Consider the following 72,089-nt stretch of genomic DNA (forward strand, 5'->3'; position numbering starts at 1 on the left):
AAAATTATTTTGTCTATTCTTGATCGTTTACATTTTCATACACATTTTCAGTTCAGTTCAGTTCAGTCACTCAATCTTGTCCGACTCTTTGCAACCCCATGAATCGCAGCACGCCAGGCCTCCCTGTCCATTACCATCTCCCAGAGTTCACTCAAACTCACATCCATTGAGTCGGTGATACCATCCAGCCATCTCATCCTGTCATCCCCTTTTCCTCCTGCCCCGAATCCCTCCCAGCATCAGAGTCTTTTCCAATGAGTCAACTTTTCACATGAGGTGGCCAAAGTACTGGAGTTTCAGCTTTAGCATCATTCCCTCCAAAGAAATCCCAGGGCTGATCTCCTTCAGAATGGAATGGTTGGATCTCCTTGCAGTCCAAGGGCCTCTCAAGAGTCTTCTCCAACACCACAGTTCAAAAGCATCAATTCTTCGGCGCTCAGCCTTCTTCACAGTCCAACTCTCACATCCATACATGACCACAGGAAAAACCATAGCCTTGACTAGGTGGACCTTTGTTGGCAAAGTAATGTCTCTGCTTTTGAATATGCTATCTAGATTGGTCATAACTTTTCTTCCAAGGACTAAGTGTCTTTTAATTTCATGGCTGCAGTCACCATCTGCAATGATTTTAGAACAGTCTTAAAAATCTTGTTTAAATTTTGATCAGTGTTTCATTGAATTTATGAATTTGCTTGTATACAAATGATATGTGCAGTATTAAAGCATCCAATCCATAAACAATACATCTGTCCATTTTTTGTTGTTGCTGTTTAGTTGCTAATTTATGTCTAACTCTTGCGACCCCATGGACTGGAGCACGCCAGGCCTCCCCATCCCTCCATTGTTGTAATTTTGTCAAAATTTCCTAAGCAAATTTTCATAGACTTGTTCCTTAATAACTCATTATTTTGATGATTTTATACATTTTAATTTTTATTTGTGATAGTCAATAATATTGAGAAATCAGTGGTTTTTGTATATACATTAAAACAATAAAATTTTTAGTTTGTATTGGGGTATATCTGATTAACAACATTGTGTAATTTCAGGTGAACACCGAAGGGACTCAGCCATACATATGTATGTAGCCATTCTCCCCCAAACTCCACTACCATCCAGGCTGCCACAAAACATTGAGCAAAGTTTCATGTGCTATACAGTAGGTCCTTGTTGGCTATTCCTTTTCAATATAAGAGTGTAGACATGCCCATCCCAAATAAATTTAACAGTCTTTATTATTCTAATAATTTATCTGTTGATTCTTTAATCATACATATATACTATATATATATATTATATATATAATATATATTTGGCTACTCACGGCATGCAGGATCTTCATTGCGTTATATGGCTCTTTTGTCCACATGGACCATCTAGTTGTGGCACATGGGCTCAGTAATTGCAGGGAGCAGGTTTAGTTGCTCCAAGGCATATGGGATCTTAGTACCCAGACCAGGAATTAAAACCATGTCCCCTGCACTGCAAGGTGGGGTCTTAAGCACTGGGCCACCAAGGAAGTCCCTATCTGTTGATTCTTTTCCTTTACTGTCTACTACAGTTTTATTATCTGAATGCTATCCCCTTTCTTCATCTCCTTTCCTTCTGAGACTCCACTGACATGAATTGATATGAGACTTCTCAATATTATTCAATAAGTCTCAAGACTTGTTCGTATTCCTTCAAAGTTTATTTTCTCTTTGCTTCAGATGGGATCATTTCTGCATCTTTATTCTAAACTGACTACCCCACCTGTCTCCTCCACTGTGCCATTGAGGCCATTGTTGTTCAGTCGCTCAGTCGTTTCCAACTCTTTGAGACCCATGGATTGCAGCACGCCAGGCTTCCCTGTCCTTCATCATCTCCTGAAGCTTGTTCAAACTCATGTCCACTAAGTCAGTGATGCCATCCAACCATCTCATCCTCTGTCATCCCCTTCTCCTCCTGCCTTCACTCTTTCCCAGCATCAGGGTCTTTTCTAATGAGTTGGCTCTTCACACCAGGTGGCCATGACAAAACCAAATTTTTGTTCTTTTGATAGTTTATATCCCCCCATGAGAACTTCTATATCCTCATCCATTTCAAGAGAAAAGCACTTTTATGCAACATACTTATAGCTGCCTTATATTCTGATAATTCCAATATCTGAATGATCTCAGGGGTGGCATCTGGTGATTGCTTTTCCTTGGAAAAATGGTTGTTTTCCTTTTTCCTCTTCCTCACATTATCTTGATAATGTGCATGCCACACAACTTTTTTTAAGAGCAACTTTAGGATACAACAAAAGTAAGGGAAAAGTATGGTGATTTCCCATATACTCCCTGCCCCCAGCCATGCCTCACCTTCCTTATTATCAACACCCGCCACCAGAGTGGTACATCTGTTACACTTGATGAACCTATACTGACATATCATAATTACCCAAAGACCATAGTTGGCATTAGGGTTCACTCTTGGTGTTGGACATCCTATAGGCTTCGACAAATTTCTAATGACATATTTCCACCATGCAGAGTATTTTCACTGCCTTAAAGAGGCTTTGTACTCCACCTATTAATCCCTCTTACCCCCAAACCTGGCAAAACTGATTGTTTTACTGTTTCCATAGCTCTGCCTTTTTGAGAAAATTATATATTTGGAATCATGCTGTATGTAACCTTTTCAGGTTAGCTTCTCTCACTTAGTAATATGCATGTAAGCGTCCTACGTATTTTTTTTTCACAGCTTGGCAGCTCATTTCTTTTTATCTCTAAATAACATTGTCTGGGTATACCACAATTTATTTGTCCCTTCACCTACTGAAGTACATCTTGTTTGCTTCCATATTTTGGGAATTATGAATAAAGCTGCTCCAAACATCCATGTGAAGGTTTGTGTGAGGACATATTATCAACTCCTTTGAGCAAATACCAGGGAGCACAATTGCTGAATCATAGGATAAGAGCATATTCAGTTTGGTAGCAGATGTCCAAACTCTCTTCCAAAGTGTCTGCACCCACTTGCATTCCCATCAGCAATGAATGAGAGTTCCCATTGCTCCAAGTCCTCAGTAGTATTAAATGCCAGAGTTCACTACATTCATTCACTTTGCTTTGTAATAACGATTTTAACAATCATCTCATGGTAGGTCACATACAATTAGATGAGATGCCCTCAATTCTTATAATTGATTGGAGAAAATTTTATTTGATGAATATTCAAATGAAACAAACATTTTTTTAATGGAATGCTTCTTTCTAAAATCAAGGACTTGACTCTGATCAGATTCACCTTTTAACATCAAACCTGTTTGGAATCTCTATTTGGCGCCAACAACACTATCCCCAGGTGTAAGTCTCAGAGTCCAGTTAGGCTTGGCCTTGACTATTCCTTCCTAACCTTTGTCTCTAGCTATCTTTATCACACTTAAGCTTTTATACAAAATGATAAAGTGAAAGTGAAAAACTAACCCTTTTTAATGCTCTCTCATCTCTGTATGCTTTGTCATTGTATTGCATAGGAGTCATAATAATTATTTTCTTTCTGAATTATCTCTTCTATTAAATTATAAAATCTTGCTTGCTCCAGTATATTCAGAATCCTGAAATTAGCCACAGTATGCACATTAACAGTCATGACTATACCTAGATTACAAAATCTGCATGTAGATGAGTCAGGAAGAGGAGAGAGGAAGGGATGGGTGAAGATTTTTGATCCTAATTTGGTGAAACTCTTTTACATGAGTGCCTTGAATACGCTTACATATACACCAGCTTCTTTCTCACTGTCACATACATTATATGTTATGTGAAAGTTATATGAATATATTTTATGGATGGCTGCATTTTAATACTTCTTATTCAGGTATTACAGAGTGAAATAGAAGCATTTAGGAAGGACTGGGTTAGGATGAATTTGGTGCTTATTCAGCATATTGACAGGGACTTTCCTAAAACACCAGACAAGTGTTCAAACAGAAAATTAAAAATCTTAAAGCTGGTAAGAAGGATATTTGAGCTATCTATAAAAGTGAACTGACACATATTTGATCTTGAGGAAATGAATTCTTATATACAATATTTTTTTACCCAGAGTTTACTTTTCCCCTTGAGTTAAAAATTAGGAATTGAAGAATAAAAATGAGTCTTCATCATTTTCTCTCTTTCTTTTTGCCCTATCAACCTTTCTATTATTTTCTAATATTGTTCTGGGCTTTCTGGCCAATAATCAAAATTTTGAAGTGAATAGGTCATTTTAATGCCAGTTAGTTCCTCACTAAGCCCTTATTACAATTTTTTTTTTCCCCTCTGTCTCCTTCCTTGAGTAAACCTGACATGAAGCATTTCCACGAGAGGCTGTTCCCAGAGAAATTAAGGTCAGTGAAAGGCCAAATCAAATGGTAGTGGATTTAGAAAGAGAGATGAATGATGCATTTCTCAAGTACTTCAGGGGAAGCAAGTTGCATTATAACGTTTTTGGTTTTTAACTTGTACACACTATTAGAAAAAGGCAGTGCTTACATATAATAGAATGTAAATAATCTTCCATTAGTACTCTGATTTGTTTTAGGACATACATATATTAACTAATAAACATATTTTAAGTGATTATTTTTCTGTTCTGAGAAACATACATGGCAGACAGAAAATTTGACAGAATCAGGTATGAGTGATCAAATGATTAGCTTACTGGATGATAAATTTCAAACAGAAACCAAATTAGATTATGAAGTAATGACCATATAAGCAGGATCCTCATTAACCCCTAAGCATGGCACCCCTCAACAGTGACATCATCATTTTATAGTCACTCAGATGTGAAACCTAAAATTTCCCTTGATTCGTCTAACTTCTCTACAGACCACCTAGCAGTCCACCTAGTCCAGCTGATGCAACCACAAAGCTTCTAAGTCATGAATGTTCTTCCATGCTCAAAATCTTTTAGTATTTCCACACACTTATATCAGAGGTTCACCACTTATACACTTTTTAGCTATTATATAGGTATTGATTTAAATGCAGATTCCATGGCTCAGCAGTAAAGAATCTGCCTACAATGCAGAAGATGTCAGTTTGATCTCAGGGTCAGGAAGATCCTCTGGAGAAGGAAACGGCAACCCTCTCCAGTATTCTTGTTTGGGAAATCCCATGGACAGAGGAGCCTGGCAGGTTACAGTCCATGGGGTTGCAAAGAGTCGGATACAACTTAGCAACTAAACAACAACAGCCAGTCATTTTAGATAGTTTGTTTGAGAAGGTTTGGAATTGGTGTCAAGGCTGTGTTTTAAGTAGTTCTCCCAAGTGATTCTAAAGTACATTGTCCAAAGTGTCTATTTTGACAAGTGTTTTTCTACTGGATAAAGTGTAAGCACAGCCTTCTCCAACTTGAGGTACAAAGAACCTCTCTAACCATACCTCTTAACCCTACTAAGCAAATGCTTTACTTGTTCTTCACTCTCCACAACACATGATGACTTATCATCCTTAAAATCTTTGCAGTGTTTAGCTGTAGCTGAAGTGCCTATTTTGAATTATTTGCCTTCTAAGCTCCTATTCATCTTATGGATACAGAACATACCTACATCATCTGTAGAAATTTTTATTGACATCAGTTTTTCCTTTTACATGATTCTATATACTGTTTTCTATGAGCAATTGGGTGGTATGACAATTTCTCTACCTATTTTCAATCAGGTAAAGAAAATTCCTGAGGAATATACAGCAGGAGGGATTTTATAGACTCAGTCATTCCTGAATCCATTAACATACTTGTACTTTTTGTGGTAAATGATTTTATTAATGTCTTTGAATTTAAGACTCGTATTGGTTCTATTTCTGTCTCCTTTTACATAATTGTCTTTTCTCACTTTGGAAGAAATGCAAGGCTCTTAGTCATCAGTAATCTTTCTAGAGTGTATTGAAAGGCAAATAGGCAAATGAACCAAAAAAAGATCAAGTTTTGTTATCTGAGAATGCTTGGCTAATGAAGGCACCATAAAAAGAAAGACTTCATGAATCTCCCTGGCACACGCAACTTGTTTAGGATGAGGCACAGTACATGAAGTGATATATGTGAAATGAGTAAGGATGTTTTGAAATCAAATTCAAGGTATATAAATTATACAGTGGGGTGGGGAAGCACTGGAAATTCTATTTTCGTGACATTAACTGTTTTCAGATCAGATCAGATCAGATCAGTCCGACTTTTTGTGACCCCATGAATCGCAGCACGCCAGGCCTCCCTGTCCGTCACCAACTCCCAGAGTTCACTCAGACTCACGTCCATCGAGTCGGTGATGCCATCCAGCCATCATCCTCTGTCGTCCCCTTCTCCTCCTGCCCCAATCCCTCCCAGCATCAGAGTCTTTGCCAATGAGTCAACTCTGCATGAGGTGGCCAAAGTACTGGAGTTTCAGCTTTAGCATCATTCCTTCCAAAGAATCCCAGGGCTGATGTCCTTCAGAATGGACTGGTTGGATCTCCTTGCAGTCCAAGGGACTCTCAAGAGTCTTATCCAGCACCACAGTTCAAAAGCATCAATTCTTCGGCGCTCAGCCTTCTTCACAGTCCAACTCTCACATCCATACATGACCACAGGAAAAACCATAGCCTTGACTAGACGGACCTTTGTTGGCAAAGTAATGTCTCTGCTTTTGAATATGCTGTCTAGGTTGGTCATAACTTTCCTTCCAAGGAGTAAGGGTCTTTTAATTTCATGGCTGCAGTCACCATCTGCAGTGATTTTGGAGCCCAGAAAAATAAAGTCTGCCACTGTTTCCACTGTTTCCCCATCTATTTCCCATGAAGTGATGGGACCGGATGCCATGATCTTCATTTTCTGAATGTTGAGTTTTAAGCCAACTTTTTCACTCTTCACTTTCACCTTCATAATGGCTAATTTTTGAGAGACAGCCTAAAAGTTATTAGAAGCTAATTCCTCCTCTATGAAACTTTTCATCAAAGGCATTTTTGTAGTTGTTGTTTTTTGTTTGTTTGTTTAACATCTACAAAATAAAGTTGTACTCCTGAAAAGAGTATCCAACCAAGTCGCTTATCCAAACTTCTAAAACAATTTTGACTAACTTCTATTCCATAGACAAAGCAACTTTACAAGAAAGAGTAGTGAATATAGTTGTAAGATATTTAATTAGGAATGAAGAAAATAATTAACTTTAATGTCTGTAAACAATCCTTTTAAAAGCCATGGTTTAAAGTCTTTGATGTAAACAAAAATTAAAGGAAAATCCAGTGTTTTCAAATTAAGTACCATTCCAACATTCATCAATTGCAAAAAGTCACATATATACAGACTTTTAGTATGTAATGTGAAAAAGTCACATAAATACAGACTTTAGTATATAATGTGAAAACAGTTCAAATGCTTGAGTAACATTGCCATATCAAAAGTCCTGCCATTTTTCTATATTTTTTTATGTATAGAAGGTTTTCCAATACTTCAAGTATAAATTTCAAAAAAAAAGGAAATTAAGTCAATGCTGAACTAGTCTCATTCTAGCAGTAAATCACATTCCTATATTAATAAAAATACTATAAAACATTTTTAATCTCAAAGAGAAGCATTTTCAATATTTTACTTTTTATATTCAATACTTGAAAATTTCTAATTAAGTGTTTTTGATCAATCTTATTTTAAAAGCAGATGAATGGATAAGAAAGCTGTGGTACATATACACAATGGAGTATTACTCAGCCATTAAAAAGAATACATTTGAATCAGTTCTAATGAGGTGGATGAAACTGGAGCCTATTATACAGAGTGAAGTAAGCCAGAAGGACAAACACCAATACAGTATACTAACGCATATATATGGAATTTAGAAAGATGGTAACGATAACCCTGTATACGAGACAGCAAAAGAGACACTGATGTATAGAACAGGCTTATGGACTCTGTGGGAGAGGGAGAGGGTGGGAAGACTTGGGAGAATGGCATTGAAACATGTGAAATGTCATGTATGAAACGAGATGCCAGTCCAGGTTCAATGCACGATGCTGGATGCTTGGGGCTGGTGCACTGGGACGACCCAGAGGGATGGTATGGGGAGGGAGAAGGGAGGAGGGTTCAGGATGGGGAACACATGTATAATTTTTTTAATTAAAAAAAAATAAAAGCAATTGTAATAAAAATTTACTTTTTGTCATAGCAAATAAAAAGTTAAATTTTATTTATAAAGGACTTCTCTGGTGGCTCAGTGGTAAAGAATCTGCCTGCAATGCAAGAGACATGGGTTTGATCCCTGGGTTGGGATGATACAATGGAGAAGGAAATGGCAACTCACTCCAGTATTCTTGCCTGGGAAATCCCATGGACAGAGAAGCCTGGCTGGCTACAGTCCATGGGGTCACAAAAAATTTGGACACAACTCAGCGATTGAAGCATCACCACACATAAACAGAAATTTAAACCATTTACAAAAATGTTTTGTCAATTAAATATGTATAAGGAAAGGCATCATTATCAAAAGTGATTTTTTAATATCAAGCAAACATAGAAAGCACTACTTTTTCTTTTAACATATATTCATATGCAAGTCTCTTTTAGTGGTTATCATATCCATTTTTCTCTATTATGCTCTGTTGCCACAGTGAAATTGTAAGCTTTGTTGGGAATAGAATTTCTTTCAAATTGTAGTTTATAACTCTGATAATAGAAAATATGTATTCCATAGATTACTGCAAAATTATAACAAATATTGACTTTATTTCTAGAGTGAATGCAACTCATATTTACCAACACTGAAGAAATAAAGAACTGAAAATAGACCCAAACTAAAAATATATATATATATTCAGATAAAAGCTCTCAGTTCAGTTCAGTCACTCAGTTGTGTCCGACCTTTGCAACCCCATGAATTACAGCAAGCCAGGCCTCCCTAAAAGCCCTAGTGGGAGCTAAATTTTGAAATAAAACACTGGTCGAGAAAGTATTTATTTCTTTCTAGCAAATTTTACATTTAAGCTATGGAGAAACTCTCAGAATAAAGAACACTATGAAACAAGAAACATGAGTTTAAGTCCTGTCACTACCACTTATTTTCTGTGACCTTAACAAATTCACTGTTCACCTTGTTTCCTTAACTAAAATAAATGAATCATAAATGTAATTCATCAGACATGTCTTAGATTAAAATGCAATCAGGAAGTATCTTGACAGTAAAGATTTCTTACTATTATAGTGTGAAGCAGACCACATAGAATCTTCCTAAAGGCAAATCAGTGTCCTCAACATCTTTGGAAATATCCCTTTTTTAGGTAGTAAAAATAGGAAATAAATGGGCTTAAAAATGCATCTACAAAATATAGAGGTGGGAAAGAAACCTTGTCTATTTCTTCTAATTCTTAAGAAATGAATTCATTATAGATCCAGATGTATGTAATGCAAAGTAACATAATTACGGATGTTTTCACATTTGATGTATGACATACTTGGTATGACCAATGAATTTACATTGATCCTGAAGATTGCTAAATGAGCAGATGTTTGTCTCTGACTATTCCGGAAGCTTTTATTCAAGTTTGGAGTCAATACAGGACAAACTCTTTGCAATTCTGTGTTAAATTGTAGTCAAAAACATGTCAACTCTAATGTGCCATCATTTAGACTTTTGTAATCATTCTGGTAAATTGCTGTTGGAACTGAGATCCCATTTTCACTTCCCCTACTGCCACATTACCAAGCAAGCTTGAACAACCTCAAATTCAGCAAGAGCACAGAAGCAGAAAGATTTGTTTCCATGTGTTCAGCTATCATTTTCTGATTTCTCAGTAATTTTGCGTATAAATGTTTGGCAATATCATATCTCAAAACATCAAGCAATTACATAGTTCTTTAGTAAAATAGAAGAGAGAAAACTTAACAACTTGGATGCTACACATATTCAGCTTAAGGTCTTTTACCCACTTGACTCATAGCTTGCTAAGATTCTTCTTAAAAAGGCCAACACTAAAGCTTTTTTGGAATATATTTGAGTTTGGTTCAACACACTAATAGGATTTTGAAATAATATTAACCTTTGTTATAATTCACCAAAATGATTAGAAATGTATACTAGAGTACAATGAAACCTCGTACATAAAGAGATAGAGCATGATCTCTGTAAGTTTAAAAATGCGAAAATACACGTTATCTGACTTTTTATCATTGTTGGTAATACTTTCCTACTCTGAAGAAAACCATTTATGAGAAGAATTTCTGAATATTAAAGATAAGAATTCTTAAAAACTCTACTAGAGTTCAATCAGTTCTACTGGAAAGTCTCAAATTTTTAACAGCAGAGGGCAATATTCTCTAGCTATCATATGCAGGGCAAAAATCCTGGCTATGATTTCTTCTCTGTTAATATTTTTTGTCCTTATGCTTACTCTGAAATTATATGTATATATATAATATATTTTAAGTATATAGATTATCTTCTCTAATCTTTTTGTGTTTGAAATATTATAATTATTAATAATTTAACTGAATTGTTCCACAGTAAGCTATAAGGAGCAAGATAAACAAATCTGTTATCAGAATATAATAATAGTACAGCATATAATGGGAAACAGGGTATCATCAGCTAGAATAAAAACACTAATAAGGATATGGTAGTATCAGGATTGGAGAAGGCAATGGCCCCCACTCCAGTACTCTTGCCTGGAAAATCCCATGGACGGAGGAGCCTGGTAGGCTGCAGTCCATAGGGTCGCTAAGAGTCAGACTCGACAAGCAACTTCCCTTTCACTTTTCACTTTCATGCACTGGAGAAGGAAATGGCATCCCACTCCAGTGTTCTTGCCTAGAGAATCCCAGGGACGGGGGAGCCTGGTGGGCTGCCATCTATGGGGTCGCACAGAGTCGGACACGACTGAAGCGACTTAGCAGCAGCAGCAGCAGTATCAGGATATTCTCTATTCTGTTACAGACAAACTTATTTCAAATAGAATAAAACCTGATCCATTATAACCAGAAGATGACTGACAATTGGATATAAATGAATGAACCAAATAGCTGCCTGCTACTAATAGCAAGCATCTGTCTCTAGTATGATTTGACTCTAGGATTTAAAAATCAAAATGATGAATGAATCAAAAGTAATATAGGCAGGAGAATGCTTGGGAATTCAGGTTGAGCCTGTTGATCCATAGGAGGAAGATTTTAACATGTTACCTGAGCTGAAATCAAGTTATTTTTGACAATTTTAAACAAATAAAAGTGAATTTGCTGCAGTGCAGTTCCATTTACTAAAACATGTAGAAGGTACTACTACTACTTTTACTGCCCTTGTTAGAATTTTATCTAATGTCCTAAAAATGTAAGAGCACTCTTTCTGATCTTTAATGAGCTCATACTTTTCATAGGTTTTTACATCAAATATCAAAATATTTTAATTTTTATTTATTCATAGTTCTCTCCCATGTTTAAATTTCATATTAGGATGTTAAAAATTTGAGTTTTCATTTGTAACAAATGGGACAATAAATCTGAACAGGAGTGCAACCTAATTTGAAAGGAGGCAGGAGAAAAATTGAGAGTATGTGGCCTTTCAAAGCTGCAGGATATCAGGATTAAGAGTCAGTCATATTTCTACCAGACACATTCATGGATTGCCTCTTGGTATTTCTCAGTGTAACTCAGCCCAGCATTGAGAGTAGTAGAGAACCCATAGCAAATAGCCTTAGTGATTTCTATGGATCCCTGAAGCTAGTCTCCCATCTCAGAAAAGCACATTTTTGCAGACACTCCACTGAGATTGGTTAATGGAATCTCTCAGGATAAAGAAAAAAAAAAGAAAATCTCTCTGGATCAAGCAGTAGGGAAGCAAGGCCTCATACTCTGCACATCCCTGAAAGAGGCATTCAGATTCCCTCTCAATCCAAAGGGAGGACCAGACTCCCTGGGCTTTAGTAATTCTAGTAATGACAGGCATTTTTGTGAAATAAGGAGGTGCAGAATTATTTATTACATTTTATAGAAGCAAAGTCTGTTTTGAATCCAGGCATCCTGACTCCGGCATCTCTATTCTTGGTTGTTGTACTACACTGCTACACAAAAATAAATGTGAGATTCTAAAAGAATGGTGATAAAGAAAAACCACAAGGATTAGGTATGTTTTTCATACCAGCATTGTTTTAGAGGAGTTCAAAGTGTTTTATGACATTATTTTTTCTCACCAAAATCATTGCTTCTATTTCTCATTGAATATTTTAGTAAATGTAACCAGTAGTCACCTAATAACTTGACCAAGATTTATACAAGTCAGAATCTCCATATTTCGTTGCAACCATTTATAGCATCTTTTCAACTTCACCTAACCTCCCATGACCCAAACAAACAAATGGGGCCTTTACTATGTAAGGAAATAAAAGGACGTATCCATACCCTGCCACCTTGACTTCTAAGCTGGAAAAGAATTTTCCTGGTTAATGTTTCACATAACAATTGATTTTCTTCAATATATTTGGTAATTCTTGCTCTTTCAGCAACACGGGTGACATTTGAGCTTTCTGCAGAGTGCATCATGAGAAACACTGGACTGGAAGAAACACAAGCTGGAATCAAGATTGCCAGGAGAAATATCAATAACCTCAGGTATGCAGATGACACCACCCTTATGGCAGAAAGTGAAGAGGAACTAAAAAGCCTCTTGATGAAAGTGAAAGAGGAGAGTGAAAAAATTGGCTTAAAGCTCAACATTCAGAAAACAAAGATCATGGCATCCGGTCCCATCACTTCATGGGAAATAGATGGGGAAACAGTGGAAACATTGGCTGACTTTATTTTTCTGGGCTCCAAAATCACTACAGATGGTGACTGCAGCCATGAAATTAAAAGACGCTTACTCCTTGGAAGGAAAGTTATGACCAACCTAGATAGCATATTCAAAAGCAGAAACATTACTTTGCTAACAAAGGTCCGTCTAGTCAAGGCTATGGTTTTTCCAGTGGTCATGTATGGATGTGAGAGTTGGACTGTGAAGAAGACTGAGTGCTGAAGAATTGATGCTTTTGAAGTGTGGTGTTGGAGAAGACTCTTGAGAGTCCCTTGGACTGCAAGGAGATCCAACCAGTCCATTCTGAAGGAGATCAGCTCTGAGATTTCTTTGGAAGGAATGATGCTAAAGCTGAAACTCCAGTACTTTGGCCACCTCATGCGAAGAGTTGACTCATTGGAAAAGACTGTGATGCTGGGAGGGATTGGGGGCAGGAGGAGAAGGGGACGACAGAGGATGAGATGGCTGGATGGCATCACTGACTCGATGGACGTGAGTATGAATGAACTCTGGGAGTTGGTGATGGACAGGGAGGCCTGCCGTGCTGGATTCATGAGGTCGCAAAGAATCGGACACAACTGAGTGACTGATCTGATCTGATCTGATCTGATGGGTCCTGTATCTGGGAGCAGATGAATGTCAATATTAAATTTAAAATACAGAAAGAGGCTAAGGGAAATTTAGCTTCATGACAAGAAAATGTAATGTCTATCACTCAGAATATTTACCACTATTATGCCATGCCTGTCCCACACTGGATTTATTTCTTAAATTTCACATGTCCCAAATTGTGCCCCAGAATGGATCATACCCCAAGTCTCACTCATACCCGACATTCTTGATCTAGATGATAAAATGTGGTGCTGTTGAGAAGATGAAATTTAATTGAGTGGATTTTGAATTAACATTGCAATGGCTTGAGGCTTTGGAGATGGAATGAGATGAATGTAGTTTGCATATCTGAAGAACATGAGTTTTGGCGATCCAGAGGGCAGATTACGGTAGGTGATATAATGACTCTTAACAGTGCCCATGTTCTAATTCTCCGAACATAGGGATGTGTTGGAAAAGACCCTGATGCTGGGAAAGATTGAAGGCAGGAAGAGAAGGGAATGACAGAGAATGAGATGGTTGGATGGCATCACCGACTTGATGGACATGAGTTTGAGTAAACTCCAGGAGTTGGTGATAGACAGTGAGGCCTGATGTGCTGCAGTCCATGGGGTTGCAAAGAGTCAGATATGACTGAGTGACTGAACTCAACTCAGGAATATATTACTTACTTGACAGAAGAGACTTCGCAGATGTAGATAAATGAACAGCTTTGAGTTGGAGAGATTATCCTGGATTATTTGGGTGGGCTCAGTGGCTCCTTAGAATCAAAGAATTTTTCTAGGCTGGAGTCAGAGGAAGATTGATTATGAAGAATGGTCAGAGAGATACAATGTTGTGGGCTTTGAAGATAGGGGAAGGAGGCTGTGAGCCAGGGAATGTGAACTGGAAGACCTCCAAAAGTTAGAAAAACAAGGAATGCCATCCTATTGACACCTTGCTTTTAACTCAGTGAGACCTATGTCCGCCTTATAATGTACAGAACGTTCAGAGAATAACTTTGTGTTGTTTTGAGTTACTAAATATGTGATAATTTGTTAGAGCAGCGATTAATAATGACTACAAATAATATTGACTAGTTTTAGAGATTATATGTATAATACATGCAGAGATTTGCCATGTACAATCATTTTTCCAGTTATTGACTTATCCCAATATACTTTTTGTTATTTTTTAATTATTTTTTTACTTTTATTTTATTTTCTTTCTAATCCCTTCAGCAAAGTATGGTTTTGCCCTTCCCTGTATTCCTTCTACTTTAAAATAAATTTTGAACATACCTTTACTTCCTTATTGAATCATATACTTGTTAATGGCAAAATTGAAGCTTTCTTGTCTTTGTATCTCCTTTAATTCTTGGTATATATTGCTCAGTCAATAAATATTTGGCAGAAGTATATTTTAGGCTATATAATCCATATAGTCTATTCATTAAACTACTAAAATCTTCAGTAAATTTCTCTGTCAATCTGCATCCATTCTTTCTTTATGGTAAGCCCATAATTTACTTTTCAGCAGGTGTTTTAGAGGAAAAACTGCTTAAAATTTATTTTCTATGTATTGTTGCTGTCATTGCTAGCTATTATTGTTATTGGTGCTGCTTTGTTTTAGAATAAGAAAAGATTGGTTCTAAGCTTACTCTGTTTTGATTTTATACATTTGCTTTTAAGAACAAAAGCATTATTCACTGGAAAATATGCATGAGAATTGTAAAACATTTAAAAATATAAAAAATACAAATAATAAAGTTAAAAGGCAACTTTGTAAGCATAAAGAAGAAAAATCCATCATTATCATATGGTGAAAATCATTTCAGATATCCTTTAATAGATAAATCAAGAAAAAATAGATAAAATAAATTTATAATGAGACCATACTTAATATTTTATTTATGAATAAATATTTATGTTATATATTTGTATAATTAAATTATTATAATAAATATATACTAAATATTTTATTAAAAACTGTAACATTAAAACAGTTGAGAGGATTATTGAGTTTTTTTTCATTTTGGTTTTGGTTCTTTAATATATTTACCTTTTCTGTACTTGCACAGTTTGCGATTATAGGTACCTAGTAAATTAAGGCTGTTTTGACTCACAGAGAACAAACTTATGGTTATCAGTGGGGAAGGATGGTTAGGGAGTTTGGGATCAACGTGTACACACTGTTACATTTAAAATAGATAACCAGCAAGGACATATTGTAAACATGAGGAACTCTGCTCAACGTTATGTGGCCTGGATTGAGGAGAGTTGAGAGGAGAATGGATACATGTGTATGTATGACTGAGGCACTTTGCTGTGCACTTGAAACCATCACAACATTGTTAATCAGCTACAATCCAATATAAAATACAAAGTTAAAAAAATAAAAACCTTACAAAATTAGCAAAAAAAAATTAAAGTTGTTTTGATCTTTCCTATAAATACACCCCAAGATTCGGGCACTGATTAGATGTAGGAAGTATAAAAGAAGTAGAGATATTGAATGAGTCTGAGTTTTCTAATTTGTGTACTAGATGACTACTATTCACATTTACTAAAATAGGCAATGAGAAATAGAAACAATGATTTTGGTTAAAAAAGATAATATTATAAAACACATTTTGAACTCCTCTAAAACAATATTGATGTGAAATCAAATACTTAATCCTTGTGGTTTTTCTTTAACACCAACTTTTCAGGATCTCACACTTATTCTTGTTTAGCAATGTGGTACTGCAACCAAGAATAGAGACTCTGGAGTCAGGATGCCTGGATTCAAATCCCAGCTCCACTGTTGCCTGGCTGTGTGATATTTGGCATGTTTACTGTACTTCTTGGTAACTCTACTTTTCATTTGTAAAATGGGGATCTCTCTATCTCAGAGAATGGTTGTGAAAATTAAATAACACGTTTAAAATGCTTAAAAATAATAATTTTAACCGTTTCTGTATCTATGGGAATTTGAAATTTCCCAAGGATGCCTCTCTGAGCTATTCCTAGACTTCTTGTTTATTATTTGCTGTCAAGTCAAAGGATGCAAAACAACTTTTTAGGATTAACCACTCTACCTCCCCACACTGCATCTGGTTATCAGAAACTTTGCTCGTATAGGCAGAAAAAGTCAGCAATACTGGGATGAGTATTCTCGAGGTTTGTGCTACCGGAAACAGGCTATTGCTGTTACTTCTGGCTCTGCTTAACTCTCAAAGAGTGAAACACAGAAGAAACTCCCGTGGATACTAAGGCCACTAGACAATAAGAACTACAATGATTAGGAACAAAATCTCTCAAGCACTTGACTTCAGGTGATTAATTCTCTCTAGCTGATGTGCGCAAGCCAGCAAGACTGAAAAATATGTCCCCTCCTTTCTAGCAAAGTGCTTGAGAGAAAAGTATCCCTAAGTTTCATGAGATTAGTAGCTCTCCTTTCTGAAAATAATTCTATGTTCATTCATTCACTCATTTACTTATCAGAAAAATACTGAGCACTTAAAATATGTCTGGTATTATTGTAGACACTCATGCATGAGGAAAACAAACAAGCAAGGTACCAAAACATTTGCCTTCATGGAGTTTACCATATAATGGGAGATAAAAATAAGCAAAATAAATTATCTATATGAGATAGTAAGAAATAATGAATGCTCACTGGGACAGGAAATAAGAATGAAACAAGAAAAGAGATAGCTAAGAGGTTTTGTATTGTTTTTAATAAGGTGGCTAGGGATTTAACTATTTAGTGGGATCTTGTAAATATGGTTTATATTAATCTGATAAATTAAATCTCACACTGGCTCAGCCACTAAATGACTTGTCTCTGGAGAAAATTTTCCAATATTTTCTTAGAAGTTTAAGTAAATTCAATACCAGACCATATTTGCTTGTTTCCTGGGGTGAAATTTCCCAGATTAATAAACCTCAACAAAGTGTCTGCCCACTACTTAATCTGAATATATACAGTTTTAAATATATATTTAATGTATACTATATATCTATAGGGCCTTCCCTGGTGGCTCAGTGGTAGAGTCCGACTGCAATGCAGGACTCATAGTGATACAGGTTCAATACTAAGGTCAAGAAGATCCCCTGGAGAAGGGCATGGCAACCCACTCCAGTATCCTTGTCTAGAGAATCCCACGGACACAGGAGCCTGGTGGGCTACAGTCCATAGAGTCACAAAGAGTCAGACACAGCTGAAGGGACTTAACATGCGTCCACACATATATCTACAGAGAGAATATGTAAGATATATATTTAACGTATAGTATAGCTGTGAAAAGAAGAGAACTGAAAAGCAAAGGAGAAAAGCAAAGATATAAGCATCTGGATGCAGAGTTCCAAAGAATAGCAAGAAGACATAAGAAAGCTTTCCTCAGAGATCAATGCAAAGAAACAGAGGAAAACAACAGAATGGGAAAGACTAGAGATCTCTTCAAGAAAATTAGAGATACCAAGGGAATATTTCATGCAAAGATGGGCTCATTAAAGGACAGAAGTGGTATGGACCTAAGAGAAGCAGAAGATATTAAGAACAAGTGGCAAGAATACACAGAAGAACTGTACAAAAAGATCTTCATGACCAAGATAATCACGATGGTGTGATCACTCACCTAGAGCCAGACATCCTGAAATGTGAAGTCAAGTGGGCCTTAGAAAGCATCACTACAAACAAAGCTAGTGGAGGTGATGGAATTCCAGTTGAGCTATTTCAAATCCTGAAAGATGATCCTGTGAAAATGCTGCACTCAATACGCCAGCAAATTTGGAAAAGTCAGCAGTGGCCACAGGACTGGAAAACGTCAGTTTTCATTCCAATCCCAAAGAAAGGCAATGCCAAAGAATGCTCAAACTACCATACAATTGCACTCATCTCACATGATAGTAAAGTAATGCTCAAAATTCTCCAAGCCAGTCTTCAACAATATGTGAACTGTGAATTTCCAGATGTTCAAGCTGGATTTAGAAAAGGCAGAGGAACCAGAGATCAAATTGCCAACATCTGATGGATCATGGAAAAAGTAAGAGAGTTCCAGAAAAACATCTATTTCTGCTTTATTGACTATGCCAAAGCCTTTGACTGTGTGGATCACAATAAACTGTGGAAAATTCTGAAAGAGATGGGAACACCAGACCACCAGACCTGCCTCTTGAGAAACATGTATGCCAGTCAGGAAGCAATAGTTAGAACTGGACATGGAACAACAGACTGGTTCCAAATAAGAAAAGGAGTATGTCAAGGCTGTATATTGTCACCCTGCTTATTTAACTTCTATGCAGAGTACATCATGAGAAACGCTGGGCTGGAAGAAGCACAAGCTGGAATCACAATTGCTAGGAGAAATATCAGTAACCTCAGATATGCAGATGACATCACCCTTCTGGCAGAAAGTGAAGAGGAACTAAAAAGCCTGTTGATGAAAGTGAAAGTGGAGAGTGAAAAAGTTGGCTTAAAGCTCAACATTCAGAAAACTAAGATCATGGCATTTGATCCCATCACTTCATGGGAAATAGATGGGGAAACAGTGGAAACAGTGTCAGACTTTATTTTGGGGGGCTCCAAAATCACTGCAGATGGTGAATTCAGCCATGAAAGTAAAAGATGCTTACCCCTTAGAAGGAAACTTATGACCAACCTAGATAGCATATTCAAAAGTAGAAACATTACCTTGCCAGCAAAGGTCCGTCTAGTCAAGGCTGCGGTTTTTCCTGGGGTCATGTATGGATGTGAGATTTGGACTGCGAAGAAAGCTGAGCAATGAAGATTTGATGCTTTTCAACTGTGGTGTTGGAGAAGACTCTTGAGAGTCCCTTGGACTGCAAGGAGATCCAACCAGTCCATTCTGAAGGAGATCAGCCCTGGGTGTTCTTTGGAAGGAATGATGCTAAAGCTGAAACTCTAGTACTTTGTCCACCTCATGCGAAGAGTTGACTCATTGGAAAAGACTCTGATGCTGGGAGGGATTGGGGGCAGGAGGGGAAGGGGACGACAGAGGATGAGATGGCTGGATGGCATCACTGACTCAATGGACGTGAGTCTGGGTGAACTCCGGGAGTTGGTGATGGACAGGGAGGCCTGGCGTGCTGCGATTCATGGGGCCGCAAAATGTCGGACATGAATGAGTGACTGAACTGAACTGAACTGAACATATGTATTAATATAGTCAATATATATACTAAGGAGAAGGAATTTATGCCTCTAATTTCATTTGTTTTGTTTGTTTTGAATGCTCAGCCACTCTGACACATGTGTGGTGATACTTCATAGCTGTTTTGATTTACATTTCTGTGATGCAGTGATGTTAAGCACATTTTCATGTACCTGTTAACCATTTGTATGTCTTCTCTGGGAAAATGGCTATTTGGGTCTTCTGCCAATATTTTTTATTTGGCTATTTATGTTTTTTGATATTGTGTCATAAGAGCCTTTGGCAAAAGGCCTTGAGGTGTGGATGCAAGTCATGACTTTCCTCAGGTTCTGCTGGAAGCTATCATCTTAGGGAATGGAGCTGTAGGTGGAGGGGCTAGAAGGAGTGCTGGATGTGAAGACAAACCCTCTCTTCTCAGTTGGCATCACCACCATGCTGTCAGAGGTGGAGTCTGCCCTGTCCATTGCTTGGAGCAGAAGTTCCGAGACCCGGGCTCAAACTGAGCCTTTTGTTCAGTTCCTTTTCAGTGTGGGTTTACGCCAGTGGAGGGGGTGCTGAAACAAGTGGGGCCCATGTGCAGATAGAGGTAAAATGCTCTGCCTGTTTAGATATCTGTGGCCATTCAGTTCAGACAGCCTCGGCGGCAAGTTCCGTTTGTCTTTCACAGCTGATCACTTCCCCCTGCTTCCACCACTCCTGGTCTGTGATGAAATCACTCTGCAGGGCTGGTGGACATACTGGGAGATTAGCTGTGGTGGAAAAACTGCTAAGGTATTGCTTAAGTAAGCGCCAACAAAGGCCACTGCCACACTAGGCTGTGCCCTGTGGTCCCCAGCCCTCCTATTTCTCACAGCTCTCCTCCAGCCAACCAAGTGGGTGGAGCTTCTACATAAGATTCAGGGACTGGAATGCCCTTTCTGTGGCTCTCTGTGCTCCCTTCCCAAGATAGGTGTCTCCCTTTTAATCTCCCTTCTTCTCTGAGTTCTCTCCCAGGGTCACTAGTCCCAACTTGATTGTTTTTCTTTCCTTCCTATCCTATTACAGCCTTGTACAGGAGTCTCTCTGCCAGTTTCTGATTATTTTTCAGTAAGAATTGTTCCACAGGTAGATAGGTAGTTGTATCTTTGATGTGTTCATGGTGGGAGGTGAACTCCACATCCTCTTATTCTATCTTCATCTCCCCATCACCATCATTTATTGACAAGACTTCTCTCTATTGTGTTAGGCTGGAGATTTTATAAAAAATCAGTTGACCATGTAAGAGTAGATCTATTTCTGGATTCTATCCTCTTCTATTGTCCTATTGCACAATGCTTCATCTTGATCCCATTGTCTTGATTACTGCATTATTGAAATAAGTCTTCTTAAATTGTTCTGGTTTTAGAAAATTGTTTTGACTTTTCTTGATTGTTTACCTGTATCTACAATTTAAAATCAGCTTGTTAATTTCTTCTAAAAAGTTTTCTAAAATTTTGAATGGGATTGTATTCCATCTATAGGTCAATTTGGCATGTCCAATTTTAGCAGCATTGACTCTTTCAGTCCCTAAATATAATGGGTCCCTCCATCTACTTTTGTCTCTGGACATTTCTCTCAGCAAAGCTTTGTAGTTTTCCATGTGAAGACATTTTACTTTTTTTTTTTTACTATTTTAATAGGGATTACACTGAATCTGTAGATCAGTTTGGGTAGTATGAACATTTTTTTTCAATATTCTTTCAATCTGTGAACAAAGAATATCTTTCTATTTATTTTTGTCATCAATTTCTTTCATCAATTTCTTATAGTTTTCAGAATATATATATATATTCATATATATATATATTCATATATATATATATATATATATATATTTCAGGATATATAGTTTTCAGAAGTAAAAGTGAAGTCGCTCAGTCATGTCCATTTCTTTGCAACCACATGGACTCTAGCCCACCAGGCTCCTCCATCCAATGGATTTTCCCAGGCAAGAATACTGGAGTGGGTTTCCATTTCCTTTTCCAGGGGATCTTCCCAACCCATGTATTGAACCCAGGTCTCCCGCATTTCAGGCAACATCTTGACCATCTGAGCCACCAGAGAATCCCTTCAGTTTCTTGATTAAATTTATTTCTAGATATCTGGTTCTTTTTGATATGATTGTAAATGTGATTATGTGCTTGATTTCTCTCTTGATTTCTGAAACTTCTTTATTAGTGTATAGAAATGCCACAGGTGTCTGTATATTAATTTTGTTTTCTGCAACTTTACAGAATTATTAGTTATAATAGATTTTAGTGGAGTCTTTAGGGTTTTCTGTATATATTATCTGCAAATAGTGACAGCTTTACTTCTTCCCTTCCAGTTTAGATACACTTTCTCTCTTTTTCTAGCTTAATTGCCATGGTTAGAGTTCTCAGTACTATGTTGCATAAAAGTGGCAAGACAAGCACCCTTGTCTTGCTTCTGATCTTACAAGAAAAGCTTTCAGCTTTTCACCATTGAGTATGATGTTAGCTGTGGGTTTGTCATAAGTGGCCTTTATTATGTTGAGGTATGTTCCTCTCTATACACATTGCGTTAAGAGTTTTTACCACAAATGGATATTGTATTTTGTCAAATGATTTTTTCTGCAGCTATTGAAGTGATTCTGTGATTTTCATTTTTGGTTTTGTTAATACAGTATATGATACTGATTGATATTCCGTATCACCTAATGTGGTGTTTGTTCCTTCCATTTTCATTTGAGCTTTGTATTGTCCAGCTCTGATTTATCCTTTTTATATTTTCTAAATTTGTTGAAGTGTTTAATATATTTCTCTGTTCTTTTTCTAAACTCACTGAGCATTTTTATAAATGTATTTAAATTATTTTCATTTCATCAGAATACTGGGATTTAATCTTGTTCTTTCATTTAAATTATTATGTGATTTCTGTCTCCAGATTGGACATAGTATAATACTTTAAACAATCATGGACTTATTATCTCCATTTGATTTCAGTTTCAAAATATTTCTCCTTACTCACACCGCAAATATTTGATTTGTTTCATTTGGTTGCTGTTTGTGTGTGCTAAGCCACTTTAGTCCTATCTAACTCTTTGAAACTCCATGGACAGGGTCCTCTGTCCATGGTATGCTCCAGGCAAGAAATCTGGAGTGAGTTGCTGTGCCCTCCTCCAGGAGATCTTCCCAACTGAGGAATGGAACCCCAATCTCTTATGTCTCCTGTATTGGCATGTGAGTCCTTTACCACTAGCACCACCTGGAATGAAAGTGAAAGTGAAAGTCGCTCAGTCCTGTCCGACTCTTTGTGACCCTGTAGACTATACAGTCCCTGGAATTCTCCAGGCAAAAATAATGAAGTGGGTAGCCTTTCCCTTCTCCAGGGGGTCTTCCCAACCCAGGGATCGAACCCAGGTCTCCCACATTGCAGGTGGATTCTTTACCAGCTGAGCCACAAGGGAAGCCCAAGCCTCCAGGGAAACCCAAGAATGCTGGAGTGGGTAGCCTATCACTTCTCCAGGGGATCTTCCCAACCCAGGAATCGAACTGGGGTCTCCTCCATCGCAGGAAGATTCTTTACCAACTGAGCTATCAAAGAAGCCTTGCTGTTAACTAACTCACAATAAGAATCATGAAGACTAAATACATAATAAGCTGAAATAAAAATGCTAACAATAACATATATGGAGGCAACTACTGCTTTAAATAGTTTTTGTGATAATAAAGACTAACAGCTTTGGCAGGTGATGAAAATAATGACTCCATTAATATTTTGAGTAGATGACAACAATTTTCTAAGACCAAGTCTAGTAGAAGAAACATTTTCAAAGTATTTTGGGAAGAAAAGAAGATATCACTTTTGTGGCATGCATCTTATAAAAGTTGTAACAAATTATGACTTGTCAAGTGGGAAAGAGAACATCAAAGATATATATGGATATTTGTTTTAGGAAAGGTTGGTAAAAGGGATTAAGACATTAATAAGTCCCTAACTGAACTGAACTGATGAGATCATTTCCAGGCTTACCATAATATGATGGTCTTTTGTTTTGATCCAGCTTAGGATGAATTCACTTGAGTCTTCCAATACTGGAATCCTCTGGAGGAATCCCAGGATGGTTTTGAATCATAATTAATCTTTCCCTTCAGTAACTAAGATTATAGGAGTATCCCACTTTAATTTCCCTGTGGGGTTAACTTCATTATTCATGAACCACTTATCCTGTAATCTTTGTCCGTTTTCTACTGCTTGAAAATGAATTAAAAATTCTTGCATATTTTCTCCTGTAAGTCATTTACAAATTTTACTATCTGGAAGGGTATTTCACAAAGACTGGCAGTACAGTGTCTTTTATTAAAAAAACATAAATTCTCTGAAAGACCCGATATACCCCTAGGAAAAAACTGATGCTGAAACACTTTAAAAATCCCTGCAGTTGACTAGAAATGACATTTAAACTAAAGGCCCAAAGAGATTTGACAGTGCTCTCTTGAAAGCATTATGACAGGAACTCCTTTAGTTCTATGAATTTTATATGAACAACATTTTTTTCCTTGAGACTGACAGTTGGAGATAGATTTTGTTATTACTGAAAAGTGCAGACATGTCCTTTTAGTTCAAAATGAAAACAGCCATTTGTGATAGATAAATATTTCTTTTCTTCTTTACCTCATCTGTTTTAAGTTACTAATCCTCAGGGTAAATATGCCTAGAATGTAAACAAGGTTTGTTTTTTGTTTTTCTATAACTATTACTTATAATAGGACTGTATGTCAGATTCACCTAATTCATTGTCAGGTATTTATTCTACAAATCACTTATCATGGTGCTTCCCTAGTTCACAATGAAACAAAACTAGAACTGCCCTGAACTCATCAAATTTTTCATATATTTCCCCAGTTAATAACCTCATATGTTTTATAGTTCAGAAGGATATAACTGGCCAAGCATGGGAAAGAAAAAATTTGACAAAGAAAACATTATACTTAGAATATCTAAAATGAGGATGTAAATATCCAAAAGAAATTTTTCTAGTAATATGGATTTGCTTTGTATTCAGAATAACCAGACCAATTTTCTGGTAAATAATGATGGTAGACAAAGAGGCATACCTCTGTCTGAAATGTATATGAAGACAGTCCGCAGTTATATAACTAGAGTGAAAGTGAACATTCCAAATAATAAAACAACATGAACTGTCCCCTTTTTGAGAATATCTATGCAAGTTTGAGTTCTAACCATTCTGGATTTAAATTTTTATGGTTTTCATCAATATTTTTTTCCATATAAATCATATTGATAGCTACTATTTTTAGAAATGAAAGTAATCCTTTCCTTTTTTGCTTTGTATTTTATATTCTCTAAGCTGCGTCTGCATTTCTCTTATGAATTATATGAAACAAATATTTCTTTCTTATTTGTCACAAACTGTTGAGCCTGTGATGACTCTTCAGGTATACAATATTAAATGCCAATGCCAGATATTATCTTCAATAAGATATATAAATAGAGAAGTAGTTTGAAGGATTTCACTTTTAGTGGGTCATAAACTTTATTTTAAAGATTTCCAGTAAGACATAGTTATTCCATTTTTCACTAATATTAGGAAATGGATTTTGATGATTTTAAATGTGTTTTACTAATTAATAAATAATAGGCATGGCAAATATTGATAATAGCTAAATGTACAGTAATTAAAATAGCATATCCCTTAAAGCAAATCAGCTAATTTCACTTGGTTTTCAATTTAAAAAAAAATAGATACACCTAAAACTTTCTAATGGTAATGTATTTGCAATGGATATCAAACAAATGTAAATAAAATTAGAAATATAGCAATAGAAGAGGCTGAAAAACCAAAGTCCAACCTCCTGGTTATTGTTGCATTGATAAAACTTCTGTATAATGTGGCTAAGATAATATGTAAAATAATGTCATTCATTTATTTAACACATAACACATAGCTTACAAAGGGGAGAATTTCTAATTCAGAACATTTAAATTTAATTTGGAAAGCTAAAGAATGAAATTAAAGTCTAAGGCCTAATAACATTAGCCATAGCAATGTATCTTTCACTTCTTAGTTTAATTCTTAATATTTCTTTCCTACTGTATACTTTAAAAATACATAGATTATTTTTCCCTCTCATTAATTCCTCAAAAATTAACCTCTGTGTTCTCATAATTTGTGGGCAATAATTTGACCTGGAAAATAAATTAAGAAAAAGAAAAAGAAAATTTACTCATTAAAGATATTTTATGAAGTTCAAATGAGGCATAACCCAGGAATATTGGCTGTACTGCTTAATGTGTATCAAGAAATATTGAGCTTGGGTAGATCTTCATCTTTAAGCCAAGTAAAATCTACTTATGTATGTGAGTCTGTAGAGATTTAAGTAAGTTAAAGCCTCTGCAAGACTGCAGCTTCTGAACTCCTAGTGAATATTCCTTCTTGACTCACAATATCTTTTCTTTTGTCCTTTCTTGTGGGCTTTTCTGGTGGCTCAGGTGGTAAAGAACTGCCTGCCATACAGGAGACTTGAGTTTGATCCCTTGGTTGGGACGATCCCCTGGAGAAGGGAATGACAAACCACTCCAGTATTCTTACCTGGAGAATTTCATGGGGCTACAGTCTACAGGGTCACAAAGAGTCAGACATGACTGCACGACTAACACTTTCACTTTCCTTTCTTGTTCTTCCTTTAGATTAAGACTTCCTCCTCTTGGGCATCTGTTCATCATACAACATTGACTCCTGAAATTTCTGCCTATTCTCTGCTTTTCCAGAACTTCTTACTGACAAATTCTCATAGCTATTATGCAAAAACTATTATCTTTTCTGCTAATCTCTCTTAAATATAGTCTATTCAAGTATTCTTTCCCAGCACTCTATTGTATTCTACTATCCAAGCATACCATTAGCCTCTATATTATTTAAACCCTTATTTTATTCTCAGTTCTAATTTTACTTGACTTAGCAACAGCATTTATTAAGGTTAATCATTTGACTTCTCGGACATGATTCATTTTTCCTCTCACCTCTATAGAGTTTCTTAGTCTCATTTTCTCGCTTTTGCTATTTTCCTAGACCTTCTAAATCTGAGGTGCCCAAATGTTTACTCTTAGACCTCTTCTATTCTCTCACTACCTACACTCACTTGTTTGGTAATCTAATCCATTCCAATTTCTTTAATATCATCTATATGCTGATAATTCCCAAATTCCTATCTCCAGAATGGACCACTCTCCTTAAAACCAAGACTAATGTATTCAACCTGCTAGTCACCACCATAACTTTCATATCTAACTTGTATCTCACACTAGACACTGCCCTTAAATCAGCAGCACCCATAGATTTGCACCTCTGAATGAACGACAACAGTCTTTTCAATTTGCTCAATTAAAGACACTTGGAGAAAGTAATGGTAACCCACTCCACTATTCTTGCTTGGAGAATTCCCTGGATAGAGGAGCCTGGTGGGCCACAGCCGATGGGTCGCAAATAGTCGGACATGACAGAAAAACTAACACTCTGGAGTCATCTTGACTCCTTTCATTCCCCCCTTGCTCCCTTCATCTAATCCACCAGGAATTATCTTGAATTTATTTTCAAAGTACAAACAGATTTTACCACTTTCAATTGTTGGTAATCAAATCTCTCTTGGATCATTGAATTAGCCTTATATCCAACACCTTGCTTCTCCTTGCTCCCCTAAAATATACCAATATCCAGATAATTCTGTATAAACAAGTTATATCACTCTTCTGCTGAGAATCAACTACTACCTACTATTTTTTCATTTTTTTATATTTTAATTTATTTTTAATTAAATGATAATTGTTTTACAGTATTGTGTTGGTTTCTGCCATGTGCTGCACTGAGCTTAGTTGCTCAGTTGTATCCAATTCTTTGTGACCCCACGGATGGTAGGCTGCCAGTCTCCTCTGTTCATGGGGATTCTCCAGATAAGAATACTGAAGTGGGTTGCCATCACTCCACCAGGGGATCTTTCCAACCCAGGGATCGAACCCAGGTCTCCTGCATTGCAAGTGGATTCTTTATCATCTGAGCCACCAGGGAAGCTCAGGAATACCAGAGTGGGTAGCCCATTCCTTCTTCAGGGGATAATCCAAACCCAGGAATCAAACCGGGGCCTCCTGCATTGCAGGTGAATTCTTTACCAGCTGAGCTAACAGGGAAGCCTGATTTCTGCCATGCATTAGCATGAAATTAGCCATAGATATACATATGTCCCCTCCCTCTTGAATCTCCTTCCAACTAACTACCATTTTTTATAAAAATAACTAAAGTCCACACAATGGCATTAAAGGCTTTTATAGTATGGCCATATTTTATATTTCTGACCTCATCTCCTCTGTCACAGCTACCCCAATACCCTATAGCTCTTTTTTTTTCTTTCCTGGAATATTTTAATCCAAGTGTCTAAAAGATTCACTCCTTTTCTCTTTCTTATCTTTGCATAGTTTCATCTGAGAGGCCCATCTGAGCACTTATTTAAAAGTTCCAATGCCTTCTTCTCGATTTCCATTCTCTCACTCTGTTTTGTTTTGTTTTTGTTTTTTGTTTTTTCATAACCTGTCACTTCCCTGATAGCTCAGTTGGTGAAGAATCTACCTGCAATGCAGGAGACCCCAGTTCCATTCCTGGGTTGGGAAGATCCCGTGGAGAAGGGATAGTCTACCCACTCCAGTATTCTTAGGCTTCCCTTGTGGCTCAATTGGTAAAGAATATGCCTGTAATGTGGGAGACCTGGGTTCAGTCCCTGGGTTGGGAAGATCCCCTGGAGAAGGGAAAGGCTACCCACTCTAGTATTCTTGCCTGGAGAATTCCATGGACTGTATAATCTATGGGGTGGCAAAGAGTCAGATACAACTGAGTGAGTTTCACTTTCATCACTCTCTAATGTTCATTATAATTTTTTTCTTTATTATATTTATTATTTGTCATCCTTATGTTGCTTCCAATACTCCTCACTACAATATGAATTGCAAAAATGCAAAAGTATTAGTTTTGAGTCTCCAACATCTAGAACTATACCTGCAAGCAATGTTCAATAAGTATTGGTGGAATGGATACATTGTGAATATACTATAATTATCAGAATATTATCATGTCTGCTGCTGCTATTGCTAAGTCTCTTCAGTCATGTCCGACTCTGTGTAACCCAATAGATGGCAGCCCACCAGACTCCCCAGTCCCTGGGATTTTCCAGGTAAGAACACTGGAGGGGGTTGCCATTTCCTTCTTCAGTGTGTGAAAGTGAAAAGTGAAAGTGGAGTCACTCAGCCGTGTCCAATTCTTAGCGACCCCATAGACTGCAGCCTACCATGCTCCTCCATCCATGGGATTTTCCAGGCAAGAGTACTCGAGTGGTTACCATTGCCTTTTCTGTTATCATGTCTAGTTAAGGGTAAGTTGATAAAAAGTAAAATCTAGAATCAATAAAATGGCTTATAATAACTAGCGGCATAAATGTATATGTGGAAATATCATTCTAAAATTAAATATACTATTTACTAGCTATCTATCTTACTGAACATTTTTTTACTTTAAAAGTAGAAGTAATATATTATAAATAATAATATACAATATTGATGAAGTATATTAAGACACTGCCCCAGTAAAACACAATTCCTGATGATACAAGCCAAAAAGAAATGTGTAAGATTGAAGTTCTTGTAAGGGTGAAGTATATGGAACTGGGTTCATAACCCAAGCATGAGGATTTTCCTTTGACAGAAGCAAGGTGTTTCATAGTCTTGTAGAAGAGCAAAAAGGAGAATATGCACATGGACAAAGTGAAAAGAGCAGACAGCTCTGTCTGAGAACTTTTATCTTCTCAAAATAGTGAAGCAATGTTAGCAGAGAAAGGTTGGGGAGAGCTGGATTTAATGGAGGTAGGATATAGTTATTTTAGAAAATGGGAATGTGAGTTATTGCTCTCACCCTTTGTTCATAGTTCCTTATATTTTATACTATCCTCTGAGTGTATTTGAGGGTGTGTGTGTGTGTGTGTGTGTGTGTTGACTAAATGGGATAAACTGGAAAGCATTTATCTTTGTTTATGTATCCACTAACTATATCTTCACACTTATCATTCCAGGATATATGTAAGTCTATCATTCTGCTTATTTACAACTGTTTCTTATCCACTGGGTGCAGCTTGACACATATCTTTCCAGAATAAACATCACATTCTATTCTCAAGAGAAGATTTATCAAAGTAAAACTGATGGGTTGAAACATATATGAACTAGAAGTGAAGGGTAATAGTGCTTTTGACCCAGAACCATGCTGGAAGTGCAGTTAGAACTGGTTATGAATTACCACTATGGTGTCAGTTTTTAAGCATGACCTGCTGGACTACTAAGTGCTATCAAGTGAACCGTAGCAACAAGGTTATTTCCAATTCATGTGTAAGTCCCATATTAAAAAGGTCGCAGGCATTCTGTTTATTAAGGTAGGAAAGCAACTTGGGCTTCCCAGGTGGCCCATTGATAAAGAATCTGCCTGTTAATTCAGGAGCCACAGGAGACACAGGTTCAATCCCTGGGTGGGGAAGATTCCCTGTAGGAGGAAATGACAACCCACTCCAAAATTCTTGCCTAGGAAATCCCATAGACAGAGGAACCTGTGGTCTATAGTTTATGGGGTTTCAAAGAGCCAGACACGACTGAGTGCACACACACACACACACACACACACACACACACATACACACTTGTATCAACTTGAAAGTTCTGCAGCAGATGAAAACAATTAAGATACATTAAAAGGTTTAAAAAAGGAATCTTCCAAGGACACTTTAGGCACAACATTTATAAATTACAACTCAAATGCCTTTGTAGACTTTACACCTTGCAAATTTATGGGATACATCATGGGATGTTTCTTCAGAACTTGTTTCAATTTGCTTTTCTTCTTTAGCATTGCTAAACAAATTTTCTTACAAATTTGTCCTAATATCACACAATTGAAGAGAATGTGTGTGTGATGATGTCACTTTTATTTAACCAGATAAACTGAGAGATAATTATAGGATTAATTTTGCCCAAATTAATTATTGAAGTGAACAATTAAGGAGATTAAGAGTGAAATGGAATGAAGAGGACAAAAGCAATTGATTTTTCAATTGTCAAGTTTGAATACGTATTTGAAAACTTAACCAACAGATTTACATTTAAAAGATCTAGCAAGAATTCAAGAAAATGAGGGAAATGAGCAAAAAGAATTGAGAGAGAGAGAGAAATCAAGAAAATAAAGTAATAAAATTAAACAGAATTTCTAGACTCAGTTTCATCTCAAACTGAAATCTTTCTTCTTTCTTCCCTAGTATAAATTTTACTGTATTTTCTTCTGTTGGAGAAGGAAATGACAATCCACTCTAGTATTCTTGTGCACTCCAGTGTACCATAAGTAGTTGTGATAACATACAGACAATGTTGTATTAACTTTCAAAGTTATTTACTGTGTAAGGTGATATAGCATTGTGGTTTTGATTTGAATTTCCTTGAAGATTAGTGGTACTGAGCATTTTTTATATGCCTTCTGTAGAAAAATGTCTATTCAGGTCCTTTGCTTAGTTTTCAGTTGGGTTATTTCTTGTTTTGGATTTTTTTCCTACTGAGCATGTGTGTATGTATGTATATACATATATGTATATACATTGTGTGCATGTATATACATACATATATGTGTATATATGTACATACATGCATATGTGTGTATGTATATACATACATATGTGTGTATACATACATATATGTGTATATATGTATATACATACATATATGTGTATATAGAGTCCCTTGGACTGCAAGGAAATCCAACCAGTCCATTCTGAAGGAAATCAGCCCTGGGATTTCTTTGGAAGGAATGATGCTAAAGCTGAAACTCCAGTACTTTGGCCACCCCATGCGAAATGTTGATCCATTAGAAAAGACTCTGATGCTGGGAGGGATTGGGGACAGGAGGAAAAGGGGATGACAGAGGATGAAATGGCTGGATGGCATCACTGACTCGATGGACGTGAGTCTGAGTGAACTCCAGGTGTTGGTGATGGACAGGGAGGCCTGGTGTGCTCCGATTCATGGGGTCGCAAAAAGTCGGACACGACTGAGCGACTGAACTGAACTGAACTGATGTATATGTATATACGTACATATATGTATACATATATGTACATATGTATGCAGTATATATATGCAGGTATATATATGTGCATGTGTGTATGTATATATATATATATAATCAACCTATTATTGGATATATGGTTACAAATATTTTCTCCCATTGTATAAATTGCTTAATTGTGTTGATTGTTTCCCATGCCGTTCAGAAACTTCTTAAAATTAAAGAGTAAGAAACACTTCCAAACTAACTTTATGGTGTCAATATTGCCCTGATACCAAATCAAGACAAAAATACTACATGAAAATAAAATCACAGGCTAATATCCTTAATGAACATAGATGAAAAAACCCTCAATAAAATACAAGCAAATTAATTCAATAGCGCATTAAAAAAATAGTATACCATGTTCTGGTGGGATTTATCCCAGGATACAAGGATGTTTCAAATGTAGATAAATTAAAGACAAAATGAGGGATAAAATCACATTATCTCAATACATACAGAAAACAAGCATTTGACAAAATTCAATATCCATTCATGATAAAAACTCTCAACAAAGTGAGTCCAGAGGGAACATACTTCAGCATAATATGGGTCATATATTACAAGCCCATAACTAATACCACACTCCACAGTAAAAAGTTATAAACTTTTCTTTCAAGATCAGGAACAAGATGAAGGTGCCATTCTCACCACTTCTGTTCAACACAGCACCTCAAGTTCTAGACAAAGAAATTAGTAAAAAACATACAAAATAAGCCATCCAAATCAGAAAGAATAAAAATAACTGTTTTTGTATGATATAAACTTCTATATTAAAAAACAACCTTAAAAATCTCTACCAAAAAACTCAGAACTGATAAATGCAGTAAAGTAGCAGGATACAAAACCAGCATACAAGAATCAGTTGCATTTTTATACACCACCAAGAAATCATCAGAAATGGAAATAAAGAAAACAACCCTGCTTACAATAGCATAAATCAAATACTCAGGAATAAATTTAATCAAGGAGATGAAAGATATGTATATTTATATCTGTAAAATATTGATAAAAATTTAAGGAATACAAAAGTATGATAAGCTATCTCATGTAAATGGTAAAAATTAATGTTCTGAAAATGCCTGTACAACTCAAGGCAATCTACAGGGGCAATGTAATTTAAATGTATGACCTGAAACTGTGAAACTGCTAAAGCAAAGATTGCCAGGAGAAATATCAATAATCTCAGACTTGCAGATAATACTATCCTTATGGCAGAAAGCAAGGAGGAACTAAGAGCCTCTTGATGAAGGTGAATGAGGAGAGTGAAAAAGCTGGTTTAAAACTGAAGATTCAAAAAATGAACATCATGGCATCCAGTCTCATCACTTCATGGCAAATAGATAGGGAAACAATGGAAACAGTGAGAGACTTAATTGTCTTGGGCTTCAAAATCACTGCAGATGGTGACTGAAACCATGAAATTAGAAGTTTGCTCCTTGGAAGAAAAGCTATGACAAACCTAGACAGCATATTAAAAAGCAGAGACATTACTTTGCCAACAAAGGTCCATCTAGTCAAAGATACATTTTTTCTAGAAGTCATATATGGATGAGAGAGTTGGACCATAAAGAAAGCTAAGTGCCAAAGAATTGATGCTTTTGAACTGTTGGAGAAGACTCTTGAGAGTCCCTTGGACTGCAAGATCAAACCAGTCAATCCTAAAGGAAATCAAACCAGTCAATCCTAAAGGAGATCAAACCAGTCAATCCTGAAGGAGATCAAACCAGTCAATCCTAAAGGAAATCAATCCTGAATATTCTTTAGAAGGACTGATGCTGAAGCTGAAGCTCTAATACTTTGGCTACCTGATGCAAAGTGCTGACATATTGGGAAAGACTGATTCTGGGAAAGCTTGAAGGCAGGAGAAGAAGGGGATGACAGAGGACAAAATGGTTGGATGGCATCACTGACTCAATGGACATAAGTTTGAGCAAGCTCCGGGAGATGGTGAAGGACAGGGAAGCCTGGCATGCTGCAGTCGATGGGGTGACAGAGTCGGACATGACTGAGCGACTGAACAACAACTAAGGGAAAAATTGATGTTGATCTTGGCAATGATGTTTTGGATTTGACAACCAAAAGCATATGAGACAAAGGCAAAAATAAGCAAATAGGAATTCACCCCTTTATGTTTAATGGATGTATATTTTTATAGTTAAAATAGGTTTCTTATAGACAGCATACAGTTGAGGTTTTTAATGTACTCTGTTAGTTTTTAATCTTTCAACTTGTGTATTTAGAGCATTAAAATTTAAAGTGATTATTGATATAATTGAGTTACTATCATATCTGTAATGTTTCTATTTATTCCCTTGTTCTTTGTTTACTTTTAGTCTTCCACTCTTTACTGCCTTCTTTAATTTTAATCAGCATTGTGTATGATTGCATTTTTTCTTTTCTCTTAATATACAAATTATTCTCACTTCCTCCCTTTAACCACTTCTAATATTGATGTCATGTATTTCATATATCCATAAACTATAATCATAAATAAAGTGTTATCTTTTAGACTAGCTAAGAATGGCACAGAAAGGTTAAAATTCAGTGCCCTCTTTTACATTGAAGTATGTTAGCATATGTTTAAATTTCTTCATAATACTTTGCTTTATAGTTTCTAGCTTGATGTGTTTTATATTAACTTTCAAGTATTATTTTGTTAAGAAAGTTTTTACCCTTGAAGAATATCATATAATAAAATTTTCCCCAAACATTGAGGTAATTCAAATTAATGACATGGCATTATACATGTAAGGATTTTACCAAAAAGCAATTCTGAATAAAGAATTGGAGCCCAATGAAACATCTTCTTATAGACTGTCCAAAGAGAACAAGCAAACTGATTAAAAACAATTCCACATAATATATATTGGAGAAAAATAAATATGTTTTGAAGTAAAAAAAGTTATTTTGGATTTGAAAGAATTCTTTCTACCATTCAGATTTATAAAAAAATCTGTACCCATATTTTATATCTAATTCCTCTAGTGAAAAAAAATGGTATTAAACAAAGCCACTGTTAGAGAGTCAAAGTAAAGAATGGGAAGTTTTAGGTATGTAACTTGGAAAGCTAACTGTGTAAACTGAAGTTAACAAGTTTAAGAATTTAAAGATATGAAGAAAAGACAAATTATGATTTTTAACAAGAGCACATCAATTGAAAGCGAAGCAATAATTTCAAAGGAAAAAAAATTGAGGCAAAGTTTTTGCTGCTATCCTCTTACTAATTAAGAATTAAAAATTTGTTAATATACAATTACATTTAGAATACTAAATATTGCAAAAATAAGCAATAGTCTCATTTATTATAGTGCTTATATTCAAGAGGATTTAAGTAATTACTTCCTTGCTTTCAATTTCTCTGTTTTAATGGGAAGTATTTGGAAGCATTCACTTCATGTTTGAAAAAAATTTTGGTAGGGAAAGTATAGTTTTTTTGTTTTTTGTTTTGCTTTCAAGTTTAAATTTCCAGGATTCATAATCTAACATTTAGGAGACTAACACTGATTAATAATCCCAAATAAAGACAAAAACATAGTCGTATTTACTGTTTAACATGATACAGCTGTTCCACATGGGCTTCCCTGGTAGCTCAGCTGGCAAAGAATTTGCCAGTTCAACTCCTTCGTTAGGAAGATGCACTGGAGAATGGAAAGGCTACCCACTCTAGTATTCCAATATCAGTTCGTCATTTGAGGATTAACTGAGGTTATTCATCAGTCTTCAGATCAGTTGCTCAGTCGTGTCCGACTCTTTGCAACCCCATGAATCGCAGCACGCCATGCCTACCTATCCATCACCAACTCCCGGAGTTCACTCAGACTCACGTTCATCGAGTCAGTGATGTCATCCAGCCATCTCATCCTCTGTCGTCCCCTTCTCCTCTTGCCCCCAATCCCTCCCAGCATCAGAGTCTTTTCCAGTGAGTCAACTCTTCGCATGAGGTGGCCAAAGCACTGGAGTTTCAGCTTTAGCATCAGTCCTTCCAAAGAAATCCCAGAGCTGACCTCCTTCAGAATGGACTGGTTAGATCTCCTTGCAGTCCAAGGGACTCTCAAGAGTCTTCCCCAACACCACAGTTCAAAAGCATCAATTCTTCGGCGCTCAGCCTTCTTCACAGTCCAATTCTCACACCCATACATGACCACAGGAAAAACCATAGCCTTAACTAGACGAACCTTTGTTGGCAAAGTAGTGTATCTGCTTTTGAATATGCTATCTAGGTTGGTCATAACTTTCCTTCCAAGGAGTAAGTGTCTTTTAATTTCATGGCTGCAGTCACCATCTGCAGTGATTTTGGAGCCCAGAAAAATAAAGTCTGACACTGTTTCCACTGTTTCCCATCTATTTCCCATGAAGTGGTGGGACCAGATGCCATGATCTTCGTTTTCTGAATGTTGAGCTTTAAGCCAACCTTTTTACTCTCCACTTTCACTTTCATCAAGAGGCTTTTTAGTTCCTGTTCACTTTCTGCCATAAGGGTGGTGTCATCTGCATATCTGAGGTTATTGATATTTCTCCCGGCAATCTTGATTCCAGCTTGTGTTTCTTCTAGTCCAGCGTTTCTCATGATGTACTCTGCATATAAGTTAAATAAACAGGGTGACAATATACAGCCTTAACATACTCCTTTTCCTATTTGGAACCAGTCTGTTGTTCCATGTCCAGTTCTAACTGTTGCTTCCTGACCTGCATACAGATTTCTCAAGAGGCAGGTCAGGTGGTCTGGTATTCCCATCTCTTTCAGAATTTTCCACAGTTTACTGTGATCCACACAGTCAAAGGCTTTGGCATAGTCAATAAAGCAGAAATAGATGTTTTTCTGGAACTCTCTTGCTTTTTCCATGATCCATCAGATGTTGGCAATTTGATGTCTGGTTCCTCTGCCTTTTCTAAATCCAGCTTGAACAACAGGAAGTTCACAGTTCACATATTGCTGAAGCCTAGCTTGGAGAATTTTGAGCATTACTTTAGTAGTGTGTGAGATGAGTGCAATTGTGTGGTAGTTTGAGCATTCTTTGGCATTGCCTTTCTTTGGGATTGGAATGAAAACTGACCTTTTCCAGTCCTGTGGCCACTGCTGAGTTTTCCAAATTTGCTGGTATATTGAGTGCAGAACTTTCACAGCATCATCTTTCAGGATTTGGAATAGCTCCACTGGAATTACATCACCTCCACTAGCTTTGTTCGTAGTGATGCTTTCTAAGGCCACTTGACTTCACATTCCAGGATGTCTGGCCCTAGATTAGTGATCACACCATCGTGATTATCTGGGTTGTGAAGATCTTTTTTGTACAGTTCTTCTGTGTATTCTCTCCATCTCTTCTTAATATCTTCTGCTTCTGTTAGGTCCATACCATTTCTGTCCTTTATCGAGCCCATCTTTGCATGAAATATTCCTTTGGTATCTCTGATTTTCTTGAAGAAATCTCTAGTCTTTTCCATTCTGTTGTTTTCCTCTATTTCTTTGCAGTGATCGCTGAAGAAGGCTTTCTTATCTCTTCTTGCTTTTCTTTGGATCTCTGCATTCAGATGTTTGTATCTTTCCTTTTCTCCTTTGCTTTTCACTTCTCTTCTTTTCACAGCTATTTGAAAGGCCTCCCCAGACAGCCATTTTGCTTTTTCATCAGTCTTAGTCTCCTAAAATATTAGATTATGAGTCCTGGAAATTTAAACTTGGATATAAAAATATGCCAATATACAGCACCATTCTTTAGTGTAGCAAGTCCCCAGTCTACCTGATCTTGAGATACAAATGTTTAATAAATAGCTTCTTAGCCGCACCCCCCCTCGCCCCGCCCCCGGAGACTATGAATCAGTGTTACAGGAAAGGAAGCAGAATTCTGGAATATGTCTTGTGAATCAGACAGGTGATTTTTATAATCACACTTTTCAGAAAGTTCCATTTTGTAGAGCAGCAAGAATCACATTCAGAGTCTTCTATATTGTTCCAGTACGGTCATATTTCTCAATTCATTTTCTCTTATGAGAAGGGATATCTCCAGATTTTTATCTTCCCAAAATGAGATCAGATAGCAACTCCCCAAGATCATTTATTCTGTGATATCTATGTATTTCACACATAATGTTTTTCATGAATTGTTTTTATAAATTGATAGCTTATATTTATGTTTATTAATAGTACCAATATAAGTCCACCCCTTATCAACACCCAACAAATTTATTTTTTTTGCTTGCACAGATTTTATTCTATTCATCACTTGCCATTGTATTGGTTACTCTCTGCCACATCCCTCACGTCAAATTCAATCCTGTCCTGCTTTTGGCTGTGGTGGGGAAACTAATTAACTGTATGTATGCCTGGTTCCTTTTCTTATATAATACTTAATCCCAATAAAGACAAGAACATAGTCTTATTTACTGTTTAACATGATACAGCTATTTCACATGGGTTTCCCTGGTAGCTCAGCTGGTAAACAGTCTACCTGCAGTGCAGGAGACCCTGGTTTGATTCCTGGGTCAGGAAGATCCACTGGAGAAGATAGGCTGTCCACTTCAGTATTGCAATATCAGTCGAGCCCTTATCAACACCCAACTAACTTCTTATATGATTCAGTTCAGTTAAGTCGCTCAGTCGTGTCCGACTCTTTGCGATCCCATGAACCGCAACACACCAGGCCTCCCTGCCCATCACCAACCCCCAGAATTCACACAGACTCACGTCAATCCAGTCAGTGATGTCATCCAGCCATCTCATCCTCTGCCATCCCCTTCTCCTCCTGCCCTCAATCCCTCCCAGCATCAGAGTCTTTTCCAATGAGTCAATGAGCCACCACTTCGCAAGAGGTGGCCAAAGTACTGGAGTTTCAGTTTCAGCATTATTCCTTCCAAAGAAATCCCAGGGCTGATCTCCTTTAGAATGGACTGGTTGGATCTCCTTGCAGTCCAAGGGACTCTCAAGAGTCTTCTCCAACACCACAGTTCAAAAGCATCGATTCTTCGGCACTCAGCTTTCTTCACAGTCCAAGTCTCACATCCATACATGACCACTGGAAAAACCATAGCCATGACTAGACGGACCTTTGTTGGCAAAGTACTGTTTCTGCTTTTGAATATGCTATCTAGGTTGGTCATAACTTTCCTTCCAAGGGGTAAGCATCTTTTAATTTCATGGCTGCAGTCACCATCTGCAGTGATTTTGGAGCCCAGAAAAATAAAGTCTGACACTGTTTCCAATGTTTCTCCATCATTTCCCATGAAGTGATGGGACTGGATGCCATGATCTTCGTTTTCTGAATGCTGAGCTTTAAGCCAACTTTTTCACCCTCCACTTTCACTTTCATCAAGAGGCTTTTTAGTTCCTCTTCACTTTCAGCCATAAAGGTGGTGTCATCTGCATATCTGAGGTTATTGATATTTCTCCTGGCAATCTTGATTCCAGCTTGTGCTTCTTCCAGCCCAGCGTTTCTCATGATGTACTCTGCATAGAAGTTAAATAAGCAGGGTGACAATATACAGCCTTGACATACTCCTTTTCCTATTTGGAACCAGTCTGTTGTTCCATGTCCAGTTCTAACTATTGCTTCCTGACCTGCATACAGATTTCTCAAGAGGCAGGTCAGGTGGTCTGGTATTCCCATCTCTTTCAGAATTTTCCACAGTTTACTCTGATTCACACAGTCAAAGGCTTTGGCATGGTCAATAAAGCAGAAATAGATGTTTTTCTGGAACTCTCTTACTTTTTCCATGATCCAGCAGATGTTGGCAATTTGATGTCTGGTTCCTCTGCCCTTTCTAAAACCAGCTTGAACATCTGGAAGTTCACGGTTCACGTATTGCTGAAGCCTGGCTTGGAGAATTTTGAGCATTACTTTATTAGCATGTGAGATGAGTGCAATTGTGTGGTAGTTTGAGCATTCTTTGGCATTTCCTTTCTTTGGGATTGGAATGAAAACCAACCTTTTCCAGTCCTGTTGCCACTGTTGAGTTTTCCAAATGTGATGCCATATTGAGTGCAGAACTTTCACAGCATCATCTTTCAGGATTTGGAATAGCTCCACTGGAATTCCATCACCTCCACTAGCTTTCTTCATAGAGATGCTTTCTAAGTCCCACTTGACTTCACATTCCAGGATGTCTGGCTCTAGATTAGTGATCACACCATCGTGATTATCTGGGTCATGAAGATCTTTTTTTGTACAGTTCTTCTGTATATTCTTGCCACGTCTTCTTAATATCTTCTGCTTCTGTTAGGTCCATGCCATTTCTGTCCTTTATCGAGCCCATCTTTGCATGAAATATCCCCTTGGTATCTCTAATTTTCTTGAAGAGATCTCTAGTCTTTCCCATTCTGTTGTTTTCCTCTATTTCTTTGCATTGATGGCTGAGGAAAGCTTTCTTATCTCTCCTTGCTATTCTTTGGAACTCTGTATTCAGATGCTTATAATCTTTCCTTTTCTCCTTTTCTTTTCACTTCTCTTCTCTTCACAGCTATTTGTAAGGCCTCCCCAGACAGCCATTTTGCTTTTTTGCATTTCTTTTCCATGGGGATGGTCTTGATCCCAGTCTCCTGTACAATGTCACGAACCTCATTCCATAGTTCATCAGGCACTCAATCTATCAGATCTAGGCCCTTAAATCTATTTCTCACTTCCACTGTATAATCATAAGGGATTTGATTTAGGCCATACCTGAACGATCTAGTGGTTTTCCCTACTTTCTCCAATTTAAGTCTGAATTTGGTAATAAGGAGTTCATGATCTGAGCCACAGTCACCTCCTGGTCTTGTTTTTGTTGACTGTATAGAGCTTCTCCATCTTTGGCTGCAAAGAATATAATCAATCTGATTTCGGTGTTGACCATCTGGTGATGTCCATGTGTAGAGTCTTCTCTTAGGTTGTTGGAAGAGCGTGTTTGCTATGACCATTGCATTTTCTCGGCAGAACTCTATTAGTCTTTGCCCGGCTTCATTCTGTGTTCCAAGGCCAAATTTGCCTGTTACTCCAGGTGTTTCTTGACTTCCTATTTTTGCATTCCAGTCCCCTACAATGAAAAGGACATCTTTTTTGGGTGTTAGTTCTAAAAGGTCTTGTAGGTCTTCATAGAACAACTTCATCGTCTTCAGCCTTACTGGTTGGGGCATAGACTTGGATCACTGTGATATTGAATGATTTGCCTTGGAAACGAACAGAGATCATTCTGTTGCTTTTGAGATTGCATCCAAGTACTGCATTTCGGACTCTTTTGTTGACCATGATGGCTACTCCATTTCTTCTGAGGGATTCCTGCCCGCAGTAGTAGATATAATGGTCATCTGAGTTAATATGATACTTAATCCAAAATAAAAACAAGAACATATTCTTATTTACTGTTTAACATGATACAGCTATTCCACATACAAGCAAAAATATTCTAAACCTTTCTTCAGAAGACACAGTTTCTATTGCTACTGACTGATTAACATCATCCTTTTGATATTAGGTAGTTTTGAAAATAAAGTCATACACTAGTCAAAACAGTAAGGATACTAGTTAAAGCTGTGTGGGTGTGTGCTCAGTCGTGTCCAACTCTTTGATAATCCATGGACTACAACCCACCAGGTTCCTCTATCCATGGAATTTCCCAAGCAAGAATTCTGGAGTGGGTTGCCATTTCCTCCTCGAGGGAATCTTCCTTACCCAGTGATCGAACTGGTGTCTCTTGTGTCTCCTGCATTCACAGGCTAATTCTTTAACTCTAAGCCACCTGGAAGCCCAATTAAAACCAAAAGGATGGTAACTGCAACTGCAACAGGGAAGAATCCAGCATGAGGTGAATTCAGTTTCACAGAAACAAAAGGCAGGTTAGTTTTTGAAGGCTGGGATGTGCTAGGGAAAGGGTACTGAAGAGTAGAAAGGGGATTTGCTCCATTCGACTAGACCTGGAGGTATGCTAAATGGTGCTTATCAAATGTCTCCTATCTTTTGGACAGGAGGCAGTAGTTCAGGTTGGAGCATGGTGCTCCTTACCTTAGGACCTCACCCTTGCATCTGAGCAGGGTGTGTTGTGAGAGCCATCTTCCTGGATGCTTGCATTTCAAAGAGAAAGCTCTTAGGTCCTGGAATAGATGGTGTTGTTGGTGGAAGATTTACTTCTCAAAAGTCTGAGAAATAATTTATAATTGCAAACTTTCTAAATTAACTACTCTAAAAGGAAGTTCAGGGGCCTATCAGCCAATCACCAGGTTCTGGCTAGAACAAACATTAAATTTTCCTGGCAGCACTGAGCTTTCTTATTTTCATCAGCAGGCATTTGAGAGGCTGGCTGGGGTCATCCTAGGGACACAGACATTAAGTTGTTAGAATATGTTTGAGCTCAGTCAAGTCTTTTAATGCAGGGATTTGAATGAAGTCATTATGTACTAAATGGATTTTTGTATGTTTCCATACAAAGTTATAAAGTTAACTATTATCAACAAATATCATATTAGACTATGAGTGGATAAAATGAGTAAAGAAAACACAAAAAATGGTTTGTATATACAAATATATGCTTATGAAAATTAGGAAAAACAATCTCTTAACAATTACAGTTCTCACTTCTGCAACTGGTCACCACATGGCTGTATTTGGTATTTATATCTACTTTCTCTTCCTGATGGTCCCTTGTGGCTCAGATGGTAAAGAATCTGCTTGCAATGTGGGAGATCTGGGTTCAATCCCTGTGTTGGGAAGGTCCCCTGGAGAAGGGAAAGGCTACCCACTCCAGTATTCTTGCCTGGAGAATTCCATGAACAGAGGAGCCTGGCAGGCTACAGTCCCTGGGATCTCAAAGAGTTGGACACGACTGAGCAACTAACCCTTTTTCACTTTCATTTTTCTTTTTCTAGACATTTAAGTGGCTTTTTCCATAAACAAGTAATATATATGTGAGGTGATGATGACTTCACTCCTCAACAGTCCTGTTTAAGCTGTATTATTATACTTTTCCATTTATTGTAATTACTGGCACTAAGGACATAGTACTAAGAAGTTCGTTAGATTTTCTGCATTCCAAACATAGTCTTCCTTATCTGCACTGTGTAAAAACGGGTTGATTTCTTCTTGATGGTTAGAATCAATCACCCCAGCATCCTCCTTCTTTGTCTGTTACTTCAATGGCATGAAGAGACTAATATATCCAAGTATGCTTCTCAAATTTCAGTTCATTGCAACCAGTGCTACATTTCTACTCCCCAGGATTCTCTATATTTTAAAACCTAAGGAGAGACATAGAAAAAACAGAATGAAATCAATTTCAACAAATGAATGTTAGTGTGTGAATTGAAAAATTAACTGTATAAGATTAACAGCAGAGTAGATACTGCACAAGAAAAGGTTAGTAAAGCTGACTACACAACAATAGAAAATATGTCACAAAAATTTAAAAAAATAGAAAATGAAAACTAGAAAAAAATCAATTAATTAAATAAAATAAAAATAAAGAAAAATTTTAGAAGAAAATGAATATATCATCAGTGATCTGTAAAAACTTCAAGTAACCTAATATATATGTAAATAGTCATAGATGGGGAAACAGTGGAAACAGTGGCTGACTTTATTTTTCTTGGCTCCAAAATCGCTGCAGATGGTGATTGCAGCATGAAATTAAAAGATGCTTCCTCCTTGGAAGGAATGTTATGACCAACCTAGACAGCATATTCAAAAGCAGAGACATTACTTTGCCAACAAATTTCTGTCTAGTCAAGGCTATGGTTTTTCCAGTTGTCATGTATGGATGTGAGAGTTGGACTATGAAGAAGGCTGAGCGCCGAAGAATTGATGCTTTTGAACTTGGAGAAGACTCTTGAGAGTCACTTGGATTGCAAGGAGATCCAACCAGTCCATTCTGAAGGAGATCAGCCCTGGGGTTTCTTTGGAAGGAATGATGCTAAAGCTGAAATTCCAGTACTTTGGCCACCTCTTGCGAAGTGTTGACTCATTGGAAAAGACTCTGATGCTGGGAGGGATTGGGGGCAGGAGGAGAAGGGGATGGCAGAGGATGAGATGGTTGGATGGCATCACCGACTCAATGGACACGGGTTTGAGTGAACTCCGGGAGTTGGTGATGGACAGGAAGGCCTGGCGTGCTGCGGTTCATGGGGTCACAAAGAGTCGGGCATGACTGAGCGACTGAACTGAAATGAGTCCATAATAGAAATGAGACATAAAACATTCTTTGAAGAAATAATGGTGGAATAGTTTTCAAATTTATTGAGAAAGCTAAAAACCACAGATCCAAAAAATTGAATGAAACTGGAGTGCAAGAAACCCAAAGAACTACAGCAATAACTCAGAAAAGGAATAAATAAGGGTGAAACACAGGATTTTATTTTTCTTATCCTAAATTTATATAGGAGATAACTGAATGTTTAAAGAAATCATGTAACAAAGTATTGAGTATGTAGAACACATATAAAAGTGAAATCAATGACAACAGTGAAACAGGGATGAGAAGGAGGAACATGGGATAGATATTTTGCTGTGTTTCCCGCAGGACACATGAGCAGTATGGTACTATTCTAAGTAGCTTTAGATTATTCAAAATCTATCTTGCACACTCTTTTGCTACACTACTTTTTAAGTATAATTGATAGCTTAATAGAGTAGATAAAATTGAAGCATAAAAATTCTCAATTAAAATAGAAATGTAATGAACAGAAAAGAGAAAAAATTTAATCAAAATATATTGAAAATCACTTTATATGTAAATAGTTTAAATACAGTTAAAAGGGAGAGATTGATAGATTGGATTAAAAAAAACAACTAAATGTTGTCTATATAAAATTGATAATTTTTTAAAGAGCAGATTAAAAGTAAAGAGATGTAATAAGATATAATATGCTAACACTAATCAAAGGAAATTTGTAGTAGCTACAATTCTATAATTTCACATAAAGCCAACTTTGGGCAAAAGAAGAGTATCAGGGACACTTTAAAATGACACAGAGATCACTTTTATAACAAAAGATATAAAATTCCTAAACATATATGTATCTAGCAACTGTTTTAACTGTATTACCCTGGTAAAGTATGATGAGGCCAGACACAGATGAAGAGAGGGAAGATGGGGAAGTTTTAGTTTATTTAACTTAAAGTCCCCTGAGAATAACACAATACAGCATTCAGGGCCACTCAGGTTTCTGTGGAAGAAAAGGGAAAGACAGGGGAAGCTGGTTTGAGAATGATGAATTTGCTTAATTTCAGCAAGCTCTGGGGCACGGGGCTGTCCCTGATTGTCTAGTACCTCACTGGGGACATTAGGGCAGGCACTTAGTGGCCCAGAGTGTGAGAGTGAGATGCCAATAGAATGATTGGGAATGTGGACCTTGTTGGATGCTCAAGGAGAGGACATAACTAGTCTCTAGCCAGGGCCTCAAAACTAGATCAAGATAGCATTTTTTTTTAAAATATACCAGAAGAGTTTCAAAATATATGAGGCAAAAACTAATGGAAATTGAAGAAACAGACAAGTACACAACTATAGTTTGGCATTTCAATACTCCTGTCTTGATAACTGATAGATCAAACAGGCAGGAAATTAGTAAGAATATAGATGACTTGAACAGCACTATCTGTTAACTTCACCTAATTGACATCTATAGAACAATCCAAATAATAGCAAAGTACACGTTCTACTCATGCTCACACACAAAATTCACCAAGTTGGGTCATGTGCTAGAACATAAAATACATCTTAAACAATTTAAAGAACAGAAATTGTACAAAGTACTTTTAAGATCATATAATGGAATTAAATTTGAAATCAGTAACAGGCAGATAGCTGGAAAAGCCCCAACTATTTGATGTAAATAATCCATGAGCATTGCTTCTTGGCCTTTTAGTTAAAATCACATGTAAGTAATCCATGGGTAAAAATAAGATGACCCAAGAGAAAATAAAATTTATTTACAACTAAATGAAACTGAAATTTATAACAGCAAAAATCTGAAATGCTGCTTAATCAGTGCTTATAGATGTAAATTTGTAGCATTAAATGTATATATTAGAAAGGAAGAAAGATATAAAATCAATAACCTCAGTCTCTACCTTACTACACTGCAGAACTTGAGTGAATTAAAGCAAATAGAAGAAATATATTAAAAATAATGTAGAAATCAATGAAATTGAAAAAAAAGAAAAAAAACAGAAAAAATATTAGGAGGACAAAAATTTCGTTCTTTAAAAAATGAAAGTAAGAAACATCTAGACAGGGTAGGTGAAACCTCTAGAAAGTGTTGCTAAAACAAAGCTAGTGGAGTTAATGGATTTCTACCTGAACTATTTAAAATACTAAAATACGATGGTATGAAAGTTCTGCACTCAGTATTTCAGCAAATTTGGAAAACTCAGCAGAAGACATAGCACTGGAAGAGATTCATTCCAATCCCCAAAAAGGGCAATGCCAAAGAATGTTCAAACTATCATAAAATTGTGCTTATTTGATATGCTACAAACTTTATGCCCCAAATCCTTCAAGTTAGGTTTCAGCAGTTCATGAACTAAGAACTTTCAGGTGTATAAATTAAATTTAGAGTCTTCAGTCCAGGTTCGATGCACGGTATTGGATGCTTGGGGCTGGTGCACTGGGATGAACCAGAGGGAGGGTAGGGGAGGCAGGAGGGAGGAGGGTTCAGGATGGGGAACACGGGTATACCTGTGGTGGATTCATTTCGATATTTGGCAAAACTAATACGATATTGTAAAGTTTAAAAATAAAATAAAATTCAAAATAAATAAATAAATAAATTTAGAAAAAATTTAAATTAAAAAAAAAAAGCAGAGGAACATCAATATGTCAGCAAATTTGGAAAATTCAGCAGAGGCCACAGGACTGGAAAAGGTCAGTTTTCATTCCAATACCAAAGAAAGGAAATGCCAAAGAATGCTCAAACTACTACACAATTGCACTCATCTCACACGCTACTAAAGTAATGCTCAAAATTCTCCAAGCCAGGCTTCAGCAGTATATGAACCGTGAACTTCCAGATGTTCAAGCTGGTTTTAGAAAGGGCAGGGGAACCAGACATCAAATTGCCAACATCTGCTGGATCATGGAAAAAGCAAGAAAGTTCCAGAAAAAAACATCTATTTCTGCTTTATTGACCATGCCAAAGCCTTTGACTGTGTGGATCACAATAAACTGTGGAAAATTCTGAAAGGGATGGGAATACCAGACCACCTGACCTGCCTCTTAAGAAACCAGTATGCAGGTCAGGAAGCAACAGTTAGAATTGGACATGAAACAACAGACTGGTTCTAAATAGGAAAAGGAGTATGTCAAGGCTGTATATTGTCACCCTGATTATTTAACTTATATGCAGAGTACATCATGAGAAACGATGGGCTGGAAGAAGCACAAGCTGGAATCAAGATTGCGGGGAGTAATATCAATAACCTCAGATATGCAGATGACACCACCCTTATGGCAGAAAGTGAAGAACTGAAGAGCCTCTTGATGAAAGTGAAAGAGGAGAGTGAAAAAGTTGGCTTCAAGTTCAACATTCAGAAAACTAAGATCATGGCATCTAGTCCCATCACTTCATGGGAAATAGATGGAGAAACAGTGGAAACAGGCATTGAGCTTATTTTCTTGGGCTTCAAAATCACAGCAGATGGTGATTGCAGCCATGAAATTAAAAGATGCTTACTCTTTGGAAGAAAAGGTATGACCAACCTAGACAGCAGATTAAAAAGCAGAGACATTACTTTGCAAACAAAGGTCCATCTAGTCAAGGCTATGGTTTTTCCAGTGGTCATGTATGGATGTGAGAGTTGGACTGTGAAGAAGGCTGAGCTCTGAAGAATTGATGCTTTTGAACTGTGGTGTTGGAGAAGACTCTTGAGAGTCCCTTGGACTTCAAGGAGATCCAACCAGTCCATCCTAAAGGAAATCAGTCCTGGGTGTTCATTGGTAGGACTGATGTTAAAGCTGAAACTCCAATATTTTGGCCACCTGATGCAGAGAGCTGACTCATTTGAAAAGACCCTGATGTTGGGAAAGATTGAAGGCAGGAGGAGAAGGGGACGACAGAGGATGAGATGGTTAAATGGCATCATTGACTCAATGGACATGATGAATTTGTGTAAACTCCAGGAGTTGGTGATGGACAGGGAGACCTGGTATGCTGTGGTTTCATGGAGTCACAAAGAGTTGGACACGACTGAACTGAATACATCATGCAAAGTGGAGGGCTGGATGAATCACAAGCTGGAATCAAGATTGCAGGAGAAATATCAACAACCTCAGATATGCAGATGATACCACTCTAATGGCAGAAAGCAAAGAGGAACTAAGGTGCCTCTTGATAAGGGTGAAAAAGAAGAATGAAAAAGCTGGCTTAAAACTCAGCATTCAAAAAACTAAGACCATGGCATCTGATCCCATTACTTCACGGCAAATAGAGGGGGGAAAAGTCAAAATAGTGATAGATTTTATTTTCTTGGGCTCCAAAATCATTGTGATGGTAATTGAAGCCATGAATTTAAAAGATGTTTGTTCCTTGGAAGGAAAGGTATGACAAACCTAGATAATGTCTTAAAATGCAGAAACATCACTTTGCTGATCAAGGTCCATATACTCAAAGTTATGGTTTTTCCAGTAGTCATGTTCAGATGTGAGAATTGGACCATAAAGAAGGCTGAGCTCGGAACAACTGATGTTTTTGAATCATGGTGCTGGAGAAGACTCTTGAGAGTCCCTTGGAGAGCAAGCATTTCAAACCAGCTGATCCTAAAGGAAATCTATTCTGAATATTCATTGGAAGGACTATTGCTAAAGCCCCAATACTTTGGCCCCCCTAATGTAAAGAATCTACTCATTGGAAAAGACCCTGATGCTGGGACAAACTGAAAGCAAAAGGAGACGTGGGCAGCAGAGGATGAGATGGTTAGATAGCATCACTGACTCAATGCACATGAATCTGAGCAGACTCTGGGAGATAGTGAAGGACAAGGAATCCTGGTTGCTGCAGTTCATTGGGTTGCAAAGAGTCAGACATGACTTACTGATTCAAGAACAGCAACAAAACAGTAACCAAGAAAAAAGAGAGATAACAGGAACCAAGAAAAAAGAGAGATAACAGGAATTATCAGTATCAGAAGTAAAGCAGCAATCATCACCACTCCTATGCTATACTAAGTCACTTCTGTTGTGTTTGACTCTTTGTGACTCCATGGTCTGTAGCCTGCCAGGCTCTTCTGTCCATGAGATTATCCAGGCCAGAATACTGGACTGAGTTGCCATGCCCTCCTTGTCACCATTGATCCCATGGAAATTAACAAGATAATAAGAAAGTACTATACACTACTCTATGTACATAACTATGATAACTTAGATGTCATGGACCTATTTACTGATAGAAGCTAAGTACCAAAACTCACTCAAAGAAGAATAGACAAATTCAATATCCCTGTAACTATTAATGACTTTGAATGAGTGATTAAATACCTACACATACATATATATAAAATGAATGTAAAATAAAATAGGTATGTAAGCATATATTTACATATAAAATAAAACAATAATAATGAAACCCTTTTAATTGGAAAAGACCCTGATGCTGGGAGGGATTGGGGGCAGGAGAAGGGGACAACAGAGGATGAAATGGCTGGATGGCATCACCGACTCGATGCACATGAGTTTGGGTGAACTCCAGGAGTTGGTGATGGACAGGGAGGCCTGGCATGCTGCAATTCATGGGGTCACAAAGAGTTGGACATGACTGAACGACTCAAGTGAACTGAACTGAACTGAATGAAACCCTCTGCCCAGATAATTTTACTAATGAATTTTACCAAATATTTAAGGAAGAATTCATACTTTTAAGCAATACTATATCTCTTTCAAAATGACAAAAGTGAAAGAAATATTTCCAAACTCATTTTATGATGCCTGCATTATAGTAATACCAAAACTAGGTAGAGACATTGCAAGAAAACTCCAAGTATCTCTCATGAATAGAGACACAGGTCTCTTTAGCAAAACATTAGTGAACAAATGCTGCAGTATATAAAATGGCTAATACATCATCAAGTCTGGCCCATACCAGGAATGTAAGGCTTATTCAGCATTCATAAATCAATAGATGCAATGTATCATTACAAGGAAATCAGTAAGAATTTCTGGGAGGCTTACAAGGTTTAGAGGACAAAAAAGTAAAGCAAGAATCAGATGAAGAAGAAGGTCCTAAGAAAAGCCCAGGATCTTATGTGCAACTCCTAAAGGACTACTTTCTTTGCAGAATTATAAGCTAGAAATGCACTGGATCACTCAACCCTCTCAGCTCAATCTTTATATGATATGCTATCCCTATAGTCTAGCTGCCTGCCAGAACGAAGTAAATACTGAAGAAAGATAATGTCCAAAGGCTCAAATTATCAATTCAATTTTTCATGCATAAAGTCTGATAGTTTGGTATACAAATCAAATAATCCCTCTCAAAAAACAAAGTATTGAGGAGAGATGATGGCAGATGGATGACTAGTGTTACAATAACTAGATATCACACCTCACAGCCTGCTTAATGAGGAAATTGAAACTTAAATTGATGTTCACTCCATGCCCTGCATCTTTGTTCTTTATCATGTTGCTCTCCAAGATCCTCTCCATGGAGTAGGAGACTGACAAATAGACAAGCATAACTCATGGCCATGATTATAATGCCAGACTTAGGAGTAAGTGAAGAGAGAGACTCATTCTGCCTTAGATATCAAAGATGACTTTCCATGAATAGGGAGTTTGGTTTATTTGATTCTGCAATTTTCCTGAAAGCAGAATATCTAACAGATTTATATATCATAGGTTGCATTGGTTTAATTGTGACCCACAAAGTACATGTTGCAGTCCAACCCCGGGTACTTTTGAATGTAACCTTATTTGGAAATACAGTCTTTGTAGCTACAATGAAGTTAAGGTGAGGTTGTTAGGGTGGTTCCTAATCCAGTATGACTGGTGTTCTTATAAAAAGAGGAAAATGCCATATGATAACAGAGGCAGAGACTGGAGTGATGCAGGTACAAGTCAAGGAAAGCCAAGGATGGATGGCCACCACCAGAAGCTGGGAAGAGGAAGAGGAGGATTTCATTCAGACTCTCAGAGGAAAACCACGGCCGTGCTGACACCTTGGTTTCAGACCTCTAGGCTCCAGAACTAAGAGGGAATGACTTTATGTTGTTTTCAGCCACCCAACTTGTGGCAATTTGTTACTTCAGCCCTTGTAAACTAGTACCTAGACTAACCAAGGATGCTAATCCTTGCAGACAATTTTATAAACTTGCAAAGGAGCAAAGTATTAATCAAGACAAAAATTCTGAGTGAAGGGAGTCAATGAGATAGGTTAGTACAGGAGTCTGGCTACTGTTAGATACTAATCCTAAATTCATGGAGAGTCATTAGTTCTCAAGATGGTGTGATCACCTTAAGGAAGAGGAGAGAACAGACTCTCGGACACAAATCATCTATCCAGCACACAGGAAGACCTGTGAGATGGGATTGTGGTGGGGAGCTCTGTCAAGGTACTAGAGTGTTTTCCAACACAGAATTCCCATGAGGGAATGTACTGGTGGCATAAATTCAGGAAGGCAAGCTCCTTTTCAGTATTGAAGTGACAAGCAAATAATGCCCACTTTTCCTGAGAGGCATAAATGATCCATTTCTTTTTACAAAGGAGAAAAAAGGTTATGTCCTCCCCACCCTACATATCTGTCAAGTATGGAAAGACTGAAGTTAATAAATATGTCCCAACAACCTAAGTGATGTGCAGTGACAGGCATCACAAATGTCTGCTGTTGCTTCTTTTTTTTTTTTTTTTTACTCAGCACTAACCAAGGGCAGTGCCCTTAGTGCCAAGCACAGTGCCTGACACAGAGCATCTGCTGGATGAATGTTTACTGGCTTAATGGAAACTTCTTCCAACTCTAATACTCAGCTACTCTACACATACAACAGAAATCTAGGAGAACAACCTATTGATTTATTTACCCTTACTTAGCCATTTTAAATTAAACCCAGTGCACTCACAGAGAAACTGCACTGACTGTAGCTATCTGGTATGTGATTCAGATTAATTGCCTCTGCAGTCATTCATGAGTTTTGGCACTGTTTGTATTTTGGTAGGCAAAATGAGGGGGATTTATTTTTGGCCTCTACATCAATCTTTATTTGGACAATGAAATGAATCCCTATAAAACCCCACTATCAAAATGGTCGATGTGATCTGGTAACATAGAGGAGGTGATTACCTGGTCTTATAGTTCCTTTGGGTTTTCTGCTGTTGAGAATATCACCTGCATCTTTCAATTGCAAATATTTGGGCATTGAGCCAGTTTCCATTTTACTACATAAAACTGACCGGAGAATGCAGAAACCATTCCAATCAGCACTTTTTAGGAAATTAAACAATTTGCAAGGTCCCAAATGATAGACGGCAATGAGGAAATGCTTTGTACGTGTGCTTTCAATGTAAATTTTCAGAAGTAACTTTGCTTTTAAATATAAGGACAATGCATACCTGTTTGTCCTAAGTGGTCCTAGTTTAAACCAGATTGTTGTTGTTGTTGTTTAGTCACTAAGTCATGTCTGACTCTTTGTGACCCCGTGGACTGTAACCCACCAGGCTCCTTCTCTGTCCATGGGATTTCCCAGGCAAGAATACTGGAGTGGCTTGCCATTTCCTTCTTCAGGGGAACTTGCCAACCCAGGGATTGAACCCCTGGTCTCCTGCATTGCAGGTGAATTCTTTACCACTGAGCCACCAGGGAAACTTTAAACCAGATGACCTGCTATAATTAGGAATAGCATTCACATTTGATTTCCAGTTATTCCTGTTTGATTATAAATTATATGGTCACACCATCTTTAGGGTTTCATAAGTGAATAGATTCTAGGAGCCTAGGAAGTATTAGATACAAATATTTATAGCCTTCTGGACATGGCAAGACAAGAGATGTATCATATACAACACAGTTTCAGCAAAGTGAACAATGGATCAAGGATAGTGGATAGATTACTGGAAGAAAAAACAAATATATCCAGGCAGAAAGGAGAAATGAGGCATCATAATTTAGGAAATAATAAAAAAGTATCATGGTACCAGAAAGCCTAGCAAAGTTCAAGAATAAAGAGTCAGCAAAACTTGAGAGCAACGATTGTATAAGCTATTGTTCATTGTGCATCTACTCTGTGCTAGAACCTGGGTTTACTGATCTTTGCACACAGATATATTAAATACCCCTATAGATCTAGGAAATATGGATTTTTTGTCCACATTTTATATGAAAATGGAGACCCAGAGAGTATAAGTAATCTGTTGATAAGTTACATGGTGGGACCTTTTTTATGAAACTGGACCCACCTGGCCTACAAAACTCTGTATACTCAAATATAGCACCTTCTGATATTTCTCCAGGCCCTATGATTGATGACTTCTGATCCCAAGGCCTGATACTTGGTGTTTATAAAGCATAGAAAAATCTCACAGGATTTCATGGAAAGGCAAAGAGAAAAAAACTGAAAAGTGGCAGGTAAATAAATCTCCCAAGGTATCAGTGGCACAAGATTAGAACCACATACAATCTAGTAGTGATACACCTACCTATTGATATCTGAGAAATAAAAGATAAAGAAACTGAAGATTTCAAAATACATATTTTAAATTATGGTTTCAGAATTAGGCTGAAATTTATATATAGCAATATATCCTTATCAACAATTTATTAAGGTTCTACTTGGCAAATCCTACATACTTGTCAACTTTATATATAATTCTAAATATTACTTGAGAAAACTTTAAAAATTATGTTTGTGACTAATATTTTTCAATATGCAAGATAAAAACATAATTATTTTCGTGGTTATTTATTCTGAGACCAATATCAATGGTCTTCAAGTCTCAGTGAAAACTATCTTTGAGGTTATTTCCAGTTTTCCCATGACTCATTTGGGATCTATCCTTACTTAGGTTCTTCTTCATTTAGTGAATTACTATATTCATGCCTTCTCAGCAGCTCAGAAATCCCCTGTCACCAGGAGCTATACTTAAATATTGCCTATAAATAAAACACAGAATTTTGTCATGAGAGGGAGGATTGTGGAATAAATGCATGTCTGTAGAACATTTTTGAGGATGAAAGTGGTTCCCAGTGGGAATAACGACATCTTTAGTTACCCAGCAAACACCCTGATTGAAATCTGCTCATCTGCAGCTGGCAGTAGTAGTAAAGAACCTGCCTGCCAATGCAGAAGATACAAGAGACGCCAGTTTGGTCCCTGGGTCAGGAAGATCCTCTGGAGGAGTGCACGGCAACCCACTCTAGTATTCTTGCCTGGAGAATCCCATGGGCAGAGGAGCCTGGTGGGCTATTGTCCATAGAGTCATAAAGTGTTGGACACAACTGAAACGGCCTAGCACAGTACACACCCTCTGCAGAGTATGAACAAGTGATCACAGAATTTACCAGGATGAAACTCTGTTTCCCCTAGATTTATACCACATATTATCCAAACTTCTCAGCCACCTGGAGGTACCACTGACTCCTTTCATTATGCCTCCATCATCCTTCTGTGTGGGAGAACAGTTCCTTATTGCTCCCTTCTTCATGTCATTCCAATTGTTTATTCAACAAGTCTTATGAACTCTCTCTCACTCAATTAACACCATCATCCCTGCTTGCCAGCAGCTTTGCAAGTGTTTCTTCATTGGTCTTCCTGCTTCTATTTTCTCTTAGGTCAACAGACTTCTATAAAAGTTCACATAATAAATCTTTTCAGTTTTTCACGCAATCCATTCCCAACAACAGCAACTCAAATCAGCTCTAGCAGCAGGATAGAATCATAACCACAAGTAAATAAATAAGTGTGGCTATGTTCCAATAAGACTTTACTTACAAAAACAGGAAGCAGCCAGGGAGTCATCGCCTTCATAGTTTGATAACCTACAGATTATATTAAGTCTCTTAGAAAAAAATAGCAAGAAAATAGACAATATTCATGGATTAGAACAAAGTCTCATATTTGGTATATAACACTACTCATTGGAAAAGACTCTGATGCTGGGAGGGATTGGGGGCAGGAGGAGAAGGGAACAACAGAGGATGAGATGGCTAGATGCCATCACTGACTTGATGGACGTGAGTCTGAGTGAACTCCGGGAGTTGGTGATGGCCAGGGAGGCCTGGCATGCTGTGATTCATGGGGTCACAAAGAGTCGGACATGACTGAGCGACTGAACTGAACTGAACTGAACAGTCCTTTAAGGCTTATTCCTAACATATCTTTCAAGTCTCACCTCCTGCTACTTTCACTCACTCACAATATTAGCATGATATCTGGCACATAATAGATAATTTGTAATATACATAATTCAAAAGTCAATCAGGCATTCTGAGCACCTACCATGTATAGACATTGTTCAAGGCTTTGGAAATACAGAACTAAGAAAAACAAGTAAAACTTCTGGTCTCAGGCAGCCTATATGCTAGTAGGAAGGAAACATGAAAGAAACAAGGAAAGAAATATATAGTATGTCAGCTATGACATAGTATGTTATAGTATATAGTCAAAGTGAAGTTGCTCAGTCATGTCTGACTCCTTGAGACCCCCTGCGCTGTAGCCTACCAGGCTCGTCTATCCATGGGATTTTCCAGGCAAGAGTACTGGTGTGGGTAGCCATTTCCTTCTCCAGGGAGTCTTCCTGACCCAGGGATTGAACCCAGGTCTCCCACATTGTAGGCAGACGCTTTTACCATCTGAGCCATCAGGGAAATCCTAGTATATACAGTATATATTATGTATACAGATACATAGTACATCAGCACTAAAGATAACACAGAATAAGGTAATAAAGAATGATGATGAATCCTCTTTTTATTAGAAAATCAAGAAAGTTTTCATGTATGAGTTGACATATAAGCAGACTTGAATGAAGTGGGACATTAACTCAATACCTCTATAAAAGTGTTGAATAAATGAATGAATTACAGGCCCAGGTGCATTTAAGTGTCCCACAGTTTTTGTCATGCCTTTGACTCTTTTTCCCCCCAGGTTTTTGCTTCCACTACATTGACATAAGTTAGTGACAGTTAATGATTTGGGGGAGGGTCTTCCCATGTACCTGAGAGATATAACTTACTCTTATAAGTTACAGCACATCAGTGTGGCCACGGGGAGTTATTTTCACTAGAAGTACAACCTCCTTCCCCAATACCAGAAGAGAAGTATCAGAATATCTCGAGTCATAATAAAATTTAACCCTTCCCTGCCTGTGTGATCCCAACGTGTATTATGGATTAGACCTTGATCTCCCTAAACCGAGTCTAATTAATTCTTTGGTTCCATTGTGAGAGCATTTTTATAAGCTGCTATTATAACACTCAGTACATTGTTTTAAAGTTAATTGCTTATACATATATCTCATCCACAGCATGAGAGCTCTTCCAAAGCACAGACTCCATCTTAATCACTCAGAAAATCAGGATGCTTGGCACAGAGTTCCCCTTAAGTGTTCATCAAATTAAACTGATGATTTGCCAGTTGCAAATTTTCTCTACACCTGCCAAAACATTCAAGACACAAGTACAGTGGAGAAACTTCTTTTAGTTGTCATTCAAGGACTTTTTGAAATGCAGCATTTAGCTGAGGATCATTATCTCTTTTGTGTTTTTACTTAACTAAGAGTCTTAACAATAAAATAAATCTTATATTGAACTGGCACATAATAATTTAGTGGTTTATTTTGATACTTGGAAGTCTGAAACATAATATTGTCAGGCTTTGGCCCCTGAAGGATCTCAATATTCTGAAATTATTTTAAAGAGGATTCACTGCCCTGTCATTTCTTCCTGTTCAATGAACAGGGTCTTAATCAAAGAGATCAATTGAGAATATTCTTTACTTCATTTAATTCTACGTGTAATATAGCTGGCAGATTTCTAATGGGAATAAAGGAGGACTGCATGAAAGAGAAACAACTTGGCTGACTTTTCTTTGCCATTATATGACTTCTGGAAATATTTTTTAGATGTCCAAGGCTCAGATTCAGGCTTCCCCGGTGGCTGAGTAGTGAAGAATCTAAATGCAATGCAGAAGACACAGGAGACACAGGTTTGATCCCTGGGTTGGGAAGATCTGCTGGAGGAGAATATGGAAACTCACTCCAGTGTTCTTGCCTGGGAAATCCCATGGACAGAGGAACCTGGGAGCGTACAGTCCACAAGGTCGCAAAGAGTCAGACATGACTGAAGCACCTGAGCATGCAAGGCTCAGATTCAGTTTGCTGCTGGTAAGTCACTTCAGTCGTGTCCGACTCTGTGAGACCCCATAGACAGCAGCCCACCAGGCTCCTCTGTCCACAGGATTCTCCAGGCAAGAATACTGGAGTGGGTTGCCATTTCATTCTCCAAGATTCAGGCTACCATATAGAAAATTCCCTTACCCAATAGATACACACATAGAACTTTAAATAAATGAATATTTTTTTCTCACATTTTACTAAAAGCCACTCATACTGAGTGTGACTTTCTCCAAATACATCCTACCTAATTCCATACTATCTAAGGCAACGGAGAATAAAATAAATTTTGAAGAACAGTAAACTTATGACCAATTACATAGTTTTCTTACTGTTCATGAAGAGATATAATTGACTCATCCCTAGAACTGAAATTACAAAGAGGAGAAGAAAGCATTAAATTTCTGTATTAAAAACAAATATCTTTTTGCTTGGTTTCAAGAGAGAGATAAATGTTGAAGGCTCAAAGTCATAGTCATTTTTCCAGGAAAGTTTTGATTATCTGTTTGTAGAGCAAATTTATAGTGCACCAGGTTTAAATTTAAAAGGATGGACTTTAGACCAAGATGTTACATTGAACAGAACAGAAAACACTTTCCTGGTCTAAATTATAGAAAATGATGATATATATATATATATATATATATATATATATATATATAATTAAAATATTAAAAATATATCTCTGAGACTACAGAGATGAAAGAGAAATGTCCAAGTGGCCTAAAAACAAAACAAAACCACGAACACAACCAAAAACACCTCATAATCATTTTGTTAACCAAGCATCAAAACTGAGCAACTGGTATTGTACTGTAACCAGATAAGGAAATTGCAAGTCAAAGAAATGTCTACAAAATGAGAGTAAGGACAGCATACTTTAAGTAGCAAGAACAGGACTCCCAGTCTGACGCTGGATTTCAGGAAATGTTGATCTCATTTATAAATGTTTGTCTAGAGTTTTGTTCTGGAAGTAAGGAGAGATGAAGTCATGAATAACTGACACCCTAAGACTAAAATACAGCTTTGAAGATCAGTTTTGTGCAAACCACATAGTATATGAATAGAAACCCTAAGACTAAAAATCTCACATACAATCTATTTCAGAACTGATGGACTCAGTGGAAAAGAGGCAGAGGTAACCAGGAAACAATGCTCTGGGAGGCATCTGCACGCACCACCCATGTGAGACTCCTGAGATGTAACGCCATGGAATTTGAACTCTTGGACCTCAGGTATGTTTAACCAGTGGATATATGATAAAGTTAAATACTAAGAATGACAGCTAAAAACTGAATAACTGGGAGGACTTATGATTGGGAATTAGAGCTGTCTGAGAGGGACTTTAAAATAAACATGATATGTGTAAAGAACTAAAGGGGTTAATAACATCTTTAAAAGGAGGTGAAGTGTGGAGAAAGATCAGACAATTCTTTTAACCAACAAAGTAGAAATTTTAAGAGGATTATTCACTATCTTTGTGACCTTAGACATGTATTTTTACCCTCCGCCCATCAGTTTCCCATTGAGTTGATGTGGGACTTATTACAATTAAAGGATTTAGTAGCTGGTGCAACATGGCAACCCACTTCAGTATTCTTGCCTAGAGAATCCTGTGGACAGAGGAGCCTGGTGGGCTGCTGTCCATAGGGTCACACAGAATTGGACATAACTGAAGTGACTTAGCATGCATGCATGCATTGGAGAAGGAAATGGCAACCCACTCCAGTATTTTTGCCTGGAGAACCCCAGGGACGGAGGAGCCTGGTGAGCTGTTCTCTAAGGGGTCGCATAGAGTCAGACATGACTGAAGCAATATAGCAGCAGCAGCAACAACATAATCAATCATTGCATACCAGCAGTTATTACTAGAAGAGATGATAACATATATGTAAAATATAAAGAGGCTAAGAATTAGCAAATAAACAGTTTTTGTTTAGATTAAAACTTTTTAATAGAAAAGCTGAAAATCAGAGAATAAACAAGGGTGAAAGCAAATATAATAATATTTTATGTAAATTAAGGGTAGACTGAGAATTTAAAACAAACAGAATTGGAAAGATGCAGAGAAAGTTTAGGATACACAGGATTAGTCTCAGAAATGCCAGTATATTCCTAATATAAATATAGAGACAAAAGTGAGAAGAATTAGCAAAGAAATAATATTCGTTGGGGGTTAAAAATTATACTCAGTCCTAAAAGTGATTGATAAAATAAATCCATAACTGAACTGCAGATTATAAAGAATCTCCAAAATTTTATGAAACAAAAAAGAGAGCACTTATCAAGGTACAGAATTACACTTTTCATCAGCAACAATATACATTAGAGACAACAGGATTATGTCTTCAAATTGCTGAAATAAAAATATTAATAATTATGTTTTAAAAAGTCAAAAAGGATCTAAATGATACCATTTCTAACAAAATGTGGTCCACTGGAGAAGGGAATGGCAAACGACTTCAGTATTCTTGCCTTGAGAACTCCATGAACAGTATGAAAAGGCAAAAAGATAGGACACAGAAAGATGAACTCCCCATGTCGGTAGGTGTTCAGTATGCTACTGGAGATCAGTGGGGAAATAACTCCAGAAAGAATGCAGAGATGGAGCCAAAGCAAAAACATCACCCAGTTGTGAATGTGACTGGTGATAGAAGTAAAGTCCAATGCTGTAGAGAGCAATATTGCATAGCAACCTAGAACGTTAGGCCCATGAATCAAGGCACATTGGAAGTGCTCAAACAGGAGGTGGCAAGAGTGAACATCAACATTCTAGGAATCCATGAACTAAAATGGACTGGAATGGGTGAATTTAACTCAGATGACCATTATATCTACTATATCTACTCAGATGACATAATATCTAAGGCAAGCATCCCTTAGAAGGAATGGAATGGCCATCATAGTCCTCAAAAGAGTCTGAAATGCAGTACTTGGATGCAATCTCAAAAATGACAGAATGATCTCTGTTCATTGCCAAGACAAAAAAAAAAAATCAATATTACAGTAATCTAAGTCTATGGCCCAACCGGTAATGTTGAAGAAGCTAAAGTTGAATGGTTCTATGAAGACCTACAAGACCTTTTAGAACTAGCACCCAAAAAAGATGTCCTTTTCATTATAGGGGACTGGAAAATGCAAAAGTAGCAAGTCAGGAAAGACCTCGAGTAACAAGCAAATTTGGCCTTGGAGTACAAAATGAAACAGGACAAAGGCTAATAGAGATTTTCCAAGAGAACACACCAACCATAGCAAACACCCTCTTCCAACAAGACAAGAGAAGAGTCTACACATGGACATAACCAGATGGAAAACACTGAAATCAGACTGATTATATTCTTTGCAGGCAAAGATGGAGAAGCTCTATACAGTAAGAAAAAAACAAGACTGGGAGCTGACTGTGGCTCAGATCATGAACTCCTTATTGCCAAATTCAGAATTAAATTGAAGAAAGTAGGGAAAACCACTAGACCATTCAGGTAACAAATCCCTAACAATTATGCAGCGGAAGTGAGAAATAGATTTAAGGGACTAGATCTGATAGAGTACCTGATGAACTATGGAATGAGGTTGGTGACATTGTACAGGAGACAGGGATCAAGACCATCCCCATAGAAAAGAAATGCAAAAAAGCAAAATAGCTGTCTGAGGAGGCCTTACAAATAGCTGTGAAAAGAAGAGAAGTGAAAAGCAAAGGAGCAAAGGAAAGATATATCCATTTGAATGCAGAGTTCCAAAGAATAGCAAGGAGGGATAACAGAGCCTTCCTCAGTGATCAGTACAAAGAAATGGAGGAAAACAATAGAATGGGAAAGGCTGGAGATCTCTTCAAGAAAATTAGAGACACCAACGGAACATTTAATTCAAAGATAGGCACAATAACCGACAGAAATGGTATGGACCTAATGGAAGCAGAAGATATTAAGAAAGGTGGCAAGAATACACAGAAGAGCTGTACAAAACAGATCTTCATGACCCAGATAATCACAATGGTGTGATCACTCAACTAGAGTGAGACATCTTGGAATGTGAAGTCAAGTGGGCCTAAGAAAGAATCACTACGAACAAAGCTAGTGGAGGTGACGGAATTCCAGTTGAGCTATTTCAAATCCTGAAAGATGATTCTGTGAAAGTGCTGCATTCAATATGGCAGCAAATTTGGAAAACTCAGCAGTGGCCATAGGACTGGAAAAGGTCAGTTTTCATTCCAATCCCAAAGAAAAGCAATACCAAAGAATGCTCAAACTACCACACAATTGTACTCATCTCACACGCTAGTAAAGTAATGCTCAAAATTCTCCAAGCCAGGCTTCAGCAATACGTGAACCATGAACTTCCAGATGTTCAAGCTGGTTTTAGAAAGGGCAGAGGAACCAGAGATCAAATTGCCAACATCTGCTGGATCATCAAAAAAGCAAGAGAGTTCCAGAAAAACATCTATTTCTGCTTTATTGACTATGCCAAAGCCTTTGACTGTGTGGATCACAATTAACTGTGGAAAATTATTCAGAAGATGGGAATACCAGACCACCTGACCTGCCTCTTGAGAAACCTGTATGCAGGTCAGGAAGCAACAGTTAGAACTGGACATGGAACAACAGACTGGTTCCAAATAGGAAAAGGAGTTCGTCAAGGCTGTATATTGTCACCCTGCTGATTTAACTTCTATGCAGAGTACATCATGAGAAATGCTGGGCTGGATGAAGCACAAGCTGGAATCAAGATTGCTGGGTAAATATCAATAACCTTGGATATGCAGATGACACCACCCTTATGGCAGAAAGTGAAGAAGAACTGAAGAGCCTCTTGATGAAAGTGAAAGAGAAGAGTGATAAAATTGGCTTAAAGCTCAGTATTCACAAAACTAAGGTCATGGCATCTGGTCCCATCACCATGGCAAATAGATGGGGAAACGGGAAACAGTGGTTGACTTTATATTTTGGGGCTCCAAAATCACTGCAGATGGTGACTGCAGCCATGAAATTAAAAGATGCTTACTCCTTGAAAGGAAAGTTATGACTAACCTAGACAGTGTAAAAAAGCAGAGACTTTACTTTGCCAACAAATGTCTGTCCTGTCAAGACTAGTTTTTCTAGTAGTCATGTATGGATGTGAGAGTTGGACTATAAAGAAAGCTGAGCACAGAAGAATTGATGCCTTTGAACTGTGGTGTTGGAGAAGATTCTTGAGAGCCCCTTGGACTGCACCGAGATCAAACCAGTCTATATTAAAGGAGATCAGTGCTGGGTGTTCATTGGAAGGACTGATGCTGAAGCTGAAACCCAATACTTTGGCACCCTGATAGAAAGAGCTGACTCATTTGCAAAGACCCTGATATTAGGAAAGATTGAGGCGAGAGGAGAAGGGGATGACAGAGGAAGAGATGGTTGGATTGCATCACTGACTCAATGGATACGAGTTTGGGTAAACTCTGGGAGTTGATGATGGACAGGGAGGCCTGGCGTGCTGCATTTCATGGGGTCGCAAAGAGTTGTACACGACTGAGGGACTGAACTGAATTGAACTGAAATGATATCAAATCTGTTTTTGAATTAATCTAAGCAATGCCTCAACCTAATGGAAATTTGCCTAGTCACTTGTATGGAATTTATTTGGTCCTGTATTGTATATCTGACTAAGCATTGAAAGTTAAAAGGTTTTAATATGGTCAGCAGAGGTAAAGGGACCAGTTTACACCATGAAATGAAACAGTTTTGGACATCAGTGTCTGATGATCTCCATTTTCTGAGAGTTTAATGATCAGAGATAGACAGTAAACAAGTGTTGTCATTGCTGAATTAAAATAACAAGTATGTTAAGTACTATGAAGGGCAAAGATGAATTACTACTTACATGTAGGACAGGAAAATCTGTAGGCTGGGAGTCAAAGAAGATCAGAGACTAAGAGAATTGCAGCTGTTAACTATGTGGGATTAAAATATGAATGAGACTTAGAGCTCCATATAATAAGATGAATTCCAACTAGAGAAAGGGATACCCCATCATTTATCTAAAATATGTTATAATTAAACTTCATAATAAATTAATGCTGAGATTAACTTAGTCCACCTGTAATACAGGTTAATTTAGTACTGTGCATTCTCATTTTGGCACTTTTATCTTTGTATATTGATTTCAAAATTAACTTTATATACCTGAAATAGTCACTTTCTATTATTATTATTAAGACAACATGAAGATTGAAGATGGACAACGAAGATTCTTTCCTTCCCAAAATCAGGCTGGTAGAAAAGATTATGTGAAAATTCTCTTTGAACATATATTATTCTTGGTCCCTGACATCTTGCCTCAGATTAGTTATCAAAAACATCTAAGCAAATAATGTAAATTTCTTCTCCCCAATTTTTAAAGCAGCTTAGTCTTTATATTATTTGAATGAAGCTATCTCCAGGTTTCTATCATTCAACTAATTTGAGAAGATAGGCAATTTCCCTTTTAGGCCAGTCTCTTCCATAGGGTAGTAATTATAGATTCCCTGACAAAAGTTAATGAAGAAGAAAACCACCATACTTGTTTCATCACTATTCTATTCTGATGTGACATTTCCTACAATTAAAGTAATCTAATAAGCACAACAGTAAGCAATTGAAAAAATTTTTCTGGGACTAGGCCTAAAGCTTAGAGTATGGTGAAATCATTGTTCTTTGGGAGTGCTAATTTAGGGAGTTAGTTTTTCTTTAGGGTTCCTTAGGGGTTTCAATATATTGAGAAGTTATTTTTTATTTATTTATTTATTTATTTTTTTGGATGCTAGAGATTTTTTAGTAAAAAAAGACAAGAATAGTACACACACAAAAAATGGAATTTGGTTGGAGAAGGCTCCTAACTAAGTGTACTTCTAGTGTTACATTATAGACTTCACACTCTGCAGGTTGCATTATAACTACACAATAATTGCAGTCTGTGAGTATTCAGAATCAATTATTTTCTATGTTCCAAGGTTAAGGCAGCCCTGACCACATCACAGGATCCATAACATTTTACTTAAAAAAAAAGCTTTTACTTTCATATCCCTAACCCAATTTCACAATGAAATACAGTAGCCAGTTCTGAATATGTACTAAAACAGATAGTTATACTTCTTTTCTTATTTTAGAAATTAATTTCAGCAAAATATCATAGTTGAGTCAAAGAGCCCCTAAAGACAAGAAAGAGTTAAGGAGAAAATAATCCCATGTTTTGAGGATATATCATCTTGGAAACTTCTGAGACAAGTTCCTTTTATACCATTTTTTTTCCCCTTATCTATGTACATAGTGTGTAGAGTAAATATAACTAGCCAGCACAGATTAAAAGGACAATTTCCTGCTTTGATGGAAAAGTCTGTGGGCCCCTATGATGGTTCACCAAGTTTTTTCCTCATCTGAGAGGACAGGTAGCCCAGTACTTCTAATACTAGTTAGGGCAATCCTAGGCTTCCCAGGTGGCTCATGGTAAAGAATCTGCCTGGAGTGCAGGAGACATGGATTTGATCCCTGGGTAAAAAAGAGCCTCTGGAGGAGGAAATAGCAACCCAGTCCAGTGTTCTTGCCTGGGAAATCCCATGGGCAGAGGTGCCTGGTGGGCTACAGTCCCATGGGTTCACAAAGATTTGAACATGACTTAGCAACTAATTAGGGGCTTCCCTGGTGGCTCAGAGGGTAAAGCGTCTGTCTGCAGTGAAGGAGACCTGGGTTCGATCCCTGGGTCAGGAATATCCCCTGGAGAAGGAAATGGCAACCCACTCCAGCACTCTTGCCTGGAAAATCCCATGGACGGAGGAGCCTGGTAGGCTGCAGTCCATGGGATGGCTAAGAGTTGGACACCACCGAGCAACTTCACTTTCATTTTTCACTTTCATGCATTGGAGAAGGAAATGGCAACCCACTCCAGTGTTCTTGCCTGGAGAATCCCAGGGATGGCGGAGCCTGGTGGGCAGCTGTCTATGGGGTCGCACAGAGTCAGACACGACTAAAGTGACTTAGCAGCAGCAGCATGGTGGGAACAATTAAGAAGAGAACAAGAAATATTTGAGCAAAAAAAAAAAATCAATTTCTCTCTTTTTTTCCTACTCAACTTTTAGATTTTCATTTTTAAGTATGGTTGAAATCCTAGCCTTTTTTACCTCAAATCTTGCCTCTAAAACACTTTCTAATTTAAATACAATCCATTTGAACTTATACATTTTTTCCCTTTTAGGTCTTGTTCTTTTGAATTATTTAGTAGAGTATTCTTAAGGCAATTAAAGGGATCCATTCAGCAGGATTTAAGCCAACAAATCAGTCAGCAGTTTTCGGTCACCTCATAAAGCAGTTAAGTATTACATCCAGTCCATGTATTTGATATTTCACATGCCTTTGTAATAGAGCCATCAATTTTCTAATTTGCAAGCCAGCTGATGGAGTTTATACCCCAAAGGGCTATTGCAGTGTTAAGCTCCTAAAATTGTTTTAGACTCACCCATAAATTAGACTATAGCCCAATCATGTATGATGTTATCCTTGTGCTCCTTGAAAAAGCAAGAGCTCAGTGTTCCAGAAACAACACTCTTTAGGAAAATAGCCTATTGGATCCATTGTCTTTTATTAACTTTTGATACTGACTAAATATTCAGGTTCATCATAGCATGCTATAAGTTACATAAGCAACAATAAGATACTACTTGACCTATTATTTTTGAAGTTGATGCTTTAAGTATTAGCAGAGCCTGACATATTCCAAGATAAATATGAAAATATTCAAAATGTGAGTTGAAGGCTGAACAACTGATCTATCTATGATCGTTTGCACTGCTTGGCTAGAATAAGGCCTAACTTTACAAAGAGATAAAGCTAAATTTTCATACATTCATACATCACATAACAATTTTGACTGAAAATTATCCCTCCTAAAGAAAGTAAATTCCAGAAAAAATATAAACTGTGACAGAGTAAGTTTTTAAGTTTTCATTACTCACTCGCCAGCTCATGTTATACAATATATTTTTTGTGGTTTGTTAATAATCCTTACTCCTTGGAAAGAAAGTTATGACCAACCTAGATAGCATATTCAAAAGCAGAGACATTACTTTGCCAACAAAGGCCCGTCTAGTCAAGGCTATGGTTTTTTCTGCGGTCATGTATGGATGTGAGAGTTGGACTGTGAAGAAGGCTGAACACTGAAGAATTGATGCTTTTGAACTGTGGTGTTGGAGAAGACTTTTGAGAGTCCCTTAGACAGCAAGGAGATCCAACCAGTCCATTCTGAAGGAGATCAGCTCTGGGATTTCTTTGGAAGGAATGATGCTAAAGCTGAAACTCCAGTACTTTGGCCATCTCATGCAAAGAGTTGACTCATTGGAAAAGACTCTGATGCTGGGAGGGATTGGGGGCAAGAGGAGAAGGGGATGACAGAGGATGAGATGGCTGGATGGCATCACCGACTCGATCGACGTGAGTCTGCGTGAAATCCGGGAGTTGGTGATGGACAGGGAGGCCTGGCATGCTGCGATTCATGGGGTCGCAAAGAGTTGGACACGACTGAGCGACTGAACTGAACTGAACTGAATAATCATGTCTGTGCCTGACAAGAAGTTTGTTCCTGAATCAGCATGTATGAGTAAAGTAAGGTACGGATATCAGTGATACAAAAAATAAAGGAACACACACATTTTCTACCACTGTTTGTGTTCATTGGCTCAGTCACTAAGTCCTGTCCAACTCGTTGTGCCTCCATGGACTATAGCCCACCAGTCTCCTCTGTCCAAAATATTTCCTAGGCAAGAATGTTAGAGTGGGTTGCCATCTACTCCTCCAAGGGATTTTCTTAGCCCCAGAATAAACTCAGATCTCCTGAGTCACCTGCATTGGTAGGTAGATTCTTTACAACTGTGGTACCTGAGAAGCCCTTATATCACTGTTTCTACATTAAAAAAAATTCTGTCCCAGAATAATTTCAGTAGGACTCCTAAGGAAACTTTTCTTTGACTTAAAAGATTTGAGTTGAAGAATATGAAAATATGCATGAAACTATCTGTCTACACTCTTGTGCACACAAAATTGTACTAGAAAGAATGGTATAGTGTAATCCAGCTCACTTCTCCCCTATCCTGCCTTCAGTTAACTGGAATAGCTATTCACCAACTGGAATAGCTACTCTAAGCTATTTACCAGCTGCATCCTAGTTACCAATCTTAAAGATAGATTTTAGCCCTTAATCTACTTGACTAATCTTCAGTACTTGGTTTTATTGACTGGTCCCACTCCCACCCATACAACTCCTTTTTGAACAGATCCCAATTCATGTGTTCCTGTAACACTATGGTTTTCCTACTCTTCTCTGTCTGTCCTACCAGGAGATTTTCTTCCCATGATACTATCACTTCACCTTAGTTCAGTCGCTTAGTCATGTCCAATTCTTTGCAACTCCACGGACCACAGCACGCCAGGCTCCCTGTCCATCACCAACTCCCAGAGTTTACTCAAACTCATCTACTTGGAGTCAGTGATGCCATCCAACCATCTCATCATCTGTCATCCCCTTCTCCTCCTGCCTTCAATCTTTCCTAACTTCAGGGTCTTTTCAGTGAGTCAGCTCTTCCCATCAGGTGGCCAAAGTATTGGAGTTTGGTCCAAAGTATGGTCATCTGAGTTAAATTCACCTTGTTTCCAGTCCATTTTAGTTCACTGATTCCTAGAATGTTGATGTTCACTCTTGCCATCTCCCGTTTGACCACTTCCAATTTACCTTGATTCATGGACCTAACACTTCAGGTTCCTATGCAGTATTGCTCTTTACAACATCAGACCTTGCTTCTATCACCAGTCACATCCACAACTGGGTATTGTATTTTCTTTGGCTCCATCTCTGCATTCTTTCTGGAGTTATTTCTCCACTGATCTCCAGTAGCATATTGGGCACCTACCGACCTGGGGAGTTCATCTTTCTGTGTCCTATCTTTTTGCCTTTTCATACTGTTCATGGGGTTCTCAAGGCAAGAATACTGAAGTGGTTTGCCATTCCCTTCTCCAGTGGACCACATTTTGTCAGAACTCTCCACCAAGACCCTTCCGTCTTGGGTTGCCTTATACGGCAGGGCTTAGTTTCATTGAATTAGACAAGGCTGTGGTCTGTGTGATTAGATTGGTTAGTTTTCTGTGATTGTGGTTTCAGTGTGTCTGCCCTCTGCCCTCTCTTAGTGCTTACCGTCTTACTGTGGTTTCTCTTAGTTTGGACGTGAGGTATCTCTTCATGGCTGCTGCAGCAAAGTGCAGCCACTGCTCCTTACTTTGGATGTGGGGTATCTCCTCATGGCCACCACTACTGACCTTGGACGTAGGGTATCTCCTCTCAGCTGCTCACAGCTCCGGAGCTGTGCAGCCGTGGCTCGCATGATACTATAGTCTTGATTCTGTATTGATTTCTCATAGAAATAGATCTTCCCTTCTCTTTCTTCAAGGTAACTCACTTCTCATTTCCCCTGTTTTCCATCTCGTCTTTTAAGGTATTTTTTCTAAAAACTTTCTCTTCACTGATGTCAATAGTTTGACTGGTATAACTATATGCAGATTATAGTCTTAGAGGGGGTCCAATAAACAGTGCCCTTCTTCTCTATCTGGATTCTGATCATATAGGGAAAGAAGATAGAGACATTTGGGGGTAGGAATGAAAACATCATATTTACATTTTTGAAATGACCAATGTCTTTAAAAGTGAGCTATATATTTGGGAATGTTGAATGTCAGAAAATAACACAATAAAATGGGGAGTTACCCACTCATTCATTGACAATAATGGATGACTGTGGTATGCTTTGTGGAAATATTATTTGTCTTCAAAGCATATCACATGACAAAGAACATTCAAGAGACATGCTTTCTATAAATAGCATGACCCCCCAAGATAAAGGAGAATGAAAGATGCTGAGTTTCTCATATCTGGATTGTCCTTTCAGATAATCAGATGTAAATAAGATAGATTGAGGAAAGATTATTCCAGAAGCCGTCTCCCAAAACTGAGAAAAAACACTTTCCCCCACTAAATTTAATGATAACTCTCAAATTCATATTTCGGATGTTATTCTCTATTTGAATATATATATTCCACAAACTGAAGGATATATTTGACTCACGCCTCCTACAGAATCTTTAAATGCAACATGTTCAAAATTGAATTTACCATATTCTATCATTAACATACTCATTTTGTACCTCATCTCAATGAAGAAAATATTCAGTTTTCCAAATATAGAAACATGAGTCCTTTCCTTCATTTCCCATATCTACCTGGTCAATAAAATTTATCAGATTTACCTAGCATCACTTGATTTGATCCAGTTTCTTCAATGCATTTTATCATTGACTTACTTTATCTTAATTTCTTATCTGTATATACCAAGAACATTTAAAAATTGTTTTCATCTCTGACTGCATGCATGCTAAGTTGCTTCAGTTGTGTCTGATTCTTTACAACCCTAAGGACTGTAGTCCACTAGGATCCTCTGCCCATGGGTTTCTCCAGGCACAAATACTGGAGTGGGTTGCCATGCCCTTCTCCAGGGTATCTTTTAGACCCAAGGATTGAACACACATCTCTTACGTCTCCTACATTGGCAGGCTTGTTCTTTACCACTTGTGCCACCTGGGAAGCTTATCCCTGTCTAGCTATTCTAAAAAGCTTTCTCCGAACTCTACTCAAAGTGACATTTCCAAAATAAAAATATAATGCTTATTACTGGTACTGATAATGATAGCTTCCTTTCACTCTGTAATTATGATGTGTCCAACATAATCTAATCTAAGTTATCTTATTGATTACACACACACACACACACACACACACACACACACACACACATACAGAGGTATAGGTAAGAGTATTATCCCTACTTTAAAGGTGAAAAAGTTGTCATTTCCCCAAGGCTATATTCTGTGTTGTAGAAATAGGTATCTTATTCAAGAGACTAGGCACTTAACCATTATGCTATGCTGCCTTATTTCAAAAGCATAACTAAGTAATCACTCTCTTGAATAATTGTAAGGTGTTTCCCCTTTGCCTTTAAAATAACATTAAACACTTGGCTCAAAAGACTTAGTGATCTTACTAATACTATCCACCCATCCAAACATCTCACAGTTCACTTTCATTATGGAACTGTGTTAAATGGGCTTCCCAGGTGGCACTAGTGGTAAAGAAGCCAGTAGGAGAAAACATAAGAGGTGTGGGTTTGATCCCTGGGTCAAGAAGATCCCCTGGAGGAGGGCATGGCAACTCACTCCAGTTTTAATGCCTAGAGAATCCCTTGGACAGAGGAGTGTGGCGGGCTACAGTCTATAGGGTCGCAAAAATTCAGACATGACTAAAGCAACTTAGCACACATGCACCATGTTAAATATTGCTTCTACGATTTTACTCATGCTATTCTCTCTACTTTGAAAATCCTTATATGACCCTATATCACTTCTCTGATTGAATAATATAGAGGATTCTTGAAATGCTTTGTAGCTAAGTCTAATTTCCTTCCCCTCTAACCAGGAGAAATGATTTATTTCCAATTCTATGATGTGCATGCACCACATATAGTAATGAATTGGATCACTATTGACTTTGAAACATATTGGAAGGTGATGCTTAGGTGCTACCACCCAACTCCCATCTCAAGCAGGCTCATATACTCACTCGCTCTTTGCTATTCTCTTTTGTATCCTCCCTATGCCTTATGACTTGTATAATAAAGTTTTAGCAGCAGCCTAGCATACCTACCTAAGATTCCCCCTCTTATTCTCTGAATTCTTTGCTTAAGTTTGGGTTCATGTGTTTCTATCATCAGTCTTTAAAAGTGATAAGAGAATTGTTTTGAATGCAGAAGACCAAAATTTGAATCACGGCTTTGAAGTTTAGGCATCAAAAATAGCCATGTTGCAGTCATGGGGTGTCAAAGGGTCAGACACGACTGGGTGACTGAACAACAATAATCAAAGATTGGCATAGCTTGGAGATATCGCAGGTTTGGTTCCAGACCACCCCAATAAAGCAAATATTGCAATAAAAGCAAGTCACTCAATGTTTTTGGTTTCCCAGTGTATATAAAAATCATGTTTTTATTATACTGTATTCTGTAAAATGAACAATAGCATTATGTCTAAAAATGTATATAACTTAATTTAAAAATACTTTATTGTGAAAATACACTAACCATCACCTGAGCCTTCAGTGCATTATGGAAGTAACATAAAAAGATCACTGATCACAGATCACCATAACAATTATAATAATAATGAGAAAATTTGAAATATTGTGAGAATTATCAAAATATCAGATACATAAAGCGAGCACATTAAAAATTTTTTTCGTTCTTTCTTTCTTGTTTTTTTTTTTTTAAGTCACTCAGTCATGTCCAACTCTTTGCAACCCCATAGACTGTAGCCCATCAGGCACCTCTGTCCATGGGACTTTCCAGGCAACAATACTGGAGTGGGTTGTCATTTTCTTCTCCAGTGGATCTTCCTGACTCAGGGATTGAACTCATGTCTCCCATATAGGCAGAAGGAGTCTTTACCACTGAGCCATCAGGGAAGCCCTTGAAGAGAGCATATACCATTGGACAAATTATGTTGATGAACTTTGTTGACTCAGGGTTGCTATGAAATACCTGTGAACTGTAATAAAGTGAAGTGTAATAAAATGAGGTATTCCTGTAGAAGTGCAAGTCATCTAGTTTCCATACCTCCCGTTTTGTCATTACAGAATGTTCACAGAAATAATTCTACCCTCCATAGTTATTCTGAAAATTAACTGAAAAAGTTTATCCAAAAGGAAACAACATATTCCAGACCAGAAAATGATGCAATAGAGGAGGAGCTAAGATGGCAGAGGAGTAGGACAGGGAGAACACTTTCTCCCCTATAAATTCATCAAAAGAACATTTAAACGCCGAGTAAATTCCACAAAACAACTTCTGAATGCCAGCAGAGGACATCAGGCACCCAGAAAAGCAACCCAAGTCTTCGAAAGGAGGTAGGAAAAAATATAAAAGACAAAAAAAGAGACAAAAGAGGGAGGGACGGAGTTCAGTCCCGGGAAGGGAGTCTTAAAAAGAGAGAAGTTTCCAAATACCAGGAAACCTTCTAACTGCCGAATCTGTGCCGAGCCTTGGAAGCACAGA

The sequence above is a fragment of the Bos javanicus genome, chromosome 11 (assembly GCF_032452875.1).
Source record: "Bos javanicus breed banteng chromosome 11, ARS-OSU_banteng_1.0, whole genome shotgun sequence".
Lineage (NCBI taxonomy): Eukaryota > Metazoa > Chordata > Mammalia > Artiodactyla > Bovidae > Bos > Bos javanicus.